This window comes from Brachypodium distachyon, chromosome 1, assembly GCF_000005505.3.
Source record: "Brachypodium distachyon strain Bd21 chromosome 1, Brachypodium_distachyon_v3.0, whole genome shotgun sequence".
NCBI classification, from domain to species: Eukaryota; Viridiplantae; Streptophyta; class Magnoliopsida; order Poales; family Poaceae; genus Brachypodium; species Brachypodium distachyon.
The window spans coordinates 53,505,132-53,570,659 of NC_016131.3; the positions used below are offsets into that span (position 1 = coordinate 53,505,132).

The 65,528-nt window shown below is 45.4% G+C and overlaps 5 protein-coding genes and 1 long non-coding RNA gene across 8 annotated transcripts; 1 reads left to right on the forward strand and 5 right to left on the reverse strand.

Moving 5' to 3' along the window:
• Window positions 1-123: 123 nt before the first annotated feature.
• LOC100824459 (probable glycosyltransferase At5g03795) lies at window positions 124-6,713 on the reverse strand. 2 transcript variants are annotated; one of them, XM_010229955.3, is made up of 4 exons: window positions 5,983-6,713; window positions 1,586-1,809; window positions 1,111-1,459; window positions 124-951 (listed from the first exon to the last, which is right to left on the reverse strand). In XM_010229955.3, exons 1-4 carry the CDS (start codon window positions 6,373-6,375, stop codon window positions 274-276), a joined length of 1,644 nt encoding a protein of 547 aa, XP_010228257.1. In that variant the 5' UTR covers window positions 6,376-6,713; the 3' UTR covers window positions 124-273. The 2 variants fall into 2 exon arrangements, with proteins under 2 accessions (XP_010228257.1, XP_010228256.1); XM_010229954.3 differs by having other exon boundaries at window positions 1,586-1,812.
• A 9,837-nt stretch (window positions 6,714-16,550) lies between these two features.
• Window positions 16,551-18,785, reverse strand: LOC100824764 (protein CHUP1, chloroplastic). Of its 2 annotated transcripts, XM_024457460.1 has the most exons (3): window positions 18,678-18,785; window positions 17,269-18,143; window positions 16,551-17,169 (listed from the first exon to the last, which is right to left on the reverse strand). In XM_024457460.1, exons 2-3 carry the CDS (start codon window positions 18,115-18,117, stop codon window positions 16,678-16,680), a joined length of 1,341 nt encoding a protein of 446 aa, XP_024313228.1. In that variant the 5' UTR covers window positions 18,118-18,143; window positions 18,678-18,785; the 3' UTR covers window positions 16,551-16,677. The 2 variants fall into 2 exon arrangements, with proteins under 2 accessions (XP_024313228.1, XP_003561330.3); XM_003561282.4 differs by having other exon boundaries at window positions 17,269-18,721.
• An 89-nt stretch (window positions 18,786-18,874) lies between these two features.
• Window positions 18,875-21,886, reverse strand: LOC100822670 (peptidyl-prolyl cis-trans isomerase FKBP16-4, chloroplastic). Its single transcript, XM_003557399.4, has 9 exons — window positions 21,654-21,886; window positions 21,502-21,563; window positions 21,354-21,409; window positions 21,017-21,074; window positions 20,253-20,327; window positions 19,902-19,991; window positions 19,385-19,462; window positions 19,216-19,256; window positions 18,875-19,135 (listed from the first exon to the last, which is right to left on the reverse strand). Exons 1-9 carry the CDS (start codon window positions 21,820-21,822, stop codon window positions 19,108-19,110), a joined length of 657 nt encoding a protein of 218 aa, XP_003557447.1. The 5' UTR covers window positions 21,823-21,886; the 3' UTR covers window positions 18,875-19,107.
• Window positions 21,887-31,210: 9,324 nt separating this feature from the next.
• On the forward strand, window positions 31,211-38,043 carry LOC100825067 (protein argonaute 14). Its single transcript, XM_003561283.4, has 22 exons — window positions 31,211-31,719; window positions 32,648-32,844; window positions 32,967-33,107; window positions 33,212-33,342; window positions 33,860-33,969; window positions 34,046-34,152; window positions 34,252-34,387; window positions 34,458-34,574; window positions 34,770-34,877; window positions 34,950-35,021; window positions 35,352-35,471; window positions 35,553-35,691; window positions 35,939-36,060; window positions 36,137-36,274; window positions 36,432-36,577; window positions 36,646-36,708; window positions 36,782-36,845; window positions 36,939-37,068; window positions 37,146-37,219; window positions 37,334-37,428; window positions 37,517-37,548; window positions 37,636-38,043. Exons 1-22 carry the CDS (start codon window positions 31,414-31,416, stop codon window positions 37,839-37,841), a joined length of 2,754 nt encoding a protein of 917 aa, XP_003561331.2. The 5' UTR covers window positions 31,211-31,413; the 3' UTR covers window positions 37,842-38,043.
• Window positions 37,925-40,464, reverse strand: LOC112270735. Its single transcript, XR_002963097.1, has 2 exons — window positions 39,991-40,464; window positions 37,925-38,597 (listed from the first exon to the last, which is right to left on the reverse strand). It is a non-coding gene; the product is annotated as an uncharacterized LOC112270735 (long non-coding RNA).
• Window positions 40,465-52,869: 12,405 nt separating this feature from the next.
• LOC100822987 (protein NUCLEAR FUSION DEFECTIVE 4) lies at window positions 52,870-55,795 on the reverse strand. The gene is made up of 2 exons (XM_014897675.2): window positions 55,632-55,795; window positions 52,870-55,551 (listed from the first exon to the last, which is right to left on the reverse strand). The coding sequence occupies exon 2, from the start codon at window positions 55,291-55,293 to the stop codon at window positions 53,413-53,415; it is 1,881 nt and encodes a 626-aa protein (XP_014753161.1). The 5' UTR covers window positions 55,294-55,551; window positions 55,632-55,795; the 3' UTR covers window positions 52,870-53,412.
• Window positions 55,796-65,528: the final 9,733 nt, after the last annotated feature.

The window sequence follows — 65,528 nt, forward strand, 5'->3', positions numbered from 1 at the left end:
GTCATGCGTGTCGTCATGGTGGCACCGACAGGTGGGCCCTCCTGTCAGTTTTACTGTCAACGGACAAAAGACGGTGATGATTTGATTTTTTTTTAAATGTGGTTTTCCTAGAGACCCGCCTGGTGATTTTAAGTAATTTTCTCTTCGCATTTCCAAGATGCAGTTTCAGAGTTTCTCCACCGCCTATCAAAATCTACAAAAGAGAACCCGTTTACTCCTGTAATAAGTTTCCATCATCAGGAAACCAAAAGCTAGCGTCTGTCACTCCTAAATTCAGTCTCCTACGACGTGGTCCTCATGGATCCTGACGTTGAGCCTCCTGAGCCATATGGAGTGCAGGATCATGTGGAAGACGTCGTACCGCTGCGGGACGCCATTGAGCATGAAGTGGCGGCGCACGGCCCTGACACGGCGCTGCATCCGGATGTACCGCCGCGGCGACACGGCGGACAGGATCCTCTTGATGTCCGGGATGTCCCTCACGGCCACCCGCAGCGAGAATGCCGGCCAGCTGAGCACGTCGCTGAAGGGCAGCACGTAGTCGTCGGCGATCACCACGGGCACGCACTCCACGTAGATGGCCTCCGCCACCCTGGGGCTCGCCACCTCGAACCCGCTCGGGCAAAGGCAGAACTTGCTACGGCGCATCGTCTCGACGTAGGACACCCCGGCGGGGAGGTACTCGCTCACTTGCACGTCCGGGTCTTTCCCCTTCCAGTGCTTCAGCAGCAGCGGCCGGACCGGCCCGTGGTTGCCGCCCGCGAAGAAGGCCAGGATGGGCCGGCCCGACGCCGACGGCCCGCCGATGTCCTTCTTGAAGTCGTTCAGGTGGTTGATCTCCGGCAGCGACACGTCCTTGGACGGGATGAATCCCTCCGACGTGTTGGCGTTGCACAGCACCCGGATGGAGTTTGAGAAGAGATTGCCGTCCACCGACGACACGTAAGGCCCCTGTATCCACATCAATACACTCCAATATCAAAAACCTCCTGAAAGAATTCATAAAAAGTGTGTACAAAGCGGGCGACACGTACAATTTAGGAGTTGGGCATGGCAAGATTTTATAATTCTGAAAACTCCTGAAATGCTACAGCGAGTTGCTTTGCTTACCCAGTCGTGGCAGGAGAGCATGAAGTGATCGGCGCCCTGGCTCCGGTTCCAGTAGGGGTGCTTGGTCGACAGCACGTCGATGTAGTCAAACACGGTGCGCCGCAGCGGCTCCATGGTGTGCGAGCCGGGCACGTAGATGGTCTTCTCCATCTTGGCGATGCTGAACGGGAGGAAGAAGACGTGGGCAAGGCCAGGGTCCGTCGTGCGCATCCGGTTCTCCATCTCCATGGCGTGTATGAACCGGCCCTCCGTCGAGTATATGTTGTGGCACGGCCCGTCGTGGTAAATCGGTGGCTCGCCTTCGTCATACACGTAGATCTTGAACAGCTTTTCCATCTCCAAGTAGCTCCTGCAGACAACATGAACAAACAGCTGGAGAGATCAGATTCTGCAGTTCTGTTTCCCTCCCTGAATACTTAATCAGAATGCCTCTTCTCAATATATACAGGAGATGGAAAGTTGGATATACACGTACCTGTGAAATGCATTGGCATTCCTGTACACAGGTCCAACCGGGACATAATCTTTGTCAGTCAGTGGAGGCCGATTGTCCTTGTTATGGCTAGCTTCCATTATCGTTGACCGGGCTTTCGCCAGACCAAGTTCTAACCTATGCAATTTTGCATCCCTCTCTCTATGAATTTGTGGTATAACTTGAATAACGCCATCTGAGTTAGCTGCATCGCCAAGCCCACTTTCCTGCTATATAAAAAACAAATTTAGTAAATCATCCTACAGATATGCCCAATTTAAAGAATTCTGTAACATCTCAATTTTCAAAATTCTTCATATGCATCGCATATCATAAGCATCATGTCAACCTTGCATCTGAACACTTTCAAAACCCTAAAGTTTTCCCAGAAAACCCTTTTGCAAAAATGCTTTTATTTGTTTTTGGGCTTTGATCTTACTCTTGACTATTTGCATTTTTAACCCATGAGGGTATTGTGATAAAAAGGGATTTAATGCATATATAAAGCTATCCCATAATTGGCTTTTGAAAGTATTTTGAAAAAAATAAGTTGATTCGATAGCCTAAGGGCCATAAAAGCCATTTTATATGCAAATATATTTTTAAATATTTTATTTTGAGAAAATTCTTGCTCCAAAAGTTAGATCATATGAAAATATGATTTTACAAATTTTGTTGCATTTTATTTGGAGTGATTTGGAACTCCGAATCAATTTTGAGGTTCGAAAACAGAAAATAGATAAAAGAAAAGGAAAAACCGAGGAAAACCGACCGAACCGGCCGAACCGGACCGGACCGAACTGGACCGGCTCAGCCCGCCCGAGCCGCCCGCTCTCACTGACCGGTGGGACCCACGCGTCATTTTCAACCTCCGTCCGAAAAATCCGGCCACGCACGACCGCGAACTGCCCATGACTCCACCTCCGATTTCTCCGCGCTCAGGCCGTTTTCTCCAAATCCTTGCGCGTCACCCCGAAGGCCTCGCTTTTCTCCTCCACTTCCCCCAAACCCCACGTTCAATTTCGCACCGGTTAGAAAGTAATTGCTCACCGGAGTTTGTTGCTGCCACCGCCATTCTTCGCGTTTCTCCGCCGTTCCGGTGAGGTTCTTCCCGCGCCGCTTCCGCGCAGCCCGCGCGACCCGCTGCCCCGCGCCACCCGCCGCCGCCGTGCGCGCGCCGCCGCCGGCGAGCTAGCCGCCGGCCGGAACCCTAGAAACCGGCCAGTCCCGCGCTGCCACGTGGCAGGGTTTTTTTATTTTTTTTATTTTTTTTATTTTCGGCCGAAGTAGATAATGCACTTTTGCAGAAAAGACCCTACAACTTCAAACCTTTATATCTTTCAAACCGTTTGTCCAAAATTTGTGTTCCGCACCTTTCTGGAATCATCGTAACGTGTAGAATATTTTGGCACGGTTTATTTTCAGTTTTGAACAACTTAGACAGTAGCTATTTACAGAAGGGTTGAATATGGTTCAAATTTCAAATGAATTGTTTCAAAATAGTTTTGAGCGTGTTATCTTGCTGTAAAATTATTTAAAGTTGTTCTCTATCCATTAGGACCAGAGAAGAAATTATTTTGTGTATAATCATGGCATGCAAGTTAAATATTGCTCTATGTTACAAAAGCCGCACAATCTTTTGTTTTAAACCCTATCCATGTTTCTTGCATATTAATTACCACTTTGATGTTGTATAATCTGTCCAAATCTTTTGAGAGCCTTTTCAAAACAGAAACAAAACTTTGTACGTTAGAAGTAACCTTTGTGTGCATCAGCATAGCATGTGCATCATGGCATGGTTTTTGTATTGAATGTTGTGTTTATTGTGTGTGTTCCTTTTATTTTAGATTGTGTGGAGTGTAATCATTGTTGTTGCGAAGAGTGCGAGAACTACCACAACCTTGGACAAGGCAAGTTCACTTTGATCATTCTTCTAAATATTTTTACTATGCACTAGATGTTTCATTAGATGCATCAGGAATATTACTCGTACTTCTATGCTAGCTATAAATCCCAGGTAGTCTAGTTTACCCTCGCCATTACCTTGCTACCATATTGCCATCGATTGTAGTTAAATGCTAGGCTATGGTAGTATCGTGGGGGAAATAACTACATTATTTATTGTTATGCCTTTGGCGATATGAAATGATTTTATTAGATGTAAGGCAAAACAATTAATTAAATGAACCGTCCTGGGTGGGCAGCTTTGAAGATTTTGAGGATTAGCGGCATCAGGTCCATTTCTATGGGTCCCTCTGAGTCGAGTTCCTATGGATTCAGGAATGGATCGTCCATGGACGTCTCTCCCGTGGATTCGGGGAGCGCCTACGTTGCAAATGTGGAATGCCACCTGGGGTAACCGAGACTGGACTAGTTTCCTATTTAGAAGCTTCTAGTACAACCACAATGCTATATGGGCTCTGGCGAGACAAGAGTAAGTTGTATGAACCTAGACCCGAGGAATTGTACTGAGGTAGCTGTGTAGGGGGAGCGTGATTCTCTCGTGGTTTAGGGAATTACCTCTGAAAATCTCGTAATCGATGCCGTTGCTACTCTACCCAGAGGACAGCAAGGGATTAACACGTCGGTTTCTTGCGGGGAATGTGTACAAACTCTCGAGAGCGTCAAAACTAAGTACTTAGCCGTGTCCCCGGCAACGGACAATTTGAGCGACTAGATGTGGAGCTGTAAGGAAAGTCTCACTCATTCTAACTTCTTAAATAAAATGAATGGTTGAACAGGGTAGGGGCACTTGATGAATCCACATCAATGTGCTCTAGGATAATAGGAGCATGGGTGTGTCTACCCCGTGTCCAATAGTGATAAAATTCTATTTAATTAAAAGATAGGATTCAATAACTAAGCTTTTATGCAAATAGCTTGAACCCCACTTTACCACACTATGCATATATTTGGTAGGCTCCGGTATAACTCCTAGTGAATCTTGCCAATACATTCAATGTATTGACCCTAGTGGCTGCATCGTCTAATGATGCAGGAAGCTCCGACGACGAGTAAGACGTACGTTCTGCATATTTGGGTTACGGGCCTACATTCCAACACGCTCTCACCGTGGTGTTGATGTGTCCTTGTATCTTCCGTTTTCCGCTGCTAAACAATTGTTTTATTTCTAGCTAACCCGTGAGGTTATGCGAATTGTAAGTACCCTTTTATATTCTGGATGATACGTTGTAATATTGAGACCTTTGTTCTATGATATTACATCTTGAAACTGTGTGTGCTAGTGAGTCGATCCAGGGACTAGCACTAAAGCACAGAGATCGAACCCTTTTACGGGGGCGGTCGCTTCATTCTGTGACATCAGTAGATTCAATTTATCATTCTCCATACAAACAAGTGTGACATGCAGGTGTTGGAGATCAAATAGCGGAAACGAAATTTCTGCAGATAAATGAAATCCTTTGCCAGCCCGAAAAATCATGCATAACAGAAGAGTGAAATACGCTGCTACTCCATAAACTCACTGTCTGCACCATGCCTTCCGAGGAGTTCCAGCACGCAAAGACATTACAAATTCAGATCATGGCGCGATCGATCCGGCGGGGCAATATTGAGTGCACAAGCTAGCAACAGGTCTAAAAGTAACTTGGGTCCAGTTTCCACTTTCCCTATGCAAATTATACGAAGATGTCGTTTTTGTGTATCCCTCTCACAATTCCGGAAGTATGTACTGAACTTATATATATGTTGCAAACATCCAAAACTTTGTGGGGCTTCATGTCGATTCTCATGAAACGGACGAATATGTCTTTCCTTGTGGCCTAAACTTGTTTGCGTACCAATACAATACAATACAAGAACATCTCGCTCTGTCATTTTCTATCTCTGAAAGAGAAAGAGGGGCATATTTTTTTTTTGCAGAACTAGTATATCTGATTCATGAACTAAAATATCTTTTCTGCAGGAATAGGAAACAATTCATGCGTTTCCAAACGCGCGCCGGGGATATATTAGAAATGGTGGGCGATGAGAAAAAAAAGATAGCACTTCTCTTTGTAGACGGCGAAAAAAAAATTAATTCGCCGTGTATAATTATCTTTACCGGGTACAGTAGCAAATACGCTAATAATTACTAGTAATTAATTGCGTCCATATCCATATAATGTATGACGCAAAGACATCTTAGCTAGCTGGGGATCTCCCAAGAATGGATCACGAGAAATCTGTGGGGGAAAGAAAAACGTTGCGTCGCGCCCATGGTTTCCTCCACGATGCCAGCAGTTGCCCCGACGAGCAGGAAAGGAACGGAACGGAGCCCCAATTAATCACTCGGTTTCACAAGGAGCGGAAAAAGTAAACCGGAAAACACTGAACACATTACGGCCGTACGGGAAACAGGGCGGCAGGGCTCGAGAAAGAAAGAAAGAACGGAAGCGTACCGTAGCGGGGGAAGGAGCCGGCGCCGCGACGGAGACGTAATCAGGCGTTGCGCCGTGGACGTCGCCGGGCCAGGAAGTAGCGTTGACGGCGAAGGCCCGGAACAGGACTTCTTTCCCATTGCTGTTCTTCTTCTTGCCTGCGGCGCCGGAGCTAGAGGTGACCAAGAGAGGGCCGCCTCCGTTGCTGCTGCCTCTCGAGCTTGGCTTCTCCAAGGTTGGGGAGAAAACGGCCGGAGGGGAAGAAGAAAGGAGCCATGACGAAGCTCGAGTCCTGGGATCCAAGGCGACCACCAGGAAGGTCAAGAACGCGACGCAGACGGCGAGAGCGCAGGCTGCCTTGCCTCCGTGGCCATGCAAGCACGGCAAGGCGGTGCCGTCAGCGGAGACTCTCATTGCCGGCCGGCTGAGACAGACACTTGTGGCTGGCGTATCGAGACAAGATAGAGCTCAGCTGCTCAGGACTCTCCTCCTCTTTGGTTTCGTGGTTGGGATTATTGCCTACGACGCCATGCCCATGATTCTGGATGGTTGGAGCTACGCGATGCTTGCCATGGTGCAGAAGAAAAGGATTGTGTGTGATATTGGGGAGTTTCGCATTCGCTGCTGAAGGTTATGGGAACTCGTACAAGGAAGGGGATTCAATATATGAAGCCAGTATACAGTAAACGCTGGCATAGAGTATTTGCTTGGCTGGTGCCTGGCGGGCGATCGATGAGTGGATTTCCCGGCTAGGTCCCTTCGGTTCCGTTGTTTTGTTACATGGTGCATTCTATTTCTAGTCTTTGGACGCCGATCGAGCTGGTTTACGCGTATGTGGAGGTGTATTTTCTTTCTTTTGTTTGGTGTACTGTATTTTGGAAGGCAGGGAAAAGCGAATTAGTTAAAAGCATTAAATATACCTTAAATATATAATCCAATAAAATATTATTTTGCCAATAATTGTGAATCATCACGTGTTTAATTTGCAAGGTACTCCTACCAAAAGAAGTACTGTACCAAAATTACGTGAAGTAAATGATAATACATCTGCGAGAGTTAATGACTTCCATGTACACCAACAAAATGATAAATACAAATGATATATCTCGGAGTTAATGGATTTCATGTACTCGAGCAAATGATAAAATTTAAATATCCAATAATACTGACTTGTCCTGCTTTACTCAGCAAGAAAAGAACTTTTTTTTCTAGCTCCTGGACCAACGAATAAACTTGTTCAATTATCCAACGCTCCTTAATGAGAAAGATCGGTTACGACATCGACATCGATACGTTAACGCACGTATGCACTCACACAACACGTGCAGAAGACCGAAGTCGTGCGGATCTCAAGATTGAGAAAGTCAACGTAATTGTCACGTTATCAAGGGATAAGTCCGTACCATTGGTGTCTCTCAGAGCGACATATAGTAACGGTTTTTTTTTTATTTAGAACTCCTTAAAGGTGTCTCTCGACCAATCTCACTTTGCATTAGAGCAAGAATAATACTATATTGCTGCTTTGTTGGAGGAAAGAGAAAAGAAGAGATGATGAGGGGAGGATATCTATTACTCCTGCTATTTTACCAACTCCAAATATTCTGAGGTTTGGATCTTTTTGCGTTCAAGTTCCTCCGAAAGATGAAGTGAAGCCTAATTTCAGAACACCACCAATTTTGACGTTTACTTCGTTTTAGAGTTTGAGATTTATTTAAGTCTGCAGTGTTTTTTTATTTTCGTTTGATGGTTTTTGGGCCTGTCCAAAACCACTTTTAGTTCAGCCTATGGGCCTTAGTTGTGTGGCGTGGGGCCTGTCCCATCCAAGTTGTGTTAGAGTCGCCCTATAAAGAGTTTTTAGCAGCCGTCGTTGTAAGGGAGTTGAATTTTGGAGATTAATAATAGACCAGAAAAGTCCCAATGTTTGGGGGCGCATATCGTCGTGTTTGCTTGTTGATCTTGAAGATCTGATGTTATGCCATGCGGTGGAGTTGATTCTAATCAGTTCCAACGTGAGGGATTGGAGGGATTTGATCTGGATTACTTCAGATTGATTTCGCTCGGTTGCTGATCTCCTTGTTCGTCAATCGCCGTGAAAGATTGGGCCTAAAACCCTTTTGGATCATGTTGATCCTTATCATCTTGGCATCAGATTCGTCGGGTTTCTCACGGCGATTCTCTACTGAGAATTATCTCCTGGAGTTTTTGTTCGCGTCCGCCTGGGAGTCCTCATCCGAGTTGGCTTCCTCCTGGACTCCTTGACCGCAACTCTAGATAAGATTGGATCCCGATCTGTTCCGATTCCCCCGATCTGAAGCTTGCCGTCGTAACACTGCCGATTTTGCCCTTGTTGTTTGCTGTGATGGTGACGTCGAAGACTGGGGAAAATCTGTGGCTGCCGCCGATGAGCCTCACGAACTCGCACCGCCTGTTTTTGCAGAAGATTTGGCTCCCAATGTCCGGGCTGGTTTTGATAGCACTTGCGATTTTATTCGTCGAAGTCATGCCGGGCTGACGGAACAGATTGCGCAGTTAGCTACCCGGATAGATGCATCGGGCGATACTCCTGCCCGTGCACAACCTCACGACGTGGTTCATCAACGGCTTGCCGAACAGCAAAATCATCACCAAGTGGGCTACGCTGCTGATGGAGAGCTTGACTATGATGCACTAGATCAGCGCCCGTTTGTTGCATGTCCTGCAGGCGCTCTTCGTGGACAACCACATGGTCGTGATCAGGTTGGTCATGCTGTTGACGTTCCACATGATGATGGTGGGTTTGGGCGTATCAAATTGTCCATACCTCCGTTCTCGGGTGATCGTGGATCGGAAGATTATTTGGAGTGGGAGATGCGTATGGATCAGATTTTTGCATCCTATCATTACAGCGAGGAGCGGATACTTCAACTTGCTGTAGTTGAATTCACCGGTTATGTGCTGATTTGGTGGAATCAGATTCTTCGTATGCATACTCGCCCAACGTCGTGGAGAGGTATGAAAGACCTCATGCGAGGTCGCTTTGTTCCTGAGCATTACAAGAGAGATTTGTACAATAAATTGCAGCAGCTCGCTCGAGGCACAAAATCTGTGGATGAGTACTATAAAGAGATGGAGTTGCTGATGATACATACAGGAACACGAGAGAATCCGGAGGCCACAATGTCTCGATTCTTTAATGGCTTGAATATTGAGGTGCAAGATCGTGTGGAGATGGCTAGCTATTATGATATTCAGGATCTTGTGCACCAAGCTGAGCGTGCGGAGCAACAATTCAAGCGACGTCAAGCTGTAGCTCCTGCAAATTCATGGCGTCGTTCTCCGACCGAGGCTGTTGGTTGTAGTGCGAAGACTGCATCCTCTTCACGCTCCAACCAGGTTTATCCTAGTGAGGTACCAAAATCAGGAGTGTCCAAAGCTGCACTTAGAACACACTCCACCTCTTCAATTGAGTGTTTTACTTGTGGAGGCCGAGGACACAAGAGGCGTGACTGTCAGAACACAAAAAGGGTGATGCTTACACAAAGATGGCTATGTTTCTGCTAGTGATGATGACAAGGTTGATGTGCCATCTGCTGTCGAGTCTGATGATCATGATAACTTTGATGTGTATCCCGAGGATGCTGCTCCTAATTGCACTAATTTGATGGTGCAGCGTATACCCAAAGCTTGCATAGAAGGACAAGGACAACGCTGGAATATATTTAAAACCCAATGCACAGTCCAGAACACCACTTGCAAGATGATTATCGATAGTGGCAGCTACACCAATATTGTTAGCAAGAGTTTGGTGGATTCTCTTTCATTGCCTACATGGAAACAGCCACAGCCGCATTGTGTTGAGTGGTTGTACAATTCCGGGAACCTGAAGGTGACACATAAGGTGCGCCTAAAATTTTTGGTGGGTACTAATGAGGACACGGTGGTCTGTGATGTTTTGCCTATGGATGCTTGTCATGTGCTGCTAGGCCGTCTGTGGCAATTTGATAAACGTACCACACATCAGGGCAGATCCAATGTTTATTCTTTGTGGCATCGAGGGAAGCGTCATGTGCTGCAACCTATGCTTGACAAAGATATTAAGGTGGCTACGTTTGCTGTGAAGAAGAAGGTCCAACAAGCCAAGTTGAAACCGAGAACGGTTTCCTTTCAAGTTGGGGGAGATGATGAGGGGAGGATATCTATTACTGCTGCTTTCACAAACTCCAAATATTCTGAGGTTTGGATCTTTTTGCGTTCAAGTTCCTCCGAAAGATGAAGTGAAGCCCAATTTCAGAACACCACCAGTTTTGAAGTTTACTTCGTTTTAGAGTTTGAGATTTATTTAAGTATGCGGTGTTTTTTTTATTTTTGTTTGATGGTTTTTGGGCCTGTCCAAAACCACTTTTAGTTCAGCCTATGGGCCTTAGTTGTGTGGCGTGGGGCCTGTCCCACCCAAGTTGCGTTAGAGTCGCCCTATAAAGGGTTTTTGGCAGCCGTCGTTATAAGGGAGTTGAATTTTGGAGATTAAAAATAGATCAGAAAAGTCCCAATGTTTGGGGGTGCATATCGTCGTGTTTGCTTGCTGATCTTGAAGATCTGATGTTATGCCATGCGGTGGAGTTGATTCTAATCAGTTCCAACGTGAGGAATTGGATGGATTTAATATGGATTATTTCAGGTTGATTTCGCTCGGTTGCTGATCTGCTTGTTCGTCGATCGCCGTGAAAGATTGGGCCTAAAACCCTTTTGGATCACGTTGATCCTTATCAAGAGAGAAGAGAAGTGGGCTGTTAACCAGTAGCTAGCTGCAACACGTGCTCCTAAGCATCCTATGAGACTGTAATGTGGGACTGTTATTAGTAAAGTTGTGTTTCTTATAGCCAACTTATTATACATGCTAACTATTATACTACTTAAAGATGACACGGCAAAGCTTGCAGCCACATGCTATAGCTGTTAATCTTGCTCGTATGGCAAATCCTAGATCATATCAATTTAGGTGGAAACCGAAGACACGCTATGTTTTGGGCACTTGCAAAACTCCTGGTATTTGTTGCCATATCTTGTTGGTCTTGCAAATGAACTTTTTCGTATCCATCCACAAGAATCATGAGCACTTGATGATGGGGAGTTCTCTCCTTGTCGTGCGGCCGTGACTGGGTGAGCTCGATCCAGTCACCATGGTGGAGAGCAACAACATATAAGAAGTGTGAGGAGAAAGGGGTCGGGATAAGAAGAAAGATAATTCTGAGAGAGAGTTCGGAACTTGGGGATTTTTATAGGAACTCTTACATGAATATGGGAAATGATGTTGTTTTTGCAAAAGTTGAACTCCAATGATAGGTTGTTTTCTTTTTGTTGCAAAGAATGACGTTGCGCGGGATGGTGGGGTTTGTCTCCCACACGTCCCACAATGCCACGTTTGTCATGGTTGACATCCATACGGCTGTTGACTCCACTGGCTAGCGACATTAAGGATAAACTAGTGATACAATCATCCTATTAAGCATCTAACAATGGTTGGTTCTCGGCCACACCTATTTGTATACAATTATAAAACAATATGTTTTGTGTTGTCAATGTACCCCTTTTTTGCAAAATGATATATATGCCTTTAATTTGCATAATCTTCTTTCTTTCTTTTGAGAAGAATTTTCACGTGGTCATCGATATGCATGTGACAGTTTGATCACGTAAAATCTAACAAAATAGATATATAATGTAAGTTTATCATTTGCGATAGATTTAGTCACATGGTCGTTGACTTTGTTGGCCCGTGACATCAAGGATAAGCTGGTCAAAACGAGTACAGGGATAATAGTTTAGCATTTTCTGGATATAAGGACTAAACCGAGTCGAGATCTCGAGTACAAGGACTACAGATCGTTTTTACTCGGGATATGATCCTTGGTGGGCTTGAGATACAATCACCCCACTAATCACATCTAACTAATGGTTGGTTATGTGCCACACCTATTTGTATGTACTTTTAACACAATATGTGTTTTGTGTTGTAGAACAACAGTAAATCCCATTTGTACAAAATGATAATGACTCTCTTAATTTTGCATGATCTTCTCTGTTTTCTTTGCGAAGGATTTTCGCATGGAGACACTTGGATCACGTAAAATTGAATGAAATAATGATCATTCTTTACGCGATAGATTTAACGGTGCAATTTGTATCTATTAATTAATTCTAACGATCATTCTGCCAATTAAATTAGTAGAGTGTATATCCTTGGTCGTAAATTCTTGTCACCACGTCTTAGTCATATTTTTTTTGTGTTCGGATCAAAGTTTTATTAATCATCACATTGAACTGACACCCTAAAATTTCACAACTTCAAGTAATTCAATCTTAAGCTTAGCAGTGTGTATTTTTAGGTGTTTGGAATTTTCAAACTACATGAGACTAAAAAGGGAAAAGCCAATATTCTTTTTGGTTAATCAGTAACCGAAGAGGAATTAAGAAATTCCAGTGCACATGCAGGGTATTTTGGAATGTCAAGCGTATGCACGAACAAACATATAATTTCTGATGTCTTTTTTTTTTACAACATGTAAATTCTTAAGTTTCTGTTTGTTAAATTTTTCTGTGATATTTAGCCATCCCGTATGGGGGGAGAGTTGCCTGCTTGAAAACCCAATCAGTACGTAGTACCCATCCACACGGTATTATAATTAGGCGATAATGGCGGGGGTGGAGTCCGAAACCGCAAGCGCGCGGCAAACGAGGGGGGTTGCAGCGCGAGAAACACGCCGCTCGCCACGATAGACGCACGGACGGATGCCTCGTCGTCCTCTCGATCTGCCTGGCGCGCCCAGGTGTGCACCGCCCGCCAGCCCAGATCAGATATGCACGCAAACATGGGAAGCCACGCGCCGGCGGAGCCACGGCTTGCGCTGACACGTACTCCGTGGGTGAGCCGCCCCGCGTTTAATGCCGTAGCCTAGCTATACACGCTTGCTTAACACGGTCGATGCTCGCAGGCTCGCAGCTTTCTCAAAGCGACGCCAGCCGCTGGCTGTGGTGCTGACTCGACCACTCGATCTGGCATGTGCTGGAGCAACGAAAGTGCTCTTGCATACGACTGTTTTTTTGATGTCTTGCTGACCGTATAGCTTTTGTGGCTGACATTCTACGTACTCTCTCTCTCTTTCTTTTTTCAGACACGCACATGCATTTCGTTTCTGTTATGCAAATTTACAAGAGGAACATTTATACAAGTCTCATCGCTAATCATGCATCGTCCAAACTATTTTTAGGAATCCGACCTCTGGTCCATCTCGGGAGATGGCATCTCTTTGATGGCGTCTGTACCAGCTGAATAAATTTGAAACATACCAAGTCGCAAACAAATTAAATGGAACTATTCATTGCTAATCATGCATCGTCCAAACTATTTCTAGAAAAATACTTCCTCGGATCCTCGCGCTGGCGCTCCTCCGCGACTGCTGCTCCTCGCGCTGCCGTTGGGGGAGCGTGCCGTGCGGTGCTGTGGCGGGCAAGTCGGGGAGGCGGGCGAGGGCAGCCGAGTTTGGATTCTGCAAGGCAGCTGCATGAGGATTCCGGCGGCGGCGCGGTTTATAGATAGATGGGTGCTTCCGTGATTTCTCGTGTTTCGATTCGGCTTCGTGATTCGTCTATTTGGCAGTACTATCCCGATCTGTGTGGATGCTGATGGGTGGATAAGTCCTTGTTGCTGCTTCCGTCTGCGGGACTGAGACAGGGTCGTCGGGCGACCGACGCGGAAGGTAACTGTCAACTTGGTGTTCTTATACGTAATTGAGAAGAGACAGAGAAGAAGAGATATAAGCAGAGAAGACGGAAACGGAAACGGAAACAGAGAAGAGAAGAGAATCATCCATCTGAAAAAGAAACCTAATCGCTGATTCTTGCCCAATCTTTGCCGCCGCCTGACACGTCCCGTCCAGAACTCCAGATACAGATAGATCACCGCCCCTTCCTTCCACCCGCCATGTCAGACCTCCCCGTCGGCGTTTCCCGATTCTCTGACCGTCGCCCATGAGTACTCGTAAACAGAAGATCGCGCATCGGAGCCGCAGAAACCCAACAACCGCGGAAACATGGACGAGCGGAGGCTTCATCGTCAGCGTGTCCTTCGAGCTCGCCGACCCCCCCGGCGTCTCCCAATGGTTCGTCCACTGCCCGGGCCAAGACAAGATCCGGTTCGCCGGAGATCCCCTGATCCTCAGCTGTGCCGAGGCCTTCGTCCTCCTCGTCATCTGCTTCACCGGCAGCTCTAGCCGCAAGGCGTCAACCGACTATTTTGTCTACAGGGCAGGCCCAGGCACTCCGACTCTCGATCTCCTCCCCATACCTTACCCTCGCAATTTCGACCACAATGCGGTCGGCATCTATGCCGTCGTCGTTCCTATTCCAAGATTTATCAGTTCAGCTCAAAGCAAAACCATGGAGTACAAACTTCGCGTGTTCTGGTCTGAGAGCCAAACATGGACCGGTAAGAAGGCTCGGTTGGCCAGCGACTCAGAGACGAACTTTCTCAAGGTGCTTCATCATGAAGGCACTGAGGTGATCTCACTGGGAGCGGGTTTACTAGGCTGGGTCGATCTTTGGTGGGGTCGATCTTGTGTGTGATGTGCTAGACAAGAAGCCATTGATGCGTCTCATCCAATGGCCCGTGCCAGAACCCCGCGACGAGCTCCTCAGCTTGGAGTTGGATCATCTCTCTGCACGACCTTTTCGAGATGTTAATGTGGTCGATGGTTTTATCAAATTCGTGGAGCTCAGATTTCATAACCGTACTGTTGTCAATCAAAGGGTCCTCAACGAAGGATGGACAGCCACCGTATGGAACAGGATGATTTCTTCGGGAGGTTGGCAGGAGGGCTACACAGTTGCCACGGATGATGTCTCCATCATTGACTCTGTAAACCTGAGTCAGATGCCGGTTTTGCTACCTGAAATATTCGACGTGGGGGCAAAGAGGCTTACTTGGGACAGAGTGATGTGCAACAGCCCAACCCTGAGTCTGACTAGAGATGATGTAGTTTACATGTTGGCTAAAGTGAAGTTGGAAGACCCAGTAGCATTTATGCTTGCTGTTAACGTCAGAAACAAAACATTGGAAGCACTACAGCAATGTTGTGGTAAAACGATGGTATGCCTGGAACCAACATATAAAGCATCTGTCTTCTCCAGCTACCTCGGCACAACTGTAGGTATATGATTCGCAGGATTCAAAAAACACAGGGATAAGAATGCAGGATTGCAATGTTATGTCCACTTGATTCTTACATGAATTTGTATTCACAATAGAAAAATACAAAGGATTTCTTCCACGAGGTTGTAGTGCATGAAAAAATTCCTACAAAAATTGTTGAAGCAAACAAGATGTTTCACATTGTTTGATTGCATGAAAAATTAAAATTGCTGATGTGGATGAAAGAGGGGTGAAAAAAGTCATGAGCCTTCTTTTAACCGAGAGATAATCTCTTCACAAGAACGATAAAGTAAAGAAAAGGCAAACTCTTCGTTGGGCTAGATTTCACCTTTTCTTAACATTTATTTGATTAAATTTTGTTCATCTAAACATTAATTATAAGATATGACACTAAGAAATGACCTATTGTACAACATGTTTTGTTATATCATCTAAATGACGTAGAACACAAAAAAAAACGGTCTTATCAATCATTGTACATGCCCATGCCCAAATCGAAAAAAACATCAGACAAACAACCGCCCACTGTACCTTGAAACGAAAAGAGAAAAGCAAGAGAATCTAGCACCGAGCGCCAATATCAAACAAACAAGAAACGGCTAACCGAGATATACAGACCAGTACCAACCTAGAGAGCTCTGAGGAGAAGAAGAACCAGCCAAACCCACCCTCCAATCCCTCAATAGCCTACATAAACCAAATTTGGTATGGAAGCGTTGCCTCCCTGATTCCCCAAACACAAAGGCGACATAAACAGAAAATGCTACTAGGTACTACTACTACACAAAGCGGTGAAAGAGAATGGGAATGGACCCTGCAGAAACGAACTGACGAAAGGAAATACCCGAGACAGAAGATGCAACAACCCATCCGATGACACCATGCCCAGCAAACACCGTTCCCATGGTCAGACAACAGGAGAAACAACCTTGGACGCTCGGCTCGCCGGCTCGAGCTTATATGGTCTCAGGCTGAGCTCGGCTCAGCTTCGCTGCCGCGCGCATCTCTACGTTCGCTGCCCCTGCTCACCTTTTATTCTTCAAATCCGGCAACCGACGCATTGTCGCGCCACCACGCAACAACGAGCCGGACCGTGCTGGTGCCGGCCTACCCCAGCGGCTCGCCGGCAGCCACGGACCGAGCCGGTTCGGCTTGTCGATGGCGAGCTTGGGCTGAGCCTGGCTCGGATCGTGGCCCAAAGGAAGCGCACACGGGAGGAGCGCGGAGAAAGCATCAAATCTCCGGCTTTAAAAAAAAAACTTGTTGAATCAAACAAAATGTTTAAAAATAATTCTTTTTTCCAACTGTTTCATCAAATTTTTATTGTCGCAAACGAGCCGCACAATTTTTTCATTTTTTCGAACAGTTATTCAAAGGCTAAGCACGACTACATGAACACCATCCGAACAGAATCATGATCGATTACACGTTAATCATATTTATTTTCTCTCAACTGAATTTGACTCAAATATATATACATCAGGTATTCTCACGTAAATCAAGCAAATCTGCAATGAATCATGAATGACACGTTACATCTCACTGCTTGGAAGCCCTTTCGATCCTGCACGGCCTCCTGCTCTGCTCTTGCTCGCGCCCTTCCCGCTTCTGGCCCACCCTCTGAGCTTGTGGAGCAATCTGGGCCGACCGATCCCGGTCCTGCAGCCCGCCAGGCCCATGCACGACTCTTCCTCCCCGGCGGCGCCGCGTGACGACGCATCGGACGGCGCCTTGCAGAGCTCCACCTCGTTGCTCGGCCCCGCCGCCGCCACCATCTTCTCCCCCTTCTTCTGCTTCGTCTCCCCAGTCGGGCCGGCTTCGTCGTCGTCCCCGATCACCACCGTACTGCCCTCGCCGTCGTCGCCGACGAGGAGGTCGTGCTGCAGCCACGCCGTGATCCAGCCGAGGTAGATCAGCTCCTCCATGTCCGCCGCCCACCGGTCCCGGAGCTCCTCCAGCCCGCCCATCAGGTCCTTGCTGCTCGACAGCTTCTGCATGCTCCTCTCCACCATGACCTCCACGTTCTGCGTGCAAGGAAATCGTGATCAAAGTGCGAATTACAGGAAATTTCAGTATATCAACGAAGCGAAGAAGACGAAGATTTTGCAGGTTGTTAACTGTACCTCGTTGTTTGTTCCTTTCTCCTTCTGCAGCTGCAAAACCAGCTGCTTCATCTCCTCCATGAGTTGCTCAAAGCCCTGGCACCTCAGGGCCATCTCTGCATCCTGGGCATCCAGAGCCATCATCTTTCCACCAATGGCCTCAAATTCTTGCCTGCTTCTCCTTGTCAGCTTGCTGAATTTGTTCTGCAGTGCGTCTAGCTTCGCCCGCATCGCGGCGAACTCTTCGGCTGCCGCGTGGATCTCCGCGGCGGCCGCCTCGAGCCGCTGGTTCTGGGACTCCAGCAGCTCCAGCTTCATCCCCAGGCACATGATCTGCATTTTCTGGTACGTCGACTCCTGCTCCTTCATGTCGCAGTAGTCATGGAACCGCGACTCGATGCCCGTGGCTCGCTCCTCCAGGGTGGACACGGCGTGCTTCAGGCTCTCGACATCTTCGGCCGCCGTCCCCGGATCATCCTGGGACTTGTGATTGCTGGCTGCAGCTTCTGATGAACTCTCGGTGGCCTGTGCCACCATGATGTCTCCAGTAAGAGAAGCCTGCCTTGCACGTCCACCGCTGAGGAGCCTGCCGGTGCTGCAGGGGATCTCTGCTTGCACCATCTTCCGCGATGCGCGATTAGGGGACTCCATTTCTTCTCCTCCTTCCTCTTCTTCGTGAGCCGAATTCGAACCGTATGATGATGATTGATCCAATTGGATTGGGCTATCAGATGAGTCTAGGTTACTACTGTGCCTATTTGCTCTATCTGCTATGAGGGTACAGATAAAAGAACCAGCCAGGGGAAAAGCTAAGGGAATTATTATCTTCAAAAGAAGATTCTTGATGTCCTCTGCTTTCTGACTTCCCATTTAGAACATTTTGTCATTCCTTTAGTCTGCATGAAACAAGCTCTCTTTAGTACTATATCTACTGCCCCGCCCCCATAAGGCTCCAACTTGCTTTGCCTTCAGGGCTAAACTATGCCAAGTTTCTTCAGGTCTATAACCCATCAACAGTTGTTTGGTTAACATCTTTGCTCAAGGAGAAACAAAATGTTGCCTCTTCCATAGTTCCATATAATCTGACATTGTTTAACCAATTAATATCTGGATTTTGTAACTACTTGTAATTCATCTTTGCCTTGCAAGGCAAGATTAGTATTGTTCTGTTCCTTGCTTAAGAGAAGAAGGCACAACCCTAGCATGCACAAGATGCAAAAGCTCTCAGCTTGTTTGAACATTTGGACAAGATAACCTTCCCTAACAGTCAAAAGGTGTTGTTAGGAAAACTAGAGCTAGTTCACATTACGTAGCGTAGGCACTGGCAGTCAGTAATAATAAGATATATTTTGGTAACATATTTGTGTGGTTCATAACTGTATACAGGCAGTAAAAGTGAACTAGATGAAGAAGAAAATGCATCTACGTACCAAAAAGGTAGACCAACTCGTCAGACACAAACGTTGCTTTGCTACAGGTAATACTCCTTTCAGGCACAGTTTTTGCTTTACATATTTTTATTGTTACTTCTATACATTCCTGTTCACAGGGGATGCATGCATTAAAATCTCATGATCTGAAAGACCATTGCACAGCTGGGTAATGAAACTACGAGAGCCTATATAAGTGCCGAGGAAAAGAGAGTCTTCTGAATGCTGCACTGGAAAATTCGAATTTACAGTTGAGAAGAATTTGCTTGATCTCCAATTGAACAAAGCAGTGAAGTTCAAACCTTACATGATTATGCACTTGTGTACGCAACAACAGCACAAACATTTGATTCATCTAGCCCTTTATTTTTGCAGTAATACTCTACAGCATGTTTAATATACACCATTTTCTGCAAATGTCCATGCACAATTATCCTTCAACGATCTTCACAGGACTCCTGTAGAACAGATCACTTTTCATTAGAGTTCTGGCAAGACAAAAAAGCAACTGCGCATATTATTTCAGGACTACACCTACCCAAATGGACTTTGCTTGATTGATAGTAGTTCAACATCCAGCTGTTTGCAACAGAGAAACATTTAATGATGAGATACAGAACATAAACAATTTCAACAACAGCGAAAAAATCTGAATGATAATGGAAAACATATTTATATAAATAGCATGAAAACAAATGTCAGATTACCTCAATAGTTGCATTTGGAGGAATTTCTTGAACGCCCTTTTTCCCATAAGCAAGTTCAGGAGGAACAATAAGCAACCTCTGAAATATTCGTTATCATCAGATTACAGAACAAGAACAACAATGTTTCCCTCATCCAAGAAATCATGACAGGATAAGACTTTTTTGTGCGTTCATGTCTCAAAATGATGTGGCATGCATAAAGTGATCAGTGAAGACAAAGAATTGGTTAGAACTGACAAATGATAGCGATGTAATGTTTTTGTCGATATCAAGCTCAAATAAAATATATGCCTTTTGACATGATGCAGGTAACTTAGCATATTTCACGATCATCAATTAAACAAACAATCTCTGATGAGGCATCAAAGAGTGATGGGTAACTTAATTATCTGCAACTATGTTTCCTGATCAGTAACTGATATCAACAGATCTTAGCTGTTTACAAACTCATGGAATTTCCGTTAGAAAAGAAAGATCATACAGCAAAACTGAAACAAAAATTACAGGAGTTGCTCACCTGGCCTCCAACTTTCATTCCCTCAACCCCAAGATCCAATCCTCTGAGAACATTGCCTCTTTCAGAATTCCCAACATCAAACCCATATGGCTACACATCATTTAGGCAAGAAAAAATAGAGTAAATCTAGAAGAATACAATCTGTAACTACAACAACTTGCAAATCAACATTGGGCGACTATCAAGAAGATTCTAAATGTAAAATTAAGAAGCTGATAGTTTGGAAGACGGAAAGTGACAGGAACTCATACAATATAAAAGTTCGATTTCATGAATCAATTCTATTGTGATTTTATTAAAGTGATTGATTTACTATTATACACAGAAAGAGGGAGAATGTTAAAGCAATACCGATCCACCAGTGACACCGAGACCCTGCCTGCTTGTCATGAATGTTATGCCCTTCCACTTGGCCACATAATGTACCTACACTAAAGATAGGATAAACCATTATACTTGAAAAAATGAAGTTAAAAATAAATTGCAACTTATGACCAATCACCTGGTAGAATATAACTTGATATATCGGAACACTGTTATTTAACTTAGGCTTCCTATTAGTTCAATCTTGCAATTTTTAGCAAAAGTGGCTAAGTGCTGCATGATAACTTGTTCTCTAAAACACTATATGTCAACAGATTTGTCACTCATCCATAGAGGTGCAAACGGGTAATCAAATGAGCTAAAATTTCAAAATCACATCACTTTTTGAAAAACTAGTTCATTTGTTTGAACTCAAGGGGGTTGTTGGGTACCCTAATGGTAACTTGTTGCACCTCTACTCATCCATATGATGATATGATTAGTCAAAATAAATGAAGACAAACACAACAAATGGATGTTTCTGGACAATTGGACATTCTTGAGAAAGAGTGTCAACACAATTATAAGATATCACCTTTTATGTGATGAATTAGATGAGATAAAATAGAGTCAAATCGGACCACATAAACTCGAGGAGGTAAAAGAAAATTTTGCACATTTCAGAATTCCCATTTCATGAGACTTCATCCTTATCAGTTCCTCTCATTGCTACAGGTTCATGCCAATAATCTTCTACATGATTCTACAAATGCTAAGCTTGATCGAATACAAATAGTAGTGCTGGTACATACTGCGACACGGGATCCCTTTACAGCCTTAGCCCCACCTCCTACCTTGATGTCATAATACCTGCTCAAGACTTCATATGTTATAGCACATTCAGGTAATGGCAATTAGTTAGCAAAGCATGATGAACCAATTTGATCTCATTTTGCAAGATCAGCGGCCTTCCGATCAGTAGAATGCACCGTATCCGTTATGCTGTGTATGACAGTAGGTATCTAGGAGCTACATGTCTACCACACGAGGACAAATTATTGCCAATCCAAATTAGAGCACAAGAGCCGAAGAGCACCTAGGAGTACACTAGCAGGGGTTAAATAAACAGAGTGTGTGCTGTGTGCGTACTTGAGGCCATTAGGAAGAGTTTTGAAGTCGCTCTCCGGAATCTTGGAGGCCCTAAACTGCCCCCCAAACAACATAAAACCTCAGCTCAATTTCACCCGATGCGAAAACCTGAACAGCTGAAGGACACTACGAGGACACAGATTCTTACAACTCTCCTACTGGTAGACACGGCATCGGCTTCCCCTCCCCCGGCGACGCCAATCCCTACGGCTGCACCAACACCAAGAACACACGTACTCTGAATAAACCTGAAACCGGAAGAATCGAGGAATAACAGAGTATCATGTATCGATCGAGAACCTGCGGTGGCGGCGACGAGCGAGGCGAACCACCGCCGGGAGGCTGTCCCCTCAGGGGAGGCGTCCGAGCGGCAGGCGAAGGCGGTCGTCCGCCGCGACCTCGCCGAGATAGGGGAGAGCGGAAGGGCGCGGCGCGGGCACAGGGAGGGCAGGACGGAGGAGAGCTCCATTTGTGCGGACGACGAGCAGGCGGCAGCGGACGGGTTTTGTTTGATTTTGGTTTGGATATTATATTCAGGGGAGATTGGATATTTGTTCTGGGTTGGGTTCGGTCGCGTGGATTTTGCGTTCGTGGCCTGTAAATTCACATTCTGGAGTAGTCGCTTTTTTTTAGCGGGAACAAAACTTCCATTGACACCTGGGCACAGCCAAATCGCTGGCCACAGAACCTCTGCAAAATCTGGAGCATCAGCAGGGCCATATGGCTTGGGAGGGTTCTCCGGTGACGTACGTCACCTCACTGACGCGTGGGGCAGACCCCACCTGCCATTGAAGCACCGGATGTGGCTTTTGGGTAGACCCCAGACTTTAGCGTCCGCAACTTTCTCAAAAGCTTGCAAAATAATAGCTCCGTACCGTATTAAGTGTCGAAATATTACGTGTATCTAAATACATTTTGGTGTGTAGACATATTTATATTTAGATAAATTTGAGACACTTAATATGAGACGGAGGAAGTATAATGTACTTTCTTCGTATCAAATCAAGTGACATGGATTTGTATAAAAATCTAAACTAATTCATGTCATGTATTTTCGGCATTGATGGTGTAGGAAATAAATAAAAAAACTAATGATCCCTTTCTAGTACCATAATTGTCTACTGCCTAATTGCCTCCAGAGTGCGATGCCAAATCAGAAAAAAAAAATCGGAACAGAAGCAAGTTGCTGGTGCTAAATTTGATTGGGGAATAAAGAGTCTATTGACCTGTCTCCCACCACGGAACCTCCACAATCTGAGAAAAATGGATGACGCGGTAGAATCTACTGGAGTCGAGGATGGACGAGAGATGGAGAGTGTAGGCGTGAAGGGAACGGGCTATGGCAGCTCATGGCAGCAGCATGACGCGACAGACGACAACAACAGGTGGTACATCAGTGCCAAAATTAGAGCGTAGAGGCTGTTTGGATTGAACCCAAGTTTGCCTTACCTGATTGGGCATCTTTTTATTGCCCATGAGTTTGCCAATTTTGACCAATAAAATGAATTAGAATTGTCGAAAAGGAATTGACATGCTCAATAATTGGCATCCTTTCAAACAAGACCAATTTTTTTGTCATGACCAAAAAATTGGCATGACATACTTTGGTAACAAAATACACCATGTTTGGTTCTTGTACATTCACGTCATGCAAAATTTTTGGCTCATGGTTGGTCAAAAAATTGACAAAATTTGTGAAGAGAGACGTGAGATGGTTGGCAAGATTCTTTTAGAAGCCAAATTTTTGTTTACCAACCACAGAAAGACAGAAATAATATGCGTTGCCAAAAGGTTGACAGGGCAAGTTTGGGCAAAACGCAAACACACCCTGCGTGGTAAATATGGCATTTGGTACACTGTGAATAGATAATAGCGCAATGTTAAGAATGTTCTGCTAGTAGAACTAGTTTTTGCAGCAAGTCTATCTATTGTGAATTTTACCACTTAATGGATCTCAGAAGGGAAAAGCAAAAAGCTTACACAACCAAGACTCATCTCGGAATTAAAGTGTGGCGTGTTATTTCCAACAGTGGTGATCTTGTTTTTCTTCTTCTTTGTGATAGACAGCGGTCTCAAATCTAGAGATGGGTTGACCTCTGGTCACATCATATATGAAGATCAGAATGCGTGGAGCAAGACTCAAAGAGGGAGATTATAAATATAGATTTAATGTTCCCCGCAAAAAGAAAAAAGATTTAATGTTGAAAAAAAGAGAGTACCACAACGAAACCTTGATATCAAAGCAAAATGCTAATACGAGAATAAAAAATAGCTCAAATCTTTAAACCCCAGAAGAGAGGCTTCTGGCGATGCTTGTCGTCCAGTAGCTTTGAAGGCCGGTTGAAGCAGTACTCCCTCCGTTTCTCAAAAATTGGCATATTAGTTTTCATTAAGACAATGTTCTGATCACAAATTATTATGTTAAATTGTTGTTTATATGACATGAAACCACAAGTATCAAGTACTTTTGATAACGAATCTAGAGATACTAATTTTACGTCATATAAAATACATCTTGATATACTCTCTCCATTTCTCAAAGGTTGGCGTATTTTGTTTCGTTAAGACAAGCATTTGATCAAGATTTACTCTATTAATATGTAAGTTATATGATACAAAACCATGATCATTAGCAAGAACTTTTAAAAACGAATCCATTGATATAAATTTCATGTATGAAAAAACACATATCAATAGAGTTTTTATTGGTCAAAATATTGTCTTAACGAAACAAAATACGTCAACCTGTGTGAAATGAAGAGAGTAGTAATTTGTGATCAAAGGTTCCTGTCGATGAAAACCACGGAGGGAGTATCTTGTTTCGAGAGGAGATCATCTTGCGGTTCAGAACTTCTGGCTTTGAAGGCTGGCTGACCACGTAGGAGCTAGGAGTCGTAGATCCAGAACTAGTATCTTGTTTCAGAAAGGAGATCCTCTTGGTCGTGACGCATGACCCTTACTCCGGTAGGCCCCCGATTGACCGAAACGTCCAGCATGCGCCATGGAAGGCTAGCTGACGACTATCGCGCTGCCGTCGACAGCTGGGAAGGCTGCAACTTTGAGTCTTGGATTTATTACCCAAGCAATGATATGTACAGTGTACTGCCAGACGAAATGCCTCAAAAGTACCGCTCCTAGTGCTACTACTGGACAAGACCACCGAGTGAGATCTGGCAAACTGCAGGGCATTCGGTGGCCAAAAGACTGAAACGTCTACAAGACTTACGCTAGTGCTACTAGGTTCCCTTTGTTTAGGGCATGAATTGTGCTTATTTGGCTTTTAGGACGACAAGCCAACGAACTAAAAAAAAAATCGCTGGACTGCAAACAAGAAGTTCCAGGCCCGTTTGTACTACCGAGCAAAAGCACCAGTGCTTCTCGTTTTGGCTCGAGCTGGAACAAAATCCCACGCCCTTTTGCCCTTCCCACTATTTACGTCAAAACTGCCTTCTCCTCTGTTCCCCTCCCTCACCCCGACTCCTCCCGAGCGAGCAACAAGACGCGAGCGAGCGCCGGCCCGACCTAGATCCAGCGTTGCCCGGGCACGCTGCCGGTTCGTCCTCGCCAGATCCGCCTCGTCCACCGGCTCCTCCCCCTGTTCCCGTCCTCGGCCGCCCGACGCCAGCCCACCAACCGACGCCCGACCAAGCTCCGTGAGGCAGACTTGGCCGGATCCGCCTCCTCCGCCGCAGCTTGGTCTTCCCCGACCAGAGCCACGCCGCCGTCTCATCTCCCTGACCAAGTCCGCGCCGTGCGCCACCCCGGTCCGCATGAACAGATGAAAGGCGGGCTGGCGAAGCATGCTGTTCGGGTGAGTTTCGCTCGTGGCCGCCGCCGAGCACGAGGAGATGGAGGACGGTTAGGGCGCGGAAGAGCAGGCCGCCGATGACGATTGCTAACCTGTGCATATTACCACGGGCACTGCCGTGTTCCTGATTTACCGGTGCACACACGTATTATTCCTTTTATTTGTTTGTTGTCATCATTGTTGGCTAAGGTGCCACAGATTCTTGCAATAACAAAGTAGTGTTCGACTTGATTTCTGAAAATTTTGTTTCTTTCTTCGTCATTGAACCACCGCCTGTTTCTGATAATGCGTGAAGGAGCCAACTGCAGTGTTCTTGTGCTGCATCGTTAAGTGCTAGCTAGCTTCGTAGACCAACGACTTAACTAATAAGTATTGGTACTGTACTATTTTTTTCATTGTTAAAATTAAATAATAGAAAAAATCAAATAATTCATGCTAAATCTACCTAAAACAAATCTTGTCAAAATTTGATATTTTACGCTGAAAAGAATTATTAAACTCGTCATTTGCACTTACATCAATAAACTCAACACTTAAACAAAATCAGCAGTAAGTAAGCACATTTCAGTTGTAACCATAGTTTTACTGCTTTCCTAAATGAACAGCAGTCAGGTTCTAGCTCCAGCAAAAAATTAGCTTCTTTGAGCTCCAACAAGCTTTTATTCAGCTCCAGCCTAAAGAAAGTCAGCCTAGCAAGGTCGGCAGAGCGAGGTGCTGGACCAGCAGTCGGCTTTCACGGCAGTGGCAATTGCAACAGTCTGATGTCAAGGCTCTCGCATTCCGGCAGAAATGAAACGAGAGGGAGGGGCGTTGTTAAGCCAGCCTTCCTCTGATTTTATGGATAGTGATTCCCCTTGTGACATGGCATTCCGACGGATGGATGAGATCGACAGCTGGATGATGCATCCCGTGAAGCCCGCTCAGGTAAAAGGCAAATAAATGTGTGTGCAAACAGAACCCCCGCGAGGCCGCCGGGCAGGCAAACGCGTCCACCTACAACGGCGCGCCCGTGGCCGCCACGACCGAAGAACATTATGCATCCACCGGTCGGCGGCCGACGCAATGGGCCATGGCACACGTGCAACGCCCGTTATGTTACCCCCCCGGGTGCTCTCTGCCGACAGATGTGTAGCCGAACCAAACCCTGCGTGGACCATCTCACCAAGATCACTTTATTTTCGAACATGCGATGGTGAACTTGCAAGGACGTGTTTGCTTTGTGTCTGGCTTACCAAGACCAGTGAGATTACCGATGCCCCTCTCCTGGTGTGCAGGGCTTCGGCAAAGGGTTGTAGACGACAACAAATTTTTCTCCACTGACAGCTCAAGGTTATCAATCCCCATAAAACTTTGGTTTACAAGTACGTAGCTCCATCAGATCCTAAAAAAAAAAATTAATACCTCCGTTTCATAATTTTTGTCGAAATCCTACATGTATCTAGACACTTTTTAGCAATAGATACATCTTTTTTGATCAAATTTAACACAAGAATTATGAAAAGGAGGAAGTAGCTGCCATCGGGCAATCATGAAAGCACAAACATGAAGCCTCTCGCGTCCTCAAGACACCTATCAAGATTGTCATTCATGCAACCACACTAGTTCTCCAAAGAGGTGGATTAACTGCTGGTGGATTTTTTTTAATTACTAAAAACAATTTTAAGGAGTGTGAAACGAGTGTTTTAGACACTCTTATCCTAATACGCAGTTTTAGACACTCCTATCCTAATACGCAGTTTTAGACACTCCTAGTACGCAGACATTACACTCCTAAGTGGAAAGTACATAATGGAACATTTACAATGGATCGTGAATATCTTTTTTTTGTTTTTATCTGGTTCGTAAGTGTCTTGAGATTGTTACAAACCGAGCACGAACTGCCTTTGCGGCTCAATCATATCTCTAGCCGGAGCTAAATTGAACTTGCTCGCTTTTTAACACGAGTTGAGCTGAGTTCAGTCTAGATCGCTCCAATCTGGCTCTTCTACGTCCTTATTTCGGCCATTGCTTTCCTTGACAAATATCACAAGAATGTCACATACAAAAAATAGCATACCGATTAGAACCTAACACACCACAAGTAAACATTTTTTAATATACAACATCAAATTAAGGGCGGGAAAAGAAGGCGATGACATACCAAGCAAGGGTGAAGGCACCGCTTTATGCGACAACCTCTAAACCTGAGGATAGATCAACTTTCCAAATCGTTTGATGCAATTGACTCCATGCAACAGAAGTGAATAAAAAGTTCTTTAAAGGCAAGTGATAAGATGAACCTCATGCAAGAGAGATACTAAAAAAACATCATGCATGAGAGAACGAAAACCAACTTTGATAGGTGGTGGCTCATTTGGAGATAGAAGGGAACCTCAGATGAGAAAATGACCAAGCTGCAGGCTTCATGACCACAAAGTGGGGCTCTAATGGAGGTTAAGAAGAACCCTAGCAGCGTTGCCGTTCTCGCAACGAATTTTTTTTTCAATTTTCAGGCAACCAAGGATGAAGACCAAACATACAAAACACCATCTACCCCTAATAATAAAAGCAGGAAGGTTTCCATCGTTGGTTTCGTACGTCGGGCAAATTTGCATTGTAACCCTTTCGTTTTTCAAGAACTCAACCCACACTCCAGCTTGCGAAGGAACTGGGGTTTTCTGCAAAATTTGGGCTTTCCTGCAATTTTGTCATCCTTGTTACCGGCTACCGCAACCATCCCTTTCACCTCGACACCAGCATTGGATCATGAGGACGCAGATCGAGGTGCTCCCGCTCGATGGCTTAGTCACTGGTGGCGCAACAGTTTGAGGACACACTCGTGCGCATCGTCCTCACCGCTAACGTCGTCTCCTTCGCGCTCGCACTCTCTTCCTCGGCAGGGTTGCTCTTCTCTGAATCCAAATCTGACATGAATGGGGTGCCAGCATGGACTCCTTTTCCGGTTCTACAAAGCTCCGCCCAAGGTGCCGTCTCGCCAGATCCGCCCGACTGCCGTCTCGCCATCTGGCTCTCTACATCCTTATTTGGGCATTGCTTTCCTTGCCAGATATCATAGGAATGCCACAATGTTTTAGGTGCGCGTTTAGTTTCTATCGTAGTCGTGCCTTGCATGCCGCACTTTATTATCTATGTGGCCCATGTGTCATAGATACGATCTTTGCCCATGTCCTTGGATTCAATTTTGGTGGCCACACTTTTGTGGCAAGTCACATGGTGCCTAAGCTTAGTTGTGGAATTTTTTTCTTTGAACCAAACATACCCATATGCCAAAGCCCACAATGTGTCATAGACATAACCTTTTGACGAATTATGTGGCTCTAATTATGTTAAGCGCACTTTTGTAACTTATAAGTCACAAAGGGCGCACCTTACTGTCACATACAAAAAATAGCATACCGATTAGAACCTAACCCACCACAAGTAAACATTTTTTAATATATAACATCAAATTAAGGGCGGGAAAAGAAGGCGATGACATAACAAGCAAGGGCGAAGGTACCGCTTTATGCGACAACCTCTAAACCAGAGGATAGATCAACTTTCCAAATCATTTGATGCAGTTGACTCCATGCAACAGAAGTGAATAAAAAAGTTCTTTGAAGGCAACTGATAAGATGAACCTCATACAAGAGAGATAGTAAAAAACATCATGCACGAGTTGCCTTTGCGGCTCGATCATATCTCTAGACCCAGCTAAATTGAACTTGCTCACTTTTTAAGACGAGTTGAGCTGAGTTCAGTCTAGATCGCTCCAATCTGGCTCTTCTACGTCCTTATTTCGGCCATTGCTTTCCTTGCCAAATATCACAAGAATGTCACAATTTTTTAGGCACGTGTTCGGTTTCTATAATAGTCGTGCCTTGCCGTACTTTATTATCTATGTGGCCCATGTGTCATAGATACGATCTTTGCCCATGTCCTTGGATTCAATTTTGGTGGCCACACTTTTGTGGCAAGTCACATGGTGCCTAAGTTTAGTTATGGCAAAAAATTCCTAGAACCAAACATACCCATATGCCAAAGCCCACAATGTGTCATAGACATAACCTTTTGACGAATTATGTGGCTCCAATTATGTTAGGCACACTTTTGTAACTTGTAAGTCACAAAGGGGATATAACCTTGGTGTCACATACAAAAAATAGCATACCGATTAGAACCTAACACACCACAAGTGTTTTTTTTAATATATAACATCGTACTTGCAACCGCCGCCGTCTCCTTCGTGCTCACGCTCTCCTCCTCTCTGGGGTTCCTCTCTGAATCCAAATCCGAGACGAATGGGGGGTGCCGACATGGACTCCTTTTCCCGTTCTACAAAGCTCCGCCTGAGGCTTCGTCTCGCCAGATCCGCCCAACCGTCGACTCGCTAGAACTTCATCAGCGCACCTCGCAATCCGCCCGGAACGTTGTCTCACCCAACGTACCGCCTCTTCGGTCAACGCCGTCTCCTTCGCGCTTGTGCTTTCCTCCTCGGCAGGGTTGCTCTTCTTTGAATCCAAATCCGAGACGAATGGGGTGCCAACATGGACTCCTTTTCCTGTTCTACAAAACTCCGTCCGAGGCGTCGTCTTGCCAGATCTGCTCGATTGCCAACTCGCTAGAACTTCATCCGCACGCCTCGCCTAATCCTCCTGGGACGTTGTCTCGCCCAAGGTACCGCCTCTCCGGTCAACACCGTCGCTGCTAACCTCAATAGGCAATCTATACATATAATTCAAAGCAAAAGGAAAAAAGAAAGGAAAAACTAGAGGGAGGGGATGCAAGATCTAACCCGTTCATCCATCTTCTCAAACCGTCTCCCGGTCAGCCACCATAGCAGTTAGCGGGAAAGGAAAGGGATGTGGTCGCCCCCCCTAGATCTAGGCATATCCGAAGAGATTATTTAAGGAGCTACCACAAGATCCACCTCCAGAACCAACCGCCGACTCAACATCATCGATGGAGAGGGAACAAAGGAGAGACAACTGCTAGTCCCCACCCAAACGAACGTTGATGATTTTCTCACGAGAACGGCTAACGACATAGCTGCATGCAGGAATGAAGCTACAAACCTAGGTAATACAGAGAGCTGCTGCTACGATATCCCTCCTTTCCCTACTCCGAACGCCGGCGGCTGCCTCAGCGAAGCAGGAGAAAAGGAGGATTTCCCTAGATCTGGATGGAAGGAGAGGGGCGAGAAACTAGGGTTAATTTGCGGCGGCGGCGGCGGAGGAGGAGGAGGAGAAAAGGAGGATTGCCCTAGATCTGGATGGAAGGAGATGGGTGAAATATTAGGGTTCATTTGCGGCGGCAGCGGCAGAGGAGGAGGAGGAGGAGAAAAGGAGGATTGCTCTAGATCTGGATGGAAGGAGATGGGTGAAATATTAGGGTTCATTTGCGGCGGCGGTGGCGGCGGAGAAAACAAGAATTGCCTCTAGTTATTTCTGTGAGAAAATGGACGGCTGACATTGAGGGTCGGAGCCATCGGATGGCCCAACGCGTTTCAACATATGGAGCGAAATATTAGGGTTAATTTGCGGCGGCGGCGGCCGCAGAAAAAACAAGAATTGCCTCTAGTTGTTTCTACGATGAAATGGACGGCTGAGGTTGAGTGCCGGAGCTATCGGACGGCCCAGCACGTTTCAACAGATGGTATGGTTCCCGTCCACCTGAAAAATCGGTGGAGCCAAAACATACGAGCGAATCTAAATCTATTCACTGACATGTAGGTCAATGTTCACCATGTAAGTTTCGGGCCCACATGTCAGTGAGTTTGGGTACGCTCAACCATGGTATAAGCGCTTCTCGCGGCTCCTGGCCTGCACACGATCCTCTATAAAAACGAGGCCCCCGCAGCGGTTTTTCTCATCTTCTTCCGTTTTCCCTTCTCGCTGTAGCGCTTCCAAAACCCTCTCTGTCTCTCCGATGGCCTCGATGGGGGCCGGGCGCGGCGGTCGCGGCGACGGCTCAGGCCGCGGCCGAGGCCGTGGTGGCGGACGGGGCGACGGCGGAGGGCGCGGTCTCGGCGGCCGTGGCGGGGCCGGAGCCGGAGGAGTCGGTTACCCGCAGCCGCAAGGTCGCGGTAATGGCGGAGGCCGCGTCCCTGGCGGGCGAGGACCTGGTGGGTACCAGCAGCCGCTGGCGCCCGCTCGCGTCGATGCGGGAGACCGTGGGCCGGCCGCTCCCCGTGCGGTCCCCGCGGCGTCCACGAGTTCCGCGCCTGCGTCGGCGGCAGCGTCTGCCCATGCTCTCGCAAGGGACCTGGGCAGGATGACCGTGATGGTACCCGCTGCTCACCCCGCTGCGCCATCCGCGGCGATCCCGGCTCCTGCTGCCACGGCGACCCCCGCTCCTGGCGCCCCTGCTCCTGCCGCGGCGACCCCTGCTCCTCCTCCACAAGCGTCCGCCGCGGTGGGGGCTGGATCTCAACCGGCTCTTCCAGCGGCTGCTCCGGTGTCAAGCAAGGCGCTGATGCCACCGGCGCGTCCTGGATTCGGCAGAGCGGGCCAGAAGATCACCGTGCGCGCGAACCACTTCCTCGTCCGCGTGGCCGACAAGGACGTTTGCCACTACGATGTAAGCCTTCCTCTGCGATCTCTTCCTGCTCGAGTCTAAATCTCTACTAATCTTGTACCTGCTTAATTATCTGCTTAAATCTCGCGTGGTTTCGGTTAAGTAAAACTAAATCTCTGCGGTGCCGTTCTATGCTGCTTCGATAGATCGATCCCCTCTCTGCTAGAGATAGGATCAAATGTAGGAGTTCGAACAAGGGACGATGGTAGGGCAGTAGGCGCGCGTAGTTACGTTGTTGATGTTCGGTAGGGCCCAGATCTCTTGCTCGTAGTCCATGTTCGAGGGCCATGTTTCACTTTGATAAAAAAAAACGCGCAGATCTTGTGACGGTTCTCTGTTCTTTTATACGTGTCGATTGTGTGTGTAACATTTTTTCCAGTCTATATATTCGATCAAGCTATGCAATGTGTACTAGCTACTAGGCGTACCTTTCAATGTGAGATGTACACACATTTCCTCGAAGTTTCTGAGCTCCGCAAATGTGGCTTATGTTTCTTTTCTTTTGTGTATTTACTACTTTTTTCACGCGGTAGCTAGAGGGGTTTCTATTTCGAGCAAAAGTCTTGCAGCGCGCATGTGGCGTGCTGGCTCCGTTCTGGACGGCGCTGCATTGCTCTGTGCTCGCAGCACAGCTGGTTTCTTTCAATGATGAATAACGGAGGCAAAGACTGGTACACGGGATAATGTGCTTTGTCCAACCTTTGCTGATTTAGGCAAGACCTCGGCTCTGTGTGGTTGCGCCGTTGATAGGCATACTAGCTGCAGAGTTTGCCTTGTTCTGTGTGTGGCGTTCTGGTCTTTTTTACCACGCTCGTTTTGACTATGATAAACCAACGCTGTGCTTGTTTAAGATTGTTGATTATTTCGTGCTGCTCTTTAACCCAATGCTAATTAGTGGACTTACTTTACTTTTATCGGATCCCCCTTTCAGGTCGCCATCAATCCCGAGCCGAAGGCGAGACGGATCAACAGGGTTCTGATGTCGGAGCTCCTGAACATCCATCGTGCATCGTCTCTCGGTGGCCTACTGGTCGCTTATGATGGTAGCAAGAGCCTCTACACTGCAGGCGAGCTGCCTTTCAAGGTGATGGATTTCTCCATCAAGCTGGGCAAAGAACGCAGAGAAATGTGAGCATGGTTTTATTTTGATGTTTCTTTGTGCACCTAGCTAGTCTGTTTAATTTCATTTGTGAAGTGCATGCTAATTGATGAATTTAATTTCATTTCCTATTGATCTCCACGGGTGATAGTGAGTACAAGGTCACAATTCGATTTGCTGCACGGGCAAACTTGTACCACCTACAGCAGTTCCTCAGTGGTCGTCAAAGGGACTGCCCACAGGACACCATACAAGCGCTGGACGTTGCGCTGAGGGAGACACCTTCTCAGAAGTATGACATCATTGTTAACATCTCTAGCTCTTCTCTGTTATATTTGTTTTTACTACTATTTTTTTAAAGTCGTTAACATATACTTGGTTCTCCTACTTCTGCAGCTATGCCACTTTTTCTCGATCGTTCTTCTCCTCCAATTTTGGCCAAAGCGACATTGGTGATGGGCTGGAGTGTTGGAAGGGTTATTATCAGAGCTTGAGGCCCACTCAAATGGGCCTCTCATTGAATATAGGTGCATATTTGTCCTAAAACTCCTCTTGATTCACTGACAGAAAATCACACCATAGGCCATTCTTGCAATTATTCTTTGACTGAGTGTTCTTGCGAAAGTAGTCAGGTCTGTTTGATTATGTTTTCTGTTTACCTGGATTCCAAATTCACGAAGTCAAGGGGGGGTATTTTGTTTTAGATGGTGTGCGCCGGGCCCAGGCAGCAGTGCAATGCCTGGGCAAGACACGAGGGGGAGTAGTTTAAACACAAGTCCAACCACCCAATTGAAAACTTATTACTCCCTCCGTCCCAAAATAACTGTTGTGAATTTGTACAAGATCTTATACAAATTCACGACACTTATTTTTGGACGGAGGGAGTAGTAGTGTGGCTCTGTTGGCAAAATAAAAATCCGCACATGAGTTCAGTTAAGCAATAGTGTTTATTAGTTTAGTTTTCGTGCGCACATGAATTTATTTGTGCAGTTCTTTTCCACAGCTTATTATTTTTTCTGAACTCGTTGTACTTCTGTGCTACAGACACATCCTCAACGTCATTCTATAAGGCAATCTCGGTGATAAAATATGTTCAAGCGTGTCTACCGAATGCCGACACTAGACGTCCTCTTTCTGACAGGGACCGTCTGAAGGTACTACATTTGTCAACACAAAATATAGCACAGAAAATGTTTTAGCAACTAACTTTTGGTTTTTCATTTTTTTTAGATTAAGAAAGCACTGCGGGGAGTTCGTGTTGAAACCACACACCAACAGGGCAAACGGAGTTCCTACAAGATAACTGGGATTACTTCTGTCCCACTGATTCAGCTCAAGTACTTGTTTCTCCTCGTAATCCCATTTCGTCCATGCAATATACCCCCCTCCCCCCTGCTTGCAGTGCCAAATTATTTACTGGTAGTTGTTGTTTCTAGCTTTTCTCTGGATGAAGGCACCCAGATGACTGTTGCACAATATTTTCTGGAACGATACAAGTATAGACTGGAGTTCACATCTTGGCCATGTCTGCAGTCGGGCAATGATTCTCGTCCTATATATTTGCCAATGGAGGTATATTTTGCTTGGTTTTTGCACAACAGCGGCTGTGAAATTCTGCTACTGACAAACCATATGTTTGTAGGTATGCACAATTATAGAAGGCCAAAGATTCACTAGGAAGCTTAATGAGAAACAAGTGACTGGCATACTGCGAGCAACATGTCAGCGTCCCCAGCTTAGGGAAGAGAATATACGTAAGGTATTTGTCAAGACGACAGTTATAACACTACTTACAAAGGATTGGGAATTTTAGTAGCTTAGAGAGTGTTTATGACATTCTTATACATACATTTTAGCATTCCACTTCTGCTTTGTGATCTAGCATCATTTTTTGTATGCTTTGACATGAGCAAACTGTTACAAATGATCACATACTTATTCATGTATTTTATAGATGGTTGAAAGCAACAACTATGCAGCCGATAGGATGGCCCGGGAGTTTGGGATCGATGTTGCCAATCAAATGGTCAATGTGCACGCCCGCGTGCTGCCTCCACCCACGGTGGCTATTCTACATTTGGTCCTTTATCTCCTGCTTTTTGTTGATTAATTCCAACTGTTTATTTTGTTTTAGCTGAAATATCATGAATCTGGAAAGGACAAAGCTTGTGCACCCAGTGTTGGCCAATGGAATATGATCAATAAGGTGATTCAGTTCTGACTTTATATGAACTCTGAAATCAATTTTTTCTACATTTTTTAGTTTTTTTGATAATGCGACAGAACCGTAACAATCTTGTCCGAACTTTCTAAACGCTGCCCAAAATTGTAGTACTCGCTCCGTTTCATAAAGATTGGCACGATTTATAACTAGCTCTAGTTCAAAGCCGTGACAATCTTTATCAAAAGGAGGGAGTGCATTTTTTAATTTGGAAAGAGACCCTAGATTTCTATCTCCAGAACATGAACATGAGACTGTGATCTAGTTTTTTTAATTGTTCCAATTGCTGACGTGTCCTTTCTAATTTTATTTTAGAAAATGGTTAATGGAGCAAACGTTCAGAGATGGACTTGTTTAAACTTCTCACGCATGCACATTGATGGGGTGCGTATGTTTTGTGACGACCTAGTCCGTATGTGCAACGCCATTGGCATGGTAAGTTTGGCGCATGTTTCTTGATACAATATCCTGGTACCATCAGTCACTGTAGACTTAATTTAGTCTCTAATCATCCAGGTTGTCAATGTAAAGCCCGTGGATAAAGTTTGCTCAGCTTCTGCTAACAACATAGAAGGTGCTTTGAAAGATGTTCACAAAATGTTTCCTGATCTTCAGTTGCTTATTGTGATTCTCCCAGATGTTACTGGTCATTATGGTATGCACACTCTTTCTATTCCTTAAATCTCTTCATGTTTTCTGGCCTCACAGAATCATATTTGTGCCATTCTGGTTCCCCCCCCCCCCCCCCCCCCCCAATAAATTAGCAGAACAAAGAGGCAAGTTGCAATGTTAACACAATATGTGCATAACATTATGTATCTATGTTAACACAATCTATACATATATGCTAACACAATCTGAACATAATATGTACATAAACATATATTTGTGCAATTCTGTAGGGAAAGTTAAGAAGGTGTGCGAGACTGACCTTGGGATAGTAACCCAATGCCTTAAACCAGGCAAGGTCTACAATGCTAAAAAGCAATATTTTGAAAATGTTGCACTTAAGATCAATGTCAAGGTGAGTTTGATGGCAGTCGCCTTTCCTGTATGTTTAAGATATTCGTTGGTACTGATATTTATGCTTTCTTAATTAGGCTGGAGGGAGAAATACAGCTCTTCAGCAAGCTCTTTCGCGTCAAACACCCTTAGTCTCCGATAGACCAACAATCATTTTTGGTGCTGATGTAACACATCCTGCAGCAGGGGAGGATTCCTCGGCATCGATTGCAGCTGTCAGTTTCTTACATCCTCTTGCAACAAGTGTTCAATTGTTAATCTGGATCATAGTTTGTATGGATTTAAATGGACTCTCAGTTTATTATCGGAATGGCATTGTTGTGATGCAGTTGGCATGATTCGTTTTGAGTGATTCGTGTTGAGTGAATGCAGGTGGTGGCCTCTATGGACTGGCCTGAAATCACGAAGTACAAAGCTGTGGTCTCAGCGCAACCACCGAGGCAGGAGATTATTCAAGAACTCTTTTGGACTGGTAAAGATCCAGAGAAGGGCACCCCTGTGCACGGTGGTATGATCAGGTAAGTACTTTGCGTCCTCCAGAATATTCAATGATGATAGTGGCTTAAAACTGTCGCTTTCTCTGCAGGGAACTACTGATTTCATTCCTTAAGAAGACCAATTTTAAGCCTCAGAGGATAATATTCTACAGGTCTGTCCTTCAAATCACGATTTTATCATTCATTGATGATCCCTTGTTGAAGTGCTATTGTGGTCCTATTTAGGGATGGTGTGAGCGAAGGGCAGTTCGCTCAAGTTCTGTTACATGAAATGGATGCCATCAGAAAGGTGATGCCTAAGTTTCATTTCGATCTTTGCCTGTCTGGTTCTGCTTTCATCATGTTATGTTGTGCTCACGCAATATTTTTTTTCTGTGGAAAGGCTTGTGCATCTTTGCAGGAGGATTATATGCCCCCAGTGACATTTGTGGTAGTCCAGAAAAGACACCACACAAGGCTCTTCCCTGAGGTGCACGGAAAGCAGTGTGACAAAAGTGGAAACATCCTTGCTGGTAAGTGCCACACACACACAGACACACACACAGTATGTGCTAGTGTAAGAGCATCCGCATTTGTCACTGTCTTGCAGGAACCGTGGTTGACACCAACGTTTGCCATCCTACCGAGTTTGATTTCTACCTGTGTAGCCATGCCGGAATTCAGGTACATATCCGCAACTGTCAACTATCTGGTGGCACCTGCAGTGCACCGATTTCCTTGCCCAGTGGTAAGAACACTTGTGACGGCCTGGACTGATGCGTGTGCATGTTTTTTCAGGGCACAAGCAGACCAACGCACTACCATGTGCTCTTTGATGAAAACCATTTCTCTGCCGATGAGTTGCAGTTGCTCACCAACAATCTGTGCTACACGTAAGCTCAGCCCCTCCCACAAACATTCACCACTGCTCTCTGTTTTAGTATTCACGCTGATATTTATATCCTTAAACTGTAAATGCAGATACGCAAGGTGCACTCGCTCTGTCTCAGTTGGTGAGTTCCGTTCCCAAGATCATCTCACATTTTCCTTTTCTTAAAGGCCACACTGATGTGTTATGTTTGGTTCCTTGCTTGGTGCAGTTCCGCCTGCCTACTACGCTCACCTGGCGGCGTTCCGTGCTCGGTACTACGACGAGCAAATGGAGGGTTCCGACGGCGGGTCGGTCGTCAGCGGTGGCAGCAGGGCATCAGCCGCCACCGGCGCAGGAGCTGCTGGCGCTCCCGCGGCGTTCCGCCAACTCCCCCAGATCAAGGACAAAGTCAAGGACGTGATGTTCTACTGCTGAATTGATCATGGCTGCTGGCAAGTCCTCCGTGGGAGTGTGGTTTGGTTAGAAATTTCGGTGCTACTTCCGTTTGGAACTTGTGGTGAATTGTGATGTTGCTGTTGGTAAAATTGCGAACTGCCATGCTGACGTGGTTTTGCGTTTATCTGAGAGGTTCGGTGATTTTTGTTTAGGTTCGCTCTGAAATATGCTTGCTTGCAGATCTCCGTTTCAAAGATATCTATTGGTGTGTGGTAGATTTCTATATCCTATAATCCTGTTTGTCCCACCTCTTTTCGTCTATTTTATTTTTATTATTTTGTCTTTGGTATTCAGCTGACGTATTTGATTTTAAAGTTATCACCATTTGAACCAAATCAATACAGGGCTTATCCGGGGTCCGGACAGTCCGCATAAGAACTTTGACACATGTTTTCTTTAATAATTCCAAAATAACTCAGAATGATAGTTACATCTGATATTATTTTGTGAAGAAAAAGCAAGCTCTCCTTGGAGGACAACAATTCTTTCTTTAGAAGTAGCAGCTGCTGGCCAAGAGAAGCTCTCCTGTTTGTAAATTTTGGAGTAAAAGAAAAATCTGAAAATGTTTGCGAGAAGCGTCTTTGGCGCAGCTCCGCTCCGCCACGGGCGGACATACATTTCCAGAGAGACGCTTTCTTCCCCATTTCTTCTTTCCTCATGCCCGTCCCGCGTTGTAGCCGCTGCCCCATCCGTGCGTCACCGTGCTGCTGCCGGAGGCCAGATCCGGCGGCCCCGCTGTTGCGGCTCATCCCCAGGTGGATCCGACGGTGAGTATTGTTTTATTTTTAATATAAATTAAATTAAATGCTAAAATTAAACTAAAACTAAAAGTGCGTAATAAAAAATAAAAGTTCAAACAAGTAAAAGGTCAAGTTTTTACAATTAAAAGTTGAAAAACTAAAAAGCAAAAACGAAAACTTCGGACAAACCCAAAAAGAAGGTGTCGGAATATAATAAAAATAACAGAGAATTAGAAATCGTAACTTGAAACAAGAACTACAAATTTAAAGCAATAATTAAAGAGCAACCCGGGTTAATAAAACTGAGAAAATTAACTCGGAAAGACATTTTTTTGAAACTCCGTTGCGGGATTCAGACCTAACCATTCAAGGAGAAGCAGTGGGAACGACAGAACCTATGACTCCATAGGATTTTATTGCAAAGAATCCAAAAATGAGCCCCGCCAATTAGTTCCACGCGAATGTCTAATCAATACGAGCCATGGTCTTGGAGACAAGTGACTGATGTCACCGACAAGTGACTGATGTCACCTATTTCTTTTTTGCAACAGTAAATATCTACAAACATTTTATCCACAAAAAACGGATTTAAAAACATTTAGCTTATGCCTTGATTACATCCCCGTGCCAACAGCCAGCCTTGCGAGATTCCCTGCGCTTGAAGTGGCTCTTACTGTAACATGTGGGCCTCACATATGGATCGCCCACAGGGTCCCCCACTGCCAGTACTGTTAAAACTAATTAATTGAACATTATTACTTGTAAATGACCAAACATGTACTCCCGCCTTTTCATAATTCTTGTTGAAATATTACATGTATCTACACGTTTTTTTAGAAATAGATACATCTAAATTTGAGACAAGAATTATGAAACGGAGCGAGTACATCTAAATCGTCGGGATGTATTTCACTCGTGCCGATAACGAGATTATTTCAAATGAGCCGTCTTCCGTGCACTTCAGCTAAAGCCACATTGTGTACATAAGGCACCATGTTACTCCCCCGGAAAAAAAAATGGCACCATGTCACTCCTACACCTAATGACTGCCCATTCTCACCTAAATTACTTCAGTGCTACCAGATCTCTCCTTCTCTATCTCAAAAAATAAAAAAAAATCTCTTTTCCAATAAAACGGGCAAGATCCATTTTCACTTTATCACGAGCTCTTAAAAGTTTGTTGTCAGAGCATCGATGCCATTGTCATGGTCTCAGAGTAACTGAGTGATGAAAGCCGTAACCCGCAACTAAAGCCTAGCTATTGTTACCAGGCGGCACAAAGGGTGGGCGTTCGGTTAAACCGAACCGATCGGTTCGGCTCTTCAGGTTTTTAAGAAATTCGGTTTCTGAAAAACAGGAATCGATCGGTTCTTCTGAGAAATGCTAACCGAAAAATCGGTTCCCCGAATGTTCGGTTCGGTTCTCGATTTTGACCGAACAAAACCGAAGTATGTACGCAGTATTCACCGGTCGCCGCAGTCGACTTGCCTTCCCGTCTGCCTCAACCCGCCATGGCGCCGGGTCAGCTGCTGCAGGGAGATGTAGGCCACCAGGCCGGAGAAGAGAGGAGACGGAGCATGCCGATCGACGAGCTCGCAACCGATGGAGAACGGGTTGATGACGAGGGGCTGATGGGGGCGGCTTGAATTGGTGCGGCCCTTCCGTCAGATCGGAGAGGAGGATGGGAATCAGGAGAGAGAGAGGGGTGAGGAAGAGCCGGAGAGGGCGAGGTGGCCAGGGTTGGGGTCACAGGCATATCGGTGGTTGGGATCACGAGTATATCGGGCGAGTGGAGTTCTTGTGGTTTCCTTTTTTTTTTCAGCGAAAGTTCTCGTGGTTTCTGGTTCTGTTAGTCGGACTATTGGGCTAGACGTTAGAAAGACAGAAGATGGGCTGGGCTTTGTAATGGGCTTATAGTATTCGGGTAGTTTGGGTATATCGGTTCACCGAGGCCCATGACCGAAGAAAGTTCGGTTCTTGGGAATCCAGAACCGAGATTTTGAACTGTTTTTCGGTTTCGGCTCATCCGGTTCTGGTTACCGGTTTTTCAGGTCTCGGTCTCGGTTTCTCGGTTTTTATGCCCACCCGCAATGGTCATCTTCTTAGTTACCTATACTCTAACAACATCCTTGGTCCACCACCGGTGTCGGTCACGCTTAAGAAATGAGACTACCCGCCACAGGTGGTGGACCACTAGTGGCGGTCCCTACCACCGCTACTCGTGTTCGGCGGGGATGCCCTCAAACGGCTTCAAATGGCGTTGATGTCATTGGCTCGTTTGAACCGCCACTAGAGGAGGTTCACGAGAGGAGTATTCTAGCACATTGACAATATGTTTCTAACATTTCTCTTTGGCACTGTACATAGTATGTGTTTAACATTTCTTGTTGACACTATCTACATTCGTTAATACATTCTGTACGTAATATGTGTTTAACATTTTTTGTTCGCAGTCTATAGATGGGGAAAGTAAAGAAGGTGTTGAACTCTTTTGCAATTCTTATTCATATCATGTGCATCCGTCCAACTCTATGTATCCGTGCATCTGTCACATCTCCACGGCTCGATCTGTATCTAACGTGGCCATCTCGAACATGGTAATTTTGCAAGAAAACGCCTGCACGGTATCTTCAACCTGGTTATTAGGCTGCGCTTTTTGTGAAACTCCCAAATATATCTCATGCGAGCAGTACCACGACCACACTTATTTTTTTTTTTTTGCGAAGAACGGAGATATAACAATCAAACAGAGTTTACACCATGATGCAAAGGATTGCATCTAAGCCAGCATGCTACTTAGACAGGGGACGGAGGGAGTATTTTTTTTTTATGGCGGCTACATCTGGGCACACGCACCCAATAAGAAGAGCTGCAGTCCACGGTGGGAGATCAAATCTGAGCGGGCACAACTAAGAAGAATCACACGCTGCAGAAAGTCAGGATGTGGTGGTCGTAAGTTCGTAACTAGCATAGCAGGGAGAGAGAGGTCGCCGGGATACATGGTAGCAAGCCTCGGCCCTAAGGATCCGGCTGCCGTCTCTGCAGGACTCCGTGTCGCCGGGATCGTCGCAGGCCACCAACGCGTGTCTCCGCCTCAACCGGTGTTGTCGAGATTTGGTCGACGGCCTCCGCGTTGTTGTTAGTGGCCATCGCGTATGAGATCGTTGGAGCCACAAGGATTAGGGGAGACTAGTGCAGAGGTTGGAATTGGGATTTGGGAGGAGTGCGCGTAGCCGAGGGGTGTTTGTCAAATTGATATGACTTTCTCAGGGAGGCTACGGGTATTTTCTCGCAAAATTCAGTACTGCAAGTAGTGGCCAAAACGAAGCCCTTTGAGAGTGTGCTAGAAATGTTTTTGCCATTCTGCATTAACTTTTATTGATAAGATTGACAAATATGGTGATGGATTATGATTGGTTTCCGAAAGCGCTTACTTTTGCAGGTATATGCTATTTTGTTCCATGTTGGGTGAATCGTACGATTCGTGCGACTTATTTTAGTCCATCCATTTATTGCAAGAAGTGGCATTACATCTTAGATCACGGCATATCTAAATTCTACATGTGTGTTTCTTGATCGCTACAATTACACCACCCCAATAAGAGCTTCTGGTGATCCGATGGGTAGACATGACACGTTAGGAGTACTAATCCTAAGTCCTAACTAACGGGTGTCCCCATGCCGTCAGTGGTGACACTAATCGACGGTCTTTTTTTTTTGAGAAAATCGACGGTCTTAGTTTGAGCCAAAAAATTCCATGCACGGGTCCAAAGTGAGGCCCATCGGTGGTGAGGTCACTACCACAAAGGGGCCTATATGGACCGATGGATCGTAATTTGCCAGCCATGGCCCAGTAGCCTATCCTAAAGCGAGGAGGTATAAGGCCCATTTATTTTCCACAACCCAACGGCCCAACCGCTTCCCCTCATCCTGCACATCTCAATCTCCGTCGCTAGCCGTCGTGCCTCGCTCTGGCCTTCCTAGCTGATGCACCCGGTGGCCATCACCTCCCATTTCTTCTTCCTACATGGGATGGAGTTTGCAGCCGGGCGGTAGTTGATAGCGACGCGCTTCTTTGGTTGTGGACAGCAAGGTGGCGCTCTCCTCAAATCGTGGCAACCCTCTCCCGATCTCCCTTTTGCCCTTTCCATCTGCGGCAGAGCACGACGAGACGAGACCATGGATCCGGTGGACGGTGGCGAGGCGAGGCAATGCTGCTCTCTTCCAGCGGATTGAGGCGAGGTGGAACACTCCTCGTCGGTCTCTTCCGCATCGGGCAGCTACACCTCCGGCGGATCGAGGCGCAGCGGCTTCTTCCGCAGGATTTGGTGATGTAATTGTTTGATCTTATCATTTTTTCCTGTGGGCACGAATTGTTACCCTTGAAGCCCTGCCGTGTTTTTCCCTTAGAGTGACGGTGCGTGTAGAGAATTGGATTGATAGTTTTAGTTGCCTTGTTTGACAAATCTGCGGGTGAATATTGCAGCTGATACCAACTACAAATATTCAGTATCGAACACTCAACATTTTATGGCGTTAAGGTTTTCTAATCAAGGATATATTCATTTATGCACAAGAACCAAAAATCATATTAGCATAAATGGAAGAAACATATTTATCCACGGGGACTAATAGTACTACTGTGTCAAAGACCTGCTATATCTATGAAACTATAGGACATAATACTACTTGTAACATACTGTACTATAACTGCTAACAAAGAAAAACTACTACAAACGGTCACTGATATGACTTTTTCCATGTAACTTTTTGGATTATACAATGAAAATTTTCTGAGTATTGTCTTGGTAATTTTCTGTTACAACATTGAACATGAAAATTGGTCAGTTTAAGTGAGTTTTAGCAAGGTTGGGCACAAAATAGGACCCAAAAGCCACCACATCCATCCACTCTGACTCTGCCACACATTTTCCTCTTAACAACAGTCTAGAGGAAAATGGAATGAACAAATCAAATTGTAAATAAACACATCGTTATATGTTAATGGGGACTTATGATGGGACAACAAATTTCCAACAATGCAACTACCACTCAATAACCAATTTGAATGTCCTTAGTGCCAGTACAGGTTGAATGTGGTGTCTCAATGGATCAATGGTTCCTGATGGATTTTGACAAAAAGGTCTATGGGTTAAGAAGTACAACATAAGTTAGCCGTCGGAATATCATTTAGCGTACCCTTTGGCGGTGTTGAGGGAGCATAATGCATGCCAGCAAAGGATATACTACGAAACTATGATCCGAAAATAGTCAATTACACTGATATGTTGCATCTTAAATATTGCAGGTCTATTGGTATTAACATGGAATGCAGTAAAAGAGTGGTTTTCAGTTATGAGATTAGTATCATATATCTACTTTATTTTGTCTTGTAATACAGCGATAAACTGGTATTATTAGCAGGGGTTCGACAACAACAAAATTTTGCGGGAGAGATAATGACAAATATTTTGGATATGGTGAGAAGATCACTCCTACAAAACAGAGTCTATTGGTATTTACACGGAAAATCTAAAAGAGTGGTTTTGAGTGATGAGGTTAGTATGATATATCTACTTTATTTTGTCTTCTAACACAGTGATAAACTGATTAATATTACCAGGGGTAGAAGCACAATAAAATTTGACGAGAGAGATAATGACAAATATATTGATATGGTGAGAAGATGGACTTACTAAAGCCTACTAATTTTAGTATTGATATATGATTCCAATCTTTCGACTTATTTTTCCTCTCTATTTTTCTATTCTACTCGTCCATTCCTTAATCTTCGGGTACAAAGGCAGCGGTTGAGGGAGCATGTGAAGAGAGTTAGGGTATGATGTTGCTTCCCCACATATGTCCTATACCAAAATTTATTTTGCGGGTATATGTCCTACCAATTTTTGCCTTCCATTGGCTAACTAAATAATTGGTTAATGATTTGTTGGCTCCCTGCTAGCCTTTAACGTGCGCTGCACGAGTAATTGGATAAGCATCTAGGTCGTACTAGTTGCTTGGCTCTGCACACAATGGTCAGATGCCAATGCACACGTGTATAATATTTCAAATGCAGCATATCAATCTAAGTCCCTATTTTTTCTATCGACTTTGTAGTGGATTCTTTGCTTGTATTTTGAACATAATACCCTCATTATGTTACACCACCAAATTGTATGCAAAACGATTTTTGTACGGGTAACTTGTTTTACTTATTAACTAATAGACCATTATAAAAATCCATCAGAAACAATAAATCCATCGATCACCACATACAATGTGCGCTGTCACTAAGAACCCATTCAACTTGGTTATTGATATAGCTGTTCCATGTGTTTAAAGTTTCTGTAGATTCTCATCACATTGCGACACCAATAATAAAAAACTTCTCACTAATTCCAGACCAGTGAGGGTCACCATAGACTCGTCTCTCTCTCTCGAGGTTAAACGAAGTTATGCTTCCTATTTCGATAGTCTGTTCAAATGTTCCCCCATAAAAGCTCGCATAGCTTCATTTAACCCTAAGAGAGTGGATGGTGACCCTCAATGGTCCGGAACCAGTGAGAAATTTTTATATGGGGGTGACAATATGATAAGAGTCTACAGAAACCCTAAATCTGTGGAGCATCTCTCAATAACCAATTTGAATGTCCTTAGTGCCAGTGCACGTTGTATGTGGTGTCTCAGTGGACCTATGGTTCCTGACGGATTTTTACAAAAGGTCTATGGGTCAAGAAGTAAAACATAAGTCAGCCGTAGGAAAATCATTTTGCGTACCCTTTGGTGGTGTTACATGATGAGAGGATTAGCTTCAATATCCAGCAAAGGAGATATACTACAAACCTATGATCCAAAATTAGTCACTTACACTGATATGTTCCATCTTAAAGATTACAGGTCTATTCGTATTTACACGGAAAGTCGGTTTTCAGTGATGAGGTTTGTACGTTATATCTACTTTATTTTTCTTCTAACATAGCGATAAACTGATTATTATTACCAGGGGTAGAAGCACAATAAAATTTGACGGGATAGATGATGACAAGTATTTTGGATATGATGAGAAGATGGACTTACTAAAGCCTACTAATTTTAGTATTGATATATGATTCCAATCTTTCGACTTATTTTTCCTCTCTATTTTTCTATTCTACCCCTCAATTACGTAGTCTTCGGGTTCAAAAGCAGGGGTTGACGGAGCATGTGAAGAGAGTTAGGGTATGTTGTTGCTTGCCCGTCGATGTCCTATACCGAACTATTGTTTTGCGGGTAGTCCTACCAATTTTTTCCATTCATTGGCTAACTAAATAATTGGTTAATGATTTGTTGGCTCACTGCTAGCCTTTAACATGTGTTGCAAGTATAATTGGATATGCATCTAGGTCGTACTTGCTCCTTGGCTCAGCACACTATGGTCAAATGCCAATGCACACGTGTATAATATTTAAGATGCAGCATATCAGTCTAAGTCCCTATTTTTTTATCACGACTTTTTAGTGTGTTCTTTGCTTGTATTTTGAATCTAATCCCTCATTTTTTATAGCACAAAATGGTATGCAAAACGATTTTTGTACGGGTAACTTATGTTTTACTTATTAACCAATAGACCCATATAAAAATCCATCAGAAACAATAAATCCAACGAATCACCACATACAATGCGTTGTCACTAAGGTTCCATTCAAATTGGTTTTTGATAGCTGTTCCATGTCTTTAAAGTTTATGTAGATTCTCATCACATTGCGACCCTGATAATAAAAAACTTTTCACTAATTCCGGGCCATTGAGGGTCACCATAGACTCCCCTCCATAAAAGCCCACATACCTTCATTTAACCCTGAGAGAGTGGAGGTGACCCTCAATGGTCCGGAACCAGTAAGAAATTTTTATAGGGGGTGGCAATATCATAAGAGTGTACAGAAACCCTAAATCTGTGGAGCATCTCTCAATAACCAATTTGAATGTCCTTAGTGCCAGTGCACGTCGTATGTGGTGTCTCAATGGACCTATGGTTCCTGACGGATTTTTACAAAAGGTCTATGGGTTAAGAAGTAAAACATAAGTCAGCCGTAGGAAAATCATTTTGCGTACCCTTTGGTGGTGTTAGATGATGAGAGGATTATCTTCAATATCCAGCAAAGGAGATATACTACAAACCTATGATCCAAAATTAATTAGTCACTTACGTACACTGATATGTTCCGTCTTAAAGATTACATGTCTATTGGTATTTTACAAGGAAAGTCTAAAAGAGTGGTTTTCAGTGATGAGGTTAGTATGATATATCTAATTTCTTTTGTTTTCTAACACAGTGATAAACTGATTATTATTACCAGGGTTAGAAGCACAATAAAGTTTGACTGCAGAGATAATTAAATATATTTTGGATATGATGAGAAGATGGAATTACTAAAGCCTACTAATTTTAGTATTGATATATGATTCCAATCTTTCGACTTATATTTCTTCTCTATTTTTCTATTCTACTAGTCCATTACTTAATCTTCAGGTACAAAAGCAGATTTTGAGGAAGCATGTGAAGAGAGTTAGGATATGCCGTTGCTTGCCCACTATGTCCTATACCGAATTATTTTTTTGCGGGTATATGTCTTACCAATTTTTTCCATTCATTCTTTTGCGGGTATAAGTCCTACCAAATTTTGCCATTCATTAGATAACTAAATAATTGGTTAATCATTTGTTGGCTCACTGCTAGCCTTTAACATGCACGGCAAGAGTAATTGGATATGCATCTATGTCGTACTAGTTGCTTGGCTCACCATACACACAAGTTAGCCTCCAAAGGGGCACATCCAGGTACACCCAAACGTACCCATTGATAAAACGTCATAAAGATGACATCAATACTAGTACTTTCATGCCAGAAGAGGACTAATCTCCCGGCCATACCCTCACTGTCCACTCCTGCAAAACCTAAAAGACCTAGCTGATGACAAATTGAGTTGTCGATCGGTTTAGATTCTCATTATTCTTCCTAGTTTCACACAAGAATATTAAATGAAACTTATGATAAAATGTGACTAGTTCATGAACTGTCGAGGTGTTACCAATTCCCACACAATTCCATGACAAACAATTCATTGCTAAGCACATCCAGGTTACCAGCAGCCCTTAGGCCCTGTTTCAGATTTTGGTGCTTCTGGTCCTCTAAAAAGAATTTCTCCCATTTACACATGAAGCTGAGAAGCACGTCCGGAAATGCTTCCCCTAGAAGCTGCAGGAAGCACCTTCATGTGTAAACGGGTGAAGTGCTTTTTAGAGAGATAGAAGCATCAAAAGCTGAAGCTGAAGCATGGGGAAAACACCTCCGGATGTGCTTCTCAGCTTCATGTGTAAACGGTAAACAGGTGAAGTGCTTTTTACAGGGCTAGAAGCACCAAAAGCTGAAGCTGAAGCATGGGGAAAACACCTCCGGATGTGCTTCTCAGCTTCATGTGTAAACGGTAAACAGGTGAAGTGCTTTTTACAGGGCTAGAAGCACCAAAAGCTGAAGCAAAAGCCCAAACAAACAGGGCCTTAGGCCGGTAGCTTCCTATTCCTCCTCAACGCCCCTTGTACTTGCCCTTCCAGCATGCTTTTCTCACATCATGTTGGCTGGCCTCCTCCAGCTTCAGGTTGGTAATAGTGGGAGTAATAAAGGTGGTAACTAAAGTGCCAACTAAGCAATTTGGATGATGTATCATGTTATTAATGAGAAAAGAGAGGGTTGGAGTAACTGGATATGTTACCATCACATCACACTTTCCAACATACATTGACTCTATAAAGCTAATAAATGAGACTTATATGTTACCACAAATATGTTATTACCCACTATTGAAGTAGTAACATAGACTAGTAACATATGAAGTTACTAGCTTATATGACTCCCAGTATGACCAGCCTCATGGGGTTCTGCAGCCAGTGGTCCAGTCAGCCTCATGGGGTTCTGCAGCCAGTGGTCCAGTCAGGCGGTCAGCCTCGCCCCATCACTCTCCCTTCACGTTTCCCTAGAATCTGGAATTGGTTCCGGGTAAAGGCAATAGCAAGGGGATGGGTTTCCCTATAATCTGGAATTGAGCACGTCCACCCATATCCGCCTGCTTGCCCCGCCTTCGGGGATGTGCTCTTCCATAGGTCGATAAGGAACAGGGAGTCGTATCAAGGATAGAGCTCCATTGTTTCTCTCTCCCGTTCTGTCCATGTGTTTGAGAACCACTGACAATCGTTGTGTGTGTTTATGCAAAATCTTCAAGGAGAGGAGTGTGCCAATAGTCTCATGCTCCCTTGTTCTTATTGGTGGTCTCCTACACCTTTCACTCCTCTGAGGAAGCTGTATACCCATGTCACACTGTCCACAAAATGCAACAAGCGCTAATTCCCATCCAAGGAATTCCAACAATCCCATGGTGCCAAATTTGGCAGCTGCGCAATCAATCAACCGATGAGCAAATTCCCTACACTCTGCACTTTCTGAGTAATTTCTGAGGAAAAACTCCGTATTGATCTAAAATTACAGAGATCCCCGATTGAAAGTCTCTAACATGTGTTTCTTCAATCGAGTTGGGGGTGCAGCAGTCGCTTTCACAGCTCTCTAAATTAACAAATTCCGTATCGACCAGACACCGACATTTAGAAGGCTATAAACCGTTTCTAGATACAGAACGCCCGGGTCACCACTGCCAATGTGCGCTTGGCCCAGATTTGGCATCTCACTTGACATACAAGGAAAAATCCCTATTATCTAGAATTACATAGATCCTCGATTGGCAGCTGACCGTTGACCGGTGTTTTCTTCTATTGCGTAGCAATATCCCCATGATTTTCAGCAATCGCTCTCCTTGCTCTCTATATTACCAAATTCCGTATCCAGTAGACACTAACATTTGGTAGGCTATAAACCCTTTCTAGATAATCTGGTTCATTCAGATAGGCGGAAATAGCCGCCGGTCCAGGCTTGGCCCAGATCTGGCATCTCACATATACAAGGAATCACAAAGGGATGGGGAATGGGGTTTTACCAACAGATGACGACTCTCCACTTCTTCTTAGCTAGATTCAGCATTTCCATCTTCAGATCTTCAATCTCTGGTAGGAGGGGCATCTTGTTGGGTCACTGTAGCCGATCCAGCACGCCGCCTCCTCCTCTAGATTCCCCAACATCGAGGCGACGGAACGCAGCCCATCGGCCGGCGCTCACAAGCGCCGCAGCTGAGTGGTTGCTTGTCATCGGGCCGTGGCCTCACATGCTGGGAGGAGGCGGCGGCCAGCGCTACCCAGGGTTTTTTGGGAGAGGCGGATGAAATCGTGGGGCCAGGGAGTTGGGGTATATAGTGGGCGCCGCGGTGGGATTTACCACTAGGAGTAGTTGGCGGGCTGATGGCCGGTGGGTTGGGCCGAAATTCTGGATGGGTGCTTAGGATTGGCTCAATTTCTGACAGCGTAGGTACATCAGTCAGGACTATGTATATGGGTACGGATCTTTCATTATCAGACCCGTGGTTAGTTTTTTACCAAACCGGCATGATAATCGGGTCAAGATCCGTCGGGTTTGCGGGTCACGGTACTCATTGCCATCCCTAGCAAAGTCGCTCGGGATAGGAGAGCTCGGTGGGGATCCTTAGATCAGGGGCTTGGGGCCTATGGTTAATGAAGGAGAAGAAGAAGGATAAGAAAAGCAGGAGGAGTTGTCCTGGGTTAGCGGGAGGTGCGCATAGGGTTAATCACATATGGGCCTCGGGTGGCCTTGGCCTGTGCGCAATTCGAGGCTGCCTCAGGATCGAAATCGAACCGGGATGGACTGGCGATATGAAGGCACGGGCCACGGCTAATGAAGTTGTGACTTCGACAATGTCCATAATGGTGGACTTGTATCTAGGAAAGCTAATCATGTGTGTTGGCAAACCCGTCGGCTAACAAGCAACGCAAGGATTTACCTAGGTTCAGGACCCTCTAAAGGTAATACCCTTACATCCTGCTCGTCTGATCTGTATTGATGGAGAGATTACAAGGTTACCGCAGAGGCTAGAGTGCTCAAGTTGGATCTTCCTAGTGCGTCTAGGACGGCTTGTCCTCCTTGGTTCCCCCTCCCAGTCCTTTATATATGCAGGAGGCTAGGTCTCAGGTAAAATCCAAGTCGGTTACAACAAAAAGATATACCATAATTAATCTTCCCTATCTTGAGTCGTAAGATTAGACATCCGAGATCCTGAAGTTGTAGTAGGCTTCTACATGGACCCCCAACTGGGCCATAGTGGGTATCCTCAAGTTGGATACGTGGTTAGTCATAACCACGTCAACGGCCACACAGAAATGAAGAGGAAACCGACTAGACGACAACTTACAATGGACCGGGTTGACGGTGCGGCGTCGGAGACCGAGAAGAAGAGAGCGGGTCTGGAACTCCTATAGGCAGCACGGAGCGCGGTGGTGCCGGTCAGACCTGCGGCGGCACTGCGACGGAACGGCCAAAGGGGTATCGGTGGGCCGGAAATGCGAGTGACACGAGCTCGGTCCAGCGGCGGAACTCCAGCTAGGTACAAAGGGAGGAATAAGAAAGCGTTGAGCTCGATGTATGACTTAAGTAGGCACTCTATACGAGGCTGGAGCTCGACGTCCCAAGCCACGGTGATCGACGGGATGAGACGGTACAGCATGTGCGGGCTTTCGTGGCCCGAAATGCATGCGTGGCGTGAATTCCGGGCTTTGACCAATGAGGCCAATCAGCGACCACCGGGGTAGCCTCTTATTAAAGTTTTATTTTATTTTCCTGTTTTATGTATTTTGATGATTTGAAGGCATAAACAATCCAAAAATTATCTAAAGTTAAAGGCATGTTTGAAATAGTTGTCTCGATCTACTATGGAGTAGTGCTATAAACTTTTCAGCTCAAACAAATTTCAAGTAATTGAATTAAAATTTATTAGACTCAAAAGAAAATCCAAAGAGCTATTTAAAAATTTGATGACATTCTAACAAATTCATATTTGAGTTTTAAAATATTAAACTCTCAAATAGGAACTTTCATAAATTAAGAAAATAACTATTTGGGCAATCAAACAAACTTTACAAATCTTGAAAAATTGGGTGTACTTCCTCCGTCCAAAAAAGGATGTCTCAACCTTGAATTTTTTTGAATGCATCGATACACTAAGTCATGTCTAGATACATCGAAATTTTGACAAACTTGAGATATCTTTTGTTGGACGAAGGGATTACTCATCTTGTTAATGTGTGAGATTGTGGGAATTCCTTTTCTCAATTGAAGTTTTACTCAAGGGTTTTCATCTGGCGCTTAATTAGGATTTAGGGATTATAGAAATTTTAATCTCCTACCCAAATCGCAATACATAAATGATAGCATAAATGCATGTCTAACCTTTATTAATTTACTGTCATTACAACTAGCAACTAGATATTGGGTAGAAATTACAAGCAAAGAAGCACTTTATTTTTTCCCACCGACTTAACTGGCGGTTTCGAAGTTGCATTTGCTAGTCTATATCGGTCCTTAACAAAAAAAAAATAGTCAAAATTGAATTACTTTTGGTTTAACTTTGCTAGTCTTGAATTTAGAGTTTATGAATCCCGAGTTAAAAGTTTAGCTTGGAAGTCTTACATTTTAAGTTCTGAAATCTGAAATGAAATCTTTTGTTTGGAAATCTGAATCTCCAAAGGTGGTTTTAGAACATAGTTGAGGTTTCAGACATGTGAAATTTATAAAGTACAAAATCAATTCCCGAGCTCCCGAGTGGCATATAACGAGTATGACTGTGCAAATCAGAGGTGCGGGGCTGCCCTCTTTTTTGACAAAAATATTGCGAGTGAGTGATCTCTCACGTGGTCAGAATAAAATAGAGATAGTAGGAACGACACCGGCCAGGAATTTTGTAGTAACAAAAATTCTCAAACTTGAATATTGGTTTTCTCAAACAATGATCGAATAGTCCACTATCTCGAATCTACGGGGCTAACCTCGATGTCGACCTCATTCACCAAGGGGCAATGGCTCAATGACAGTCCTATGGGTGACAAGATTGAAATGGCATCGATGTGTCAGCATCGACATGCTGCACATTTTATGCGAACGTGGGAAGATAATATACTTCAAAATTTTCATATTTCGGCGGAGGAAGAGAAAGTGGAAGCCAGGAAGGCAGGAGTCAGGGGAGCGACAGTAGGGAAGGACAGAGGCGTTGTTCGTGCGAGATAGTAAATGCCCACGCTCGTTTCGTAGCCAGAGTATAGCAAAATCAACACGCCACCCGTAACCGTAAGCCAGAGCCATACTCCACGGGAGGGGAGCGAGGCATCCTGATCAGATTCTCCGATGATTCCTTCCATTCCATACTGCCAGTTGCCACTCTCGAGTCTCGAGCCTGGTCACGCACGACAGGCTGGCCCCCCTCGAAAGAAACTTTGCAGTTACAGTTGTCTCATATCTGTCCACGCACGTGTATGCCAAGGACTACTAATCACGGCCTTTTACAACTCCTGCAACGACCCCGAGTGAACTTGCAGATCCGGAGTCTCCAATAATACAGCGCCGGTTAACACGACAAACATGGACCTGTGTCAGTGGCCGGCCGCCATCAAGCAGGACCAGGAAGAAGAAGGGACCCCGAACCCGACCGTCCTTCTCTACTTAAACACTCCCCAAGGCCAAAAACTACGTAATCTCGGGGTCAGAAGACGTGTACTATACGTACAAATCCCCTTCGTATATACGTACGACTGTCGGCAGCCAGTCGTCTGTGTCAGGCGTTGTTGACGTGGTCAACTCTCCGAGCTAGCCTCGCCGTCGTCAATTCTCACCCTTTTGTTGCCTTGACCGGCGTTGACTCCTCCTCCGCCGGCACCGGCTGCCGCTGCTCGACGGGCAGTCGGCCGTCGTGGAGGCTCCGGTCGCCGCCGTCGCGGAACCTGGCGTAGATGTCCCCCTTGTAGAACGCCCACGTCCTCCACACCAGCACCAGCGACACGAGCGCGCCGAACACGGTGGCCGCCGTGATGATGAGGAACGACCGCTTGAAGCACTCCACGCCCAGGCACACCTTGTCCCTCCCCCCGGCGGCGAACCCTCCGCCGGGCTGCCTGTCCGCCTCCGCGTCGTACATCCTTCCGGCGACCCGGACGTTGAGGATGTAGGAGCCCACGGGGCTGGCCATGCCGCCGAAGTTGTAGAGCGTGGAGTAGTACTTGAGCCCGAACACCTCGGAGATGATGGCGAAGACGAGCGGCCACTGCGCGCCGAAGCAGAACCCGATGACGACGGAGGCCGCGTAGAGCGAGTGCGGCACGCCGAGCGCGATGAGGACGTGGCCGACGCAGGCCAGCAGGAGGACCCCCGTGAGCATCAGCGTGCGGGGCACCTTGTAGCGCTCCAGCAGGATCTCCGACGCGAAGCCCGAGGTCACGCGGCCGGCGTAGTTCCAGATGCTGATGAGGGAGACGAATGTGTTGATGCTCTTGGATGGGTACCCCAGCGACTGCCCGATTTGGCCCATGTTGTCGATGGCCGTCAGGGTCCCGCCCACGCCGCAGATGGTCGCCACGAACAGGACCAGCATGTCGATGCTCACCAGCGCCTGCAGGATCGTGTAGTCCTCCCCTCTCGCCGGCGGCCGGAACATCTTCTTCACGCACCCGCCCCACGACCCCATACAAGACGAAGAAGACGACGCCCCCTGAATCTGTTGCTGCTGCGGCTCTGTTTTGCTGTCGGAGCCGGACATTTGGACCTGCGAAGCTGGGTCGTCTGCGGCGGCGGCCACCGTGATGGTCGGCGGGGGCTCGTTGGCGCGGTCGAGCTCGCGCTCGCGGTGGATCTTGTACTCCTGCTTGATGACGACGCAGAGCGGGAGGAAGAGGACGATGAGGAGCGCGGAGGCGGCGATGGCATAGGCGCCGTGGGAGAAGGTGAACTGCTTCTGCACGACGATCATGACGAGCAGGTAGCAGGCGAGCGCGATGGAGATGTAGAGGAAGCAGAAGAAAGGGTCGCCGCTGGTCTCCTGCCCGCCGCGGCGGCGCGGGTACGGCATGATCCGGATGGTGTGGACGAAGACGACGGAGATGGCCGCGGGGAGCCAGGCGATGAGGAGGATGAGCGACTTGGCGTCGTCGCCGTACAAGGCGAGGTAGAGCTGCGTGTAGACGGCGCCGCTGAGGCCGACGAATCCTTTCAGGATCCCGAGCACGATCCCGCGGCTCTCCGGGAAGTTCTTGACGCAGGTGACGAGCGCGCCCGTGTTGGCGAAGGACTGCGAGTTGGCCCCGACGAAGATGTAGAGGCAGACGAGCCACACGGGCGGGCGGGAGGTTCGGCCGTCGACGGCGAGGTAGACCATGAGGTAGCCGACGAGGTTCATGGCGGCGCCGATGGCCAGCACGACCCACGGCGGCGTGACCTCGTTGATGAGCCCCGAGAAGACGCCGAGGTTGGCGCCCAGGTCCTTGAAGAAGGAGATGGTGTTGAGCGTCTGCTGGTCGTAGCCCAGCGACGACTTGAGCGTCTTGGAGTAGATGCCGAAGATGTAGGTCGCCCCGGACGCCGTCAGGATGGCGAAGCTCGCGAACACCGTGAACCACCGCCCCACGGCCACCTGCCGCGCGAACGCCGGCGTCAGGATCACGCGGAGAGGGTGCGGCGCCTTCGCCGGCCCGCCGCCGCTGCCCGCGTCGAACACCATGGCTGCTGGATTATTGTTCCTTCCCCCCTTTGCTGATTTTTTTCGGTCTGGGGTTGGTTGGTTCTGTGTTGTTGGTTGGTGCGTGTGTGTGTACTATGTAGTATGGACTAATGTAGTAGTGCTGGCAAACGCCGTGGTGTTTGTCAATGTTCGTGTGTTACTATATTGTGCTTTATAGTGTGGGTTGGGAGGGGAAAAGAGCGTGGGGAGAGAAGAGAGGGATTTGAGTCGTGTCCATTCTTTCACATTGCTTTCACCCTGTTAGATAGAATGGCGCACTAGTTAATCCAGAAATTGCAATTGGGTTTCACTTCACTTCACACGTGTTTAGTACGTACCGGTACTGAGGCCAGAGAGACAAAACAGCTGGAGCACATACGTAGTACGCAAAGAAATCTCGGAGCCAGACACTGACAGTATCACCATTTATCGACTTTGTACTCTTTTATTTGCCAGCGCTAATTTTGCGTGTAACAAGAAACGTGGATGGGAGCTACGTGCACGAGCATGGCTGCAGCACGCATGGAGATTGGGATCTGAATGGGGAATGCGATGGGGATTTAAGGGGGGCAGTGGTGCGGCACTAGTCCTGCGGATTGCGAGAGGCAGGCAGGCGGGCACGTACGTAACGTTATGTCGGTATGTGGTGCAGGAAGGGACGCGCCGCGCCGTATGGCACCGATCGGCGCCGCTCGTGTGAACCGGGAGAGCCGCACGCGCGAGCTTATCCAGGGTTTGGTTGGATGGATCATGGATGTGAGGAGATTAGTTTAGTTTACACGGTTTTGCTTATGGTTATGGGCCGGGCGCAAGAGAATTAAGTTGTAGCTTTGATGTGCGACGCGACTCGTTAACAATCGGTCCCCCCCTTCCCCTCGGAGAAAAGAGAGAGAGAGACAGAGAGAGAGTTAAAGAAGAACAGGCTTCCGATTGATCGCTTGCTGGGGTCCACGCTACAGACGAGCACAATGTCACCGTTCGAGCCCTGGCTACGGAGAAATGATGATACGGCCGATCCATACGTACTCACTTTTTTTTAAGTTTCAAAGTTACGGGTTTAACTCAAGAGTTATCCAAAAAAAAAAAATCATAGAGGTTGACTACAGCTAGCTGGAACGACATCCAAAATTTTTGCCATCTGTGTTCTGCACAGATGGAAAAAAAAATAGAATATTGAGATTTGATTTTGAAAAATAATTAGCTACGGGAGAATTATGGCTGCTCGATCGTGTCGAGAGCTATGCTGTTAGGCGGGCGCACAAAAATCCATACACAGGTTTGGCCTGCATGCTAGGGATAGTGTTTTTTTTTTTTTTGCGGGGAAGCTAAGGACAGTGCTAAGGATAGTGTTTGACACGTAATTAGCAAGCAATTCCATACTTCTACATGGCTCCAGCGCGGTTGTGGTCGTTACTCGAGTGTTTATACATGTACTAAATATAAAATCGCGCTCTTAGTTTTTCTTTCTGACAAAATGTCGCGTCTTGTATCATGTATCATGTATCATCGATCATTGATATGAGGATTTGGAACCACATCATATAAGCGGATTACAAGTCTGATTGCCCCGCTGGCCCCATACTATATAAATACTACGTACTACTACTTGAGAAATGTTCCTAATCTCGTCATCTCTTCTTCTATCTGTTCGCAGAATCGTGCATGCGGCGAGGCGACAAGACCAATCAGAGCAAAGATACCGGCGCACGTCGTGCTGCAGCCTGGAGTACTGTACACGCTAGCGCCCAGGTCGATGCGGCGCTGCAGGCTGGCAAGCCTCTCGACCTCACGCAGGCGCATGATGCTCGACGCACTGGTGCCAGGCGGTGATTGCGGTCATCACATCTTCTCTGACAACTACTTTTGCATGTTTGCATAACGGACAAGAGCCTTAAATATATGAAAGATGTCACATGTTTTAAAATTATGCAAGTTTTCAGAACATAAGAAGTTTATAATTGGTGACTTGCATAATTTAGTAAGAAAACATGGAATTTTGGAGGAACACTCGTGAGAGAGAAGAATCGAGTAACATGAGGTTTGAGCTGGTTATGGTTATCTGATGAGATTGAGATCATAATAAAATATTATTTTTGCAATTACAATCGTATGAAATTTACCTAGCATTTCCAAAATCCAAAAAAAGGAGTTATAAATGCTAAGAGACGGAAAGCTCGACAATTAAACAATAGTTGATTTTTCATTTTAGCATTATAGACATTTCTGCACAACTATGGGGCAGAACGAACCTGTTAATTTTATATATCAAAAGGTGCAGAACGAAATGTTCTTGTAGATTGTCAAACCTGTTTACGCACAAATTGTTGTGTTAATTTTGACAAATTATTCAGCTCATGCAAACAATGTTCAGACTTCATGTTATATATTGGTGGAACTTTTCCGAAAGAAATTTTTTATTGAACAACTCCAACATTATAGAGAATCCTAACAAAAACAACTAGCTCCTTTATGAACATTCCGCCTCATTCCACTGGCACAAGTAGATGGTGCTTGTTGTTGTTTCGTTATCGGAGCCGCCTGACGTTGTTCCCTATGAAGACTAAGTTTCCGAGGACAAGCGTTCCAGATAAGAAGTCATCGTCGGGACAGCATGGAGCACTCGATCCATGTCCAACGTCGCCACTCCAAGAAACAACACTCACCGGTCACACACCCCATAATTGAATGCGATATCTCGGATTCACATCGACGTCGGAAGGAGCGCCACAGGGACGGGGTTGAAGCCTGAGAAATAAAAGCTCAAAACTGCATCGTCACCAACAGCCCGCTAACATAATAGAGTGAAACCTGACCTGACCACCACATAGGGGCGACATACCTATATTTTTCTTTTTCTAATATCCCTCTAATTCGCAAATAAATTATGCTTTGGACATACCCCCCATCAAACTTTAAAACATGGACTACAGTATTACCATGGATATATATGTTGAAACTTGAAAAATCGTATTTATAGAAAGAATTACTTCTGAAGCTAAAAACTTGGCTGCGCGAGATGCGAACCAAACAGGTATACGTGGCTACTTGCGAAAATCATGCCCACAACCCAATGATGATGGTGATGTGTTCTGGAGATCTTGCCGATAAGACGATGTCATCAAAGACTTTAGGCAACATGCCAAATCATTTTCCTTACTACCATTGTGTACGTACTGGTTCTTCTAGTGGCTGTGGACTTGGGCGACGACTATAGCCTGACTTCAAAGCAAGCACAACACTTTGCAGCAGCAGCATCGTCGCGGCATCTCACTTTAGACTTCCACGCTTTGACTCCCGGGTCCGTATGCTGTTCTTGTCATTAAATGTCTCCACTTTTCACATGAGCTGCACACCAAGGCGAACAAGTCTTTGTTTGATTTTTATTTTCTCTGTAGGTAGGGCCTGTAGTTGGACTAGCTGCTGCCAAACTTGCATGCACACAGCTTTGTTGACCTGACGTGAGGTGTGCAACCGGTTGCCATGCTTATCTTTCCCGAAATTCACGTTTCTCCTTTTTCCTCGGAGTAGAAGAGCACGTCGTGATCATCATCAGTTCGCCACGGTAGCAATGACAGGGAAGAGATGTTCGACGATCCAACGCAGCAACGCTCCACTTCGTGAGATCAGCTCGGTGCTTTTGTGCATCCTGGACGCAGAGACCAAAGAAACTTCGTGAGCTATCGGCGATAAGGATAAGGGTCACGGATCTGAAACGTTTAGTTTTGTTGGGAACGATATGTATGTGCCGACCGGCCGACCGACCGAGTAGCTGCGTCGGACGCCACCGCAGGCATTTTGATTGTCCCGTACCGTATCTAACGTCACACGGAAGATCAGCCCAGCCCAGATAATCACAAACCTGCCGCCACACACATACAAGTAAAGCCATCATATCAGTTCAGGGCCTGTTTGGTAGAGTTTTTGAATGTTTTATAAGATATTATCCACTTCAAATTAAAAAACACTACAAGCACTAAATGGTTGTTTGGTAGGAAGAGTTTGGAGGGGATTATCTCTAGTTTCCTCAATAAAACATTTCATTTTTATACCAAATTAAAACACTTTTCAAACTAATGTATTTTTATAAAAACACTACTACCTCCGATCCTAAATTGTTGTCGAAATATTACATGTATCTGCACACTTTTTATGAATAAATACATTCATATTTGGACAAATTTGAGTCAAAAATTTAGAATCGAAGGGAGTAGTGTTTTGGATTTTGAGTGAACCCCTCAAATATCAAAACATCAATGGATAAAAATTACACTAACACGAAAGCTGAGACCGGAGCCTGCTGTGTGATATAGTACAGGACGAGCAATGTAACTCACGTCTGACTGTTGATTCCCATGTCCTTTTTCGTGGAAGTTCTTTTTTTTCTTCCTTCGTAAAAAGGTAATGTTAGTATGGTCTTAGCTTTGATGGTTCAATTGACAATCGTGATTTGATTTAGGCCCAACAGAATGCCCCCTTGCCTCCGTCCCTGTCATTGTCTCGACATGGCCACACCCACACAAGATGCCTCCTCGATTCCCTGCTCCATTTCCCCTTCACCTGCATCTTCTCCCCTTGTGAGCTCCAATGTACCATCTTCTCCCAAATTTCCATTTTCGTCGCTCCCTGACGCGGGGCGGCGACCCACCCACCCAGCTCGTGTTTCCTAGGCAGAGGTCGTGGCCGCGAGATTCCGTCTGCTCCTCCTCGTCTGCTCACATATCAACACCACCGCACCACATTTTCTGCTATTCCTCATCTGCTCACGCGCTGATCATCACCAATGCCAGAGCATTACTCATCCAGGTCCGCCGCCGCCTGCAGCCCAGCACTCCGCCGCCACTGCCGCGAGCGTCGGTGCGGCCCGACACTCTCCGCCTCCATCTCCGGTGATCATGACGAAGACGACCTTCACATCGAGTTAGGCACGGACGATTCCTCCTCCCCCGCGGCCTTCCCCTTCTTCGATGCCTCCTCCTACTCAGCTACCTCTTACATCGGCGTTTCGCGCTCAGCGGCCTCACGCTCCTATATTTCCTGGAAGATGGTAAGTATATTTTACCTTGTTTTGGGTTGCTTTGTTCATTGCTCATTTGTGCAGCTAGTTAATTATTACTACTCCGGTGAAGCCAGGAGATAGGAGCCCAAGCAATTCCGTATTTCAAATGTCACTAGTTCTTCATTAAAGCCCTCTTGCCTCCGTCATTGTCATTGATCCCTGACATGGCCAAACCCATAGAAGATGCCTCTTCGACTCCCTGCTCCGTTTCCCCTTCCCCTGCATATTCTCCCCTTTGTGAGCTCTAATGTAACTTCTTCTCCCACGCATTTATTCTCGTTGATGTGGATCCTCCGGCTTCACCTCCCATGCACATAAAGGCACATAACTATCTTTTTGTTAAGCTACAGTTTTCAAGAAAATTATTTTTGTTTGTTCTAGCATCCTATCAGTATATGGTTACTTGTATTTGTCTAGCTTTAGTGTGTTGATTTATGTGTGCAGCTATGTTTGTCGACCGGTAAACGATCGGTATATCTTTCTGTTTCCTGTCTCTTTGTTGTTACATGCTTTTGAATACTACAAAGAAATTAATAAGAACTGATATTTACGGATGCACCTAGATCTTATTGTTAAAATGTCTGTAAGTTGTGCCACTGATTTGGTGATCATTACACATGCTTGTCAATTATAAATAAAAAAAATAGGTAGAACAACTATGCATGCTTCAGTTATGGTAGCACTGAACATATTCAATTCTCTTGACCTTCATCAACAATAATTTGTCACATGATGATTTGCTTCATACGGATTAGCCAGAAAATATGTTTATTGCTCCAGCTATGGTTTCATGTCCTGTCTCCTTTAGATCTGGATTTTTTTTTCTAAGTCTTTTTTTTACCCGAGTTTAAGTCTTCACTAAGCATCAATTTTAGAATATTTGGAGCAATGTCACGAAAGTTTACAAGAATACAATGTTTTTACTGGAGTTACCATCTCCATTGGTGATGGGATTTTCTGCTATTTATCCTCCAAGTCATTGGCAGAAAAAGATTCTCAGGCATCAGTTTTTTTTCTCATATATGGAGCCATATGTGTGGCTATAAGCATAATGTTTATGCTAATTTTCAACCGGAAGAAGAAGTTGGAGAAAAGTTATTGGTTATATGTAGAAAGGTCGAGTGTTATGTGTTTGTTTATTGGTCTCATTCTTATTCTCCGAGTCTTTCTTTCACAGATGGAACAGATCAATTATTACATAGGAAGCCTAATCGTCTTCGTATAATTGGCCATTTCATGAAACAGAGGGTAGAAAATGCATTCCTTTAAACCTCGAATGTACGATATTTGTGGGCATGTGCAGATTGAAGCTAACGCAGTGTTTGTCTTAAACCTCGAATGCATATGATACACATATGCTATGGGCCTTGGGACCCGTAATGTTTTTGAGAGCACATAATGTTTGTCCTTGTTTTTATCAGGTTTAAGTCTAAAATAACGATAAATTGATACAACATTGATATTTAAAACTGCATCGGTCGTTTCAAAATGGTTAGAGGACATTTTCTGTCTTTGTTTAGCGAAAAAAAATTCTTTCTTTAATCATATTTTGTTGGTCAAATTGATGACCTAGCTAAAAGAAGAATAAAAATGACATCAGTCCAGCATCATAAATACCTACCATTGGCGGCATCTAACACTCAAAACATTGAAAGTCGTTATGTTACTGGTATCATATTATAATAATACTTATATGTTATGTTGAGAAACAGTAATGCATACTTGACAATATTCTAGAATACCATGGTTAATTGGAAGTGTTGAAAATTTGCAATGCGTACTTGAGGAGTATTTAGAATACTTGGAATTAGAAAGTAAGATATTTACAAAGAGCCTTCTAGTGAAAGTTTGAGAAGATTGAAATATTCTAAAAGGCTTGATAGGTTTGCATGAAAAGAGTGATATTTACCATGGCAGATACCAGACTAAGCCTCGTGATCGAGCTAGTGAGGATTATCTAGAACTAACATAATTTTAGAGCATTTTTGAGAATAGATATTCGTAGTAGAATTTGTATAATGGTGACACATGTTATACATCACATGCTCATGTACAAGTATAAATAGGGTGGCTCCATCACACCATTGGTGTGTATGACAATCACACCAAAAAGAGAATGAGCTACCATGTTTGAGTAGAAGAGAGAATTTCATATTTGCCACTGAGAATTTGCCTATTCTAAATATGTCATTCAAATTTTATATGTAGTACAGATATGCCACTGCCGTTGGTTGATCGCTAGTCGTCCCGTCCACCGGTCCTGGTCCACTATCGTCGTGAACCGAGGCTCCAGCCACTGCACCAACCGCGTTGCGGCGGCCTCGTCCCCGGCCGCATCGTATAGCGAGAGCCACTGCAGATTCCATATCTGAATCCTGCAGGTTAGTGACAAGTGGTGAGGATGCGGCGGAACTCAGCAACGAGCTTCTCCAGCAAGGAGTTGGAGGTATGAAACGATTCGACGTCGGCGATGACCTTGCTGAGGTCGGTGAGAACGCTTGCAGTCGCCTCCTGTTCCTTCGGTTCCGGTGTCCAAGTGGTGCTCCAGGAGGTGCCAGCCAGGCGGCCATCGTGTGGAGCCCGACCTCGACTGAGGCGCGTCCTCGCCTTCGTCCCCTCATGCGGCCCCATTTCGAGAGCTGTATAGCTGGTTCGGTGGCGGTAGTGAGCCGGGTCAGCGTGTGGAGCGGCTTCTACGCGCAGCCCCGGGACGGCGAACAGCGTCGACGCGCAGACCTCCCGATGCATCATCCACGCCGCCCCGAAAATGCTGCTCCACGCACGGCGACCACATCGTCGTCGCAGAGGAGCTTGTGGTCATGGTGGCGGCGATCGGCAATGAAGGCGGTTTGCGCAGATGCTATGAGCGGCGACGACAGGAGGAGGATGCTGCTGATGTTGGTTCAAGCTGCTGGATGGCGCTGCTGCGCTCGACGGCTAGGCGGGTGTTCGGGACGGGTCCGTTGCAAACGAGGATCGAACAGGGGGAAGGATGATTAATGGCCTTAATCGGTTCGTAAAATGACGGGGATTAACTTTACGATGGTTGATTTGACGAGATTTAAGGCGACGACTGCGCGTGCGTTCTGAAACACTGATGAGCAAGACGACTAACGACCGGTCGAGGCTGAGCTACCAGCGCGGGCAGGAATGGGCCAGCAGGGAGGGACTCGGGTGGAAAATGGGCCGCATCATTGGAGAAGAAAAGAGCCCACAATGTCAGCCCATATCGCGCGTGGCGTGAGAGCTGGATGTGCTTGTGATTGTACGACTCGTTGGAACGGGGCGTGGGAATAGGGGTGACGTGGCTGCTTGAGTGGCCAGGAAAATGTGGTAGTGAAGATCTCCTATTTATAGTTATATAAGATTTCTATATTGCTATTCCTTCCGATTCATAAAAAGCGTCTTTCATTTTGTACTGGGTGAGCACGTCCCAACATAAATTCCAACCAAGTAGCCTTATCTCGGGGTCTAGACTTGTTGATTCAAAGCAAAGGTTGTGTGTTTAACTCAACTCATAGGAAGCTCATAATTGTATCGCCTTTAATTTCATTTTAGCCTCATGATTGTCTTGACTTTAATTTCATTTTAGCTTTTTCTACCAGAGTTTTAGTGCTTCGTCATTTTAGCCGAGCAAAAGTCTATCGATGTTTACAACTCTAAATTAATTTTATCAATTCCCTTGTGATATACTCATCCGATTCAAAATAAGTGTTGCCATTTTAAACAAGGCTTAGTTTATACTCTCTCCGTTCCATAATTCGACATAATTCTTGTCGAAATATTACATGTATCTAGACGGTTTTTAGGAATAGATACATCCATTTTTGAGAAAATTTGAGACAAAAATTATGGAACGGATTGATTACTTGATATTTTAGAGGCACCGTATCCTGCGTTGGTGCATCCCTGCATCCGGTCCCCGCCTTCCTTCCGATCCAAATCCTGCGCCTAGACTTCTTCGGTGGAAATTTCTTCCCCGACCCCAGCCTCCCTCTGTGACGGCCAAAGTCAGTCTGGTGTGATACAACGAACGACTTTGCTTGCGCAACAGCTGATTAATTGACGGCCTGAGGCAACCTGCTTGCCCTCGTCCCCTCCAAGATCACGATGCGATGATCCTGAGATTCATGGCGTTTGCCCTAGTCCGTGTCTTCAAAGCCCTACTGCTGCAAATCGTGGCTTCAGTAGGACACATGCTGTTTCAGGTAACACACAGAATGAACAAAGTTGATCTTGACTTGTGCATACATTTGTGCTAATCGTCCGATTTTTTCATTGCTGAACTGGGAGGAAAAAAGTTATCCCAAGGAGAAGCAGCTAGCCCCCAGAAAAAATTATACAGTAGTATGTATCAGGTGCAAAACATTATCAGCAAACATATCATTACTTTAAGAAAATCAGCAGCTTTTCATTGATTGAAATATTTGGTACATTGGGAGCTCTGATTGACTCCAGAGCCTCATACAGCGAAACAGATCCAGCATCACGGTTAGCTGATCTAGCTCATTACACCATTGATTACCGATGACAAAAGAAATACACTCAAAGCTAGCTACTGTTGACTTGGTGTCTTCGATAATTGATCCTGCAACATAGATGCATGATAACCTGAAGTTCTGCAACAAGTTCAGACAATCTGATCCTATGACCACCTTCTTGTATTGTTGGTCTTTAACAAACTGCACACAAGACTTGTAAACTAGATTGCAGTATGAATCGAGAATGGACAACTAAGATTACACAACCATATTAGCCTCAACAATTGCATTCACCAAAAGAAATAAAGCAGCTATTTATTTCTGAAGCTTCCATTCACCAGTAGCACACACCAACTAGTAATTTTCTAGTACCAGAAGTAGCATGTATCAGGTGAAAAGTTTCATCACCATGACATATGATTAGTAAAATAGTAAATTGTAGAGTGCATCAGGCCAGTAACACCTCAGAACTCAGATTACAGCAGCACATCATCCTCAATTGCATTCACCACAAAGAAAGCACAATAATTGTTTGTTTATAGTATTTTCATTCACAAAGCAGCTTGACATTGAGTACCTTCAGATTTTGTTTACTCACCAACACTATGCGAATCACACCTGGCACACCCAAACAAAGACAATTGAAATCTAAAAGCGGAAGTTGTCTGTCAAGAACTGCTATAATTGGTGTCTCCTCC

Bases quoted from the DNA above. Each gene is read 5' to 3' on its own strand.
- LOC100822987 (XM_014897675.2), bottom strand. From the start codon at position 55,293: ATGGTGTTCGACGCGGGCAGCGGCGGCGGGCCGGCGAAGGCGCCGCAC.
- LOC100822670 (XM_003557399.4), bottom strand. From the start codon at position 21,822: ATGGAGCTCTCCTCCGTCCTGCCCTCCCTGTGCCCGCGCCGCGCCCTT. The intron at 20,328-21,016 runs GTATGTACCAGC...TCTTTAGTGTAG, and splicing joins TAAAGGGATCCCGTGTCGCA to GTACATTATGTGGCCAAGTG. The intron at 19,257-19,384 runs GTAATCTGACAT...TGTTGCAAACAG, and splicing joins CTCCAAATGCAACTATTGAG to CTGGATGTTGAACTACTATC.
- LOC100825067 (XM_003561283.4), top strand. From the start codon at position 31,414: ATGACCGTGATGGTACCCGCTGCTCACCCCGCTGCGCCATCCGCGGCG. The intron at 31,720-32,647 runs GTAAGCCTTCCT...TCCCCCTTTCAG, and splicing joins AGGACGTTTGCCACTACGAT to GTCGCCATCAATCCCGAGCC. The intron at 36,578-36,645 runs GTAAGTACTTTG...CTTTCTCTGCAG, and splicing joins GTGCACGGTGGTATGATCAG to GGAACTACTGATTTCATTCC.
- LOC100824459 (XM_010229954.3), bottom strand. From the start codon at position 6,375: ATGAGAGTCTCCGCTGACGGCACCGCCTTGCCGTGCTTGCATGGCCAC. The intron at 1,813-5,982 runs GTACGCTTCCGT...TTTTTTATATAG, and splicing joins CGGCTCCTTCCCCCGCTACG to CAGGAAAGTGGGCTTGGCGA. The intron at 1,460-1,585 runs GTACGTGTATAT...TGTTGTCTGCAG, and splicing joins AATGCCAATGCATTTCACAG to GAGCTACTTGGAGATGGAAA.
- LOC100824764 (XM_024457460.1), bottom strand. From the start codon at position 18,117: ATGGGAAGTCAGAAAGCAGAGGACATCAAGAATCTTCTTTTGAAGATA. The intron at 17,170-17,268 runs GTACAGTTAACA...CCTTGCACGCAG, and splicing joins AGAAAGGAACAAACAACGAG to AACGTGGAGGTCATGGTGGA.